The 68,496-nt window shown below is 60.5% G+C and overlaps 1 protein-coding gene across 8 annotated transcripts; it reads left to right on the top strand.

Moving 5' to 3' along the window:
• Positions 1-14,584: 14,584 nt before the first annotated feature.
• Positions 14,585-41,647, top strand: MEF2D (myocyte enhancer factor 2D). 8 transcript variants are annotated; one of them, XM_032845223.1, is made up of 12 exons: positions 14,585-14,935; positions 30,295-30,486; positions 31,074-31,277; positions 32,705-32,839; positions 33,516-33,726; positions 33,925-33,981; positions 35,438-35,628; positions 36,111-36,131; positions 37,262-37,390; positions 40,352-40,584; positions 40,941-41,247; positions 41,455-41,647. In XM_032845223.1, the coding sequence occupies exons 2-12, from the start codon at positions 30,433-30,435 to the stop codon at positions 41,464-41,466; spliced, it is 1,554 nt and encodes a 517-aa protein (XP_032701114.1). In that variant the 5' UTR covers positions 14,585-14,935; positions 30,295-30,432; the 3' UTR covers positions 41,467-41,647. The 8 variants fall into 8 exon arrangements, with proteins under 8 accessions (XP_032701114.1, XP_032701115.1, XP_032701119.1 ...); XM_032845224.1 differs by having other exon boundaries at positions 14,588-14,935; positions 37,262-37,391; positions 40,356-40,584; XM_032845220.1 differs by lacking the exon at positions 32,705-32,839 and adding an exon at positions 32,521-32,658 and having other exon boundaries at positions 14,591-14,935; positions 37,262-37,391; positions 40,353-40,584.
• The last annotated feature ends 26,849 nt before the right edge of the window (positions 41,648-68,496 follow it).

Raw genomic sequence — 68,496 nt, 5'->3', positions numbered from 1 at the left:
TTTTTAAAAATTCAGTCCTTCAACAAATATTCTTCTTTCTTTCTTGCTTGCTTGCTTGCTTGCTTTCTTAAGTTTTATTTATTTCAGAGAGAGCTCGAGCAAGGGAAGCAGGAGAGGCAGAGGGAGAAGCAGACTCCCCGCTGGGCAGGGAGCCCGACGCTGGACTTGATCCCAGGACCCCGGGATCATGACCTGAGCAGAAGGCAGACGCTGAACCAGCCGGGCGCCCCTGACAAATATTTCCCGAGTGCCCCCTAGTGCCAGTCCCTACCTCAGGTGCTGGGATCCATCAGGGAGCAAAGCAGACGTGGCCCAGTGTTCCCCCAGTGCCAACAGCGGGCTGGTGAAGACGGATACTCGACAGTGTCAGAAGCAATAAGCGTGGGGCGCCTGGGTGGCTCAGCAGGTTAAGCCTCTGCCTTTGGCTCAGGTCATGATTCCGGGGTCCTGGGATTGAGCCCCGAATCGGGCTCCCTGCTGGGCGGGAAGCCTGCTTCTCCCTCTCCCACTCCTCCTGCTTGTGTTCCCTCTCTTGCTGTATCTCTGTCAAATAAATAAATATAACCTTAAAAAAAAAAGGAAGCAATAAGCGCTTTGGGGAAAGGAGTGTGGGATCAGAGATAACACAAGTGGCGGAGAGGAATGACGGATGGGCTGCACTTTCCACCAGTGCGGCGAGGAGAGGCTTCCCTGAGGAGACATCCCAGCCCTGCCTCAGGAGGAGGAGTGGGAAGCCGTGTGCCTATCTGGAGAAAGGTGTGACAGCCAAGGCCGAGTGACACCCTGGCACCCACTGGTGACAGCCTACACAGACAGCCCCGGGCCGGCACGGACACTCTTGCTCTGAGGTTCGGGGGAGCCCGGCCCTGCTGCTCAGCTCCCGGCCGGACACAGAAGGACACAGCTTCCCCCATGTGAAATGAGCCGATTGGAAAAAAAACGAGGGTCGCTGTTTGGTTTTAATCTATTTGATGATGAATGAATGTAGCAGATGGTATTCTCTAACAGGGACGTAACACAATCCCCCCTTCCCCGTGCTCTTATCGCGACATCGGCGCTCCTGTCACTGACGGGAGATGTTGGTGCCCCTCCCCTCAAATCCGCCGGTCGGTAATTAGTGACAGCGAGGTTACTGTGACTTCTACAGCAATGACACCACAAACGAGGCTGCGACTTCCGCAGGTCCTGGGATGGCTGCTTTCGGGAGCCTGCTGCCACGCCGTGAGGACGCCGGGGTCCCGTGGAGAAGCCAGGTGTCGGGGTCCTCCTGCCCTTTGCTGCTCACGCCCCTGCTGACACCTGGCCAGATGAGGACGGCTCTGCGTGGTCTCCACCCACACGAGAGGCTCTGAGTCCGAGCTGCTCCTCTGCTGGGCTCAGCCAGGCCCAGATCCACAACCAGAATCATCCCCTTGTTATTGCTGTTTTGAGCCACAAATGGGTTTTCTTAGATTTAGTTATTTATATTGGGGGGGGAGGGGCAGAGGGAGAGAGAACCTTAAGCCGACTCCCCGCTGAGCGCAGAGCCCTACACGGGGCTCGATCTCATGACCCTGAGATCACAACCTGAGTCGAAATCACACATGAGGCTTGGCCAACTGAGCCACCCGGGTAGCCCTTGAGCCACTGAGTTTTTTGCTTTTGCCTTTTTTTTTTTTTTAAGATTTATTTATTTATTTATTTATTTATTTATTTATTTGACAGAGATCACAAGTAGGCAGAGAAGCAGCCGGGGTGGGGGAAGCAGGCTCCCCGCCAAGCAGAGAGCCCGATGCGGGGCTCAATCCCTGGACCCCGAGACCACAACCCGAGCCGAAGGTGGAGGCCCAACCCACCGAGCCACCCAGTCGCCTGAGCCACTAAGTGTTAAGGTGGTTTATTCTGTAACAGTCCATAACTGTAAGAGCGAAGCTGGACATCTTCACTATTTTTATGTAATATATATATTTTTAAAGATCTTATTTTTAAATAACCTCTACACCCAATATGGGGCTCAAACCCACAACCCTGAGATCAAGAGTCACCCGCTCCAGCAACTGAGCCGCCCGGGCGCCCCCATTTTTATCTACTACATTGAAGTCTTTTCACACCGCGATGCCACGTCCTTGACAGGGCCGCCTTTTCTCTTTCCACATAAAAGTGTGAAAACAGGACAAGGCCATGGACGGAGCTACCAGAGATCCCTCAAAGCCGGCTCAGATCTATGAACAATGCGTTCCGGCTAGAGCTGTTCAACTAACATGCAGCAGGTGTTCAAGGCACATCTGTTAATGAATGAATAAGGCTGTCCTTGGGGGGCAGGGGTGGAAATGGGGGGACGTTGGTCAAAGGTCACAAACTTCCAGTTGTAGGAGGAGTAAGTTTGGAGACATCAGACACGGAGTGGTGACTGCTGTTAGCATCACTGCATCATACACTGGGAAGATGCTGAGGGCAGGTCCTAAATGTTCTCACATGCACGCGCAACCTGGTAACCATTGGCGCCAAGAGAGGCATTACTTAAGCCTACTGCAGTGCTCATTTCTCTTTCTTTCCCTGTATCTATGTATCTATCTTTTGTTACACTATGTAACAGGTTACACTCTGTAACTATTACATAGTATATCACATTATATTATATATTAACTGTTACACTGTAACAAAAAAGATATATATATATATATATATAGAGAGAGAGAGAGAGAGAGAGAGACAGATCGTTACATTGTATATCTTAAATTTATATAATGTTATGTCAGTTATAGCTCAATAAAGTTGGGAAAAGAATCATAATTCTGTCCACATTTCTGCACCTTATTTATTTTTAAAGATTTATTATTTATTTATTTGAGAGAGAGAGAGCACGTATGAGAAGGGAGAGGGTCAGAGTGAGAAGCAGACTCCCTGCTGAGCAGGGAGCCTGACGTGGGACTCGATCCAGGGACTCCAGGATCGTGAGCTGAGCCGAAGGCAGTCGCTCAACCAACTAAGCCACCCAGGCGCTCTCTGCTCCTTATTTAAACTAGAACCAGCGTGGGGCGCCTGGCTAACTCCATTGGCAGAGCCTGTGCCTCGACTCTTGATCTTGGGGTTGTGAGTTTAAGCCCCACGTGGGGTGTAGAGCTTACTAAAAAAATAAACTTAAATAATAAATAAAATAAAATATCACCAACCTAATGTAATGTGTTCATGAAATTCAGATGCATTTCAATATTTTCCCGAAATCCCGATCTATCAAACCTTTCATTATGAGGGGCTTACAGCAAAGCTTTACTTGGCTTCTTTTCCTTTTTTCTTCTCTTATGTTTCCTATTCATCAAACCAAAGAATGTATCTGTCATCTCCAAGGACTCAAGGCATACGTAGGAAGGCAGGTGAAACTCACCAGCGCCCCGTCTTCTCTAAGGGGAAGCCCTGTTATGTTTTGGTGAAGATCCTTCGGGGCCTTTTCTCCTCATGTTCATGGTCACGTTCTCTACATGTTCATCGACACACTCTGGCAGAAGCTGTTCTCTTCTGCAGGTGGGTGTGACACGTCCTATCCCACCTGCTCTCCCACCAGGTGGGGACTCTGTGGGACCCCTGGGCGGGCCCCACGACTGCCTCACGAGTGTGGCACAGAAATGATGTGGGGTCGCTCCCAAGGTCCTAGGTCCTAGGAAGAAACATTGATCCCCCTTGGTGCTCTATGTAGGACACATAACTTTGGAGTCCTACACCACTCCTAAGAATACTGGCTCCTGGGGCACCTGGGTGGCTCTGTTGTTAAGCGTCTGCCTTCGGCTCAGGTCACGATCCCAAGGAGCCCTGCACCGGTTTCCCTGCTCAGCAGGAAGCCTGCTTTTCCTCTCCCTTTGCCCCTGCTTCTGTTCCCTCTCTCACTGTGCCTCTCTCTTTCAAATAAATAAATAAAACCTTTAAAAAAAAAAAAAAAGGGATTCTGGCTATCTGGAAATCCCTGGGCCAGGAAGAGCACAAAGATGGGACTAGAGAGAGACAGGATCATAGCTCTGTCTGCACCGCACCTGTCCGACTGTTCCCAGCCCGAGAGCCAGACACATGAGGAGGCCTTTACCCCTGGCCCCGTCAGGATGCAGCCAGCCAGAGGGAAAACCACCCGGCCACCCCATCTCTCCCCGACCCCGTAAGTTAATAGTACACGCCTGCTGTTCTGAACCACTAAGTTTGCTGAGATGATGGTTTCCCTACTCAGACGTGCTGATTTGTACAAGTGGCCTACTCTGGCGTACACTGCTCTGAGACGGGCTTTGTTCCCTGGAAGTCAGCTCCACGTCCAGTGTGGGACTCGAACTCATGACTCCAAGATCAAAAGCTGCATGCTCTCCCGACTGAGCCGGCCAGGTGCCCCTGAGACTTGCTTCTTCCGTCAAACAATGTGTGTCCAGCGGCTGTGTGTCCCCGGGCCGGCCCCACGGCTTGCTCTGCAAGGCTGTGTGACGTTCCATAGCAGAGACGTTCCATCACGAAGCACGAGGGTCTCTTCTGTCTGGTGCTGGGTCCTCAAAGGGAGGCTTCCTTGGAAGCCCACCACAGTGTGTGAAGCGAGTGGAAGAAACTGCGGGACTCCCCACACCCCGCCCGCACTAACCTCCCCGGAGGGAGGGCCTTGAGGAGCGCCTGGCTTTCGAGGACATCCGTGCGGGTCTCACCCTGGGCAAAGAGACTGTGCACAGCGCCCCGCAGCGACGCGGCCCGTCCTCCTCTCCCCGCCGTTTGACATGTAATTGACAGGTAACTGTAGGTAGGCTGCAGACGTGTGACAGACAGACTCGGTGTCTGCGCCGGTCGTGAAGTGGTCACCGCGATCAGTCCAGCAAATCCCCATGACCACACAGTTACTAACTGTCGCTCCGGCAGTGAGAGGTGCTCTCAGTCTCGAATGCACATTCAAATCACCTGTGCCTTTGGGGAAACGCGAGTTGTGCCTGGCAGGTCAGCAGCACAGTTCTGGGCAGTTCCGACCCCCTGCCGGCTGGGTCCGCACGTGCCTGAGGGGTCCACAGTGGCCCACCCCAGCCAGCTCCCGCTTTCTTCTCTGACCTTCTAAGACGTTGATGCGGGTCAGCCTGGAGCTGTGAGGATCGAGCATCCTGATTCCCTGGGAACCTCCTGTTCTCTCCAGTCTTGGGACTTCTTTCTCCAAGATGCCTCCCAGTCCAGGCAAGGCCACCGCAGTGGGCTGCGAGCCGGGGGCCGCGGCTGAGCTCCACACGGTGCACGCAGGAAGTCATGAACGAGCAGGTGGGGAGTCCATTCTCACTGTTCTAGAACTCCCATTTTCTGATCTCCATGCTTAATATCTGTCTTACGAGAGGAACAGGAGAAGACAGGCGCTGGCAACTGTGTCCCCTCTGTCACCTGTTGTAATCACTCACCTCTCCACCAGAGGATGCTCTTTTGGCCCTTTCTGGACAACTCTGGCTCCACATGTGATTTCCCCACTGCCCTGCCAGGAGAGAAGGACACACCTCAGAGACATTCCACGAACCGCCATGAGGCTCGGGGCTCCCCCAGAGCACAGTTGGGGCCCCACCAACAAGTCTGTGCGGGCCCTTCAACTTGCCCTTGGCCACAGGGGATCTTTGCCTTCTGGGTGGATGGGAGGAGAGGAGCTTGGCTACAAGGCACCAGACACATATTGTTCGCCTTTTCTTTTCTTTTTCATTTTTCTTTTTAATTTTTTTCTTTTTTTGTTTTTTAAAGATTTTATTTATTTGACAGAAATCACAAGTAGGCAGAGAGGCAGGACCAGAGAGGAGGAAGCAGACTCCCCGCTGAGCATCGAGTCCAATGTGGGACTCGATCCCAGGACCCTGCGATCATGACCTGAGCTGAAGGCAGAGGCTTCAACCCACTGAGCCACCCAGGCGCCCCTCTTTTCTTTAAAAAAAAAAAAAAGATCTTATTTATTTATTGGATACAGCAAGAGAGGGAACACAAGCAAGAGGAGTGGGGGAGAAAGAAGCAGGTTTCCAGCAGCGGGGCTGGATCCCAGGACCCTGGGATCATGACCTAAGCTGAAGGAAGACCCTTAATGACCGAGTCTCCCAGGTGCCTCATCATTTGCCTTTTCTATCATAAACTCTAGGAGTATCAGCTTTCCACTATCACAGCAGAAAGCCAGGATCAGAGAGGGCCAGTGGCTTGCTAAAGGTCTCACAGCAAGAAATGGCTGAGCTGGGATGGGATCTTAGGTCTGCCGGATCCAGCCTTCTCTGCTGGTTCTCTCTAAGCCTGAGCAGCTCTGAAGCCGTTGTGTGAGCCTGGGGCTCCGAGGGCCTCTTTTCTTCATTAGCACCTGAAACACTGAGTCTGTGAGGATACCTCCCCTCCACGCGGACTCCTGGGCCCGGCAAGTGTCCCTGTGACCCTTGACGGGGCAACAGACAGGCCTGGCTTCAAACCCAGAGCCCCTTCTTGCTGTGTGACTATGAACATGCTCCTTAACCTCTCTGAGCTTCTGTTCCATCATCTGTATGAGGAGGATGAGAATTGTGTGACTGATGGGCTGTTCATTGTATGATGATGAGAGAAAAGCGTGTCTTGGGCCTTCCAGAGGGTCTGGCATGACACAGAGATGAAAACAAGCCAGGCTCGTACCCTTTATCCTCCGTTTTCTCTCTTTCTCCCTGGATCAGCTATCAGGAGGCCCCTATGTCCTCCCAGCAACACAGCCCTTAGGGGCAAGTCTGGGGTGTGGGCGATGGGCAGCTGGCAACTTCCCAGCCCTCCCGGAGGGGTTCCCTGCAGAAGTCGAGGACCACGCCAGGACGGACAGCAAGAGTCCCCAACCGGTCAGCATGTGTGCTGCCCGCCCCTGGCCACTTCCCCAGGGCCCCGTCATAGGGCCACAAATGCTCACCCCACGTAGACTCTCTCGCTGGTTGGGAGCTAAGCCCATGCTGGGCCATGGGTCAAGAGTGGTGACAGCCTGTGTCCGCATTGCAGACGGCCCGAGCGTCTTCCTCAGCCTGGCAGAGATGCAGCTGGGTGGGAACACGACCTCTGTTAGACTCTGGGCCACCTAAAATACACGGAAAATAACATTATAGAAATACATCAGCCTTGAGAACACTCGGACCACTTACGGGCAGCTTCTCCTCTGGGAGCCCCTCTCTCACCAGGTTCCCTACCCACCCAGCTACCACCCGGAGTCCCTGCATCTCCACAGGGGCCCCTACCCTGTCTTGGGCAGGGCAAGCCCTCCCCTCCCATGACCAGGGAAAGATGCTTAAGCGTCTTTCCTTCTTCCCCCTCCCCGGCCCTGCCTGTCCTTGGAGATAGTCCCACGGGAGCTATGTGGGCCCAGCATCCTGGAAAAGGAAAGCACTCGTACACTCCCATCAACAACGCACTTACTGGGTGACAAGTATATCCCTCCTGTGCCACTGGTGTGAGGATGGTGGGAGAGGGAGGCTTGAGCTCTGTCCACTCAGCTCCTCACGTTCTCCCTACCTCCCGGCCCCTCCCATGCCCTCCAGGTATACAACCTCTGGTTGCTTAGCAACAGCCAACCTCTTCCCCCCTAACTTCAGCATCGCCCCTGTAGCTCTAGTGGGGGTGGGGGGCAGCCTGGACTTTACAGGAGCTCCTGCCAAGGAACATGTGGGAATAAGCCCCCAGATAGCTGAGTAAAACCCAGGGTCCTCTGTGAGCACTGCGGTCCCACACTGACCCTTGGAAAGTCCTGTCCCAGCGTCTGCCAGCCTGCTGCTTTCCCCTCCCACACTGGATGTCCCCTCCGCCATTCTGCCCTGGGTCTCTGGGTCTGCCCAAGTGATCGCTTCCTCTCTTGGGGCTCAAAGCCCTTGTCCTCCCGTGACCCCACCTCCGCTGGCCTCTGTCTCGGGGGCTGTCCCAGCCTCTCCTCGGGCCCCTCCTGCTCAGAGGCCCGTCACCTGCATCAATCCCCTCGATCCCTGAGTTGTCATAGCAACTGTGGCCCCACCCCCCAGTTATTACCTTTCTAGGAAAGGCCTGTGCTGGGGAGCGGGGGGGTCACAGAAAAGCCCCCTGCCCCCACCCCAGGGTACCCAGCTTCCCTATTCACCTGCCCTGGACTTGTTTCCTCAGCTGTGTCCACCTGGCTTGACCTCTTTACCTGCACTTCCTGCCCCCCACGAAGTCCCCGAAGCTGGGGTCTGTTAATAGGATCTATGGGATAAGAACCAGGACTAGGAAGCAATCAGCAAAAGGTCCACTGAGGGCAAACACTTCCAGAGTCAAGGGAGGCGGGTGGGGCCCAGCTCCCAGGCAGGGCAGGGAGGAGGGCGTGAGGGAGGCCCAGGGAGGGAGGCCCCGAGTCCTCCTTCTAGCAGAGGAAGCAGGCAAGCAGCAGATGGAACTTTCAGGCAGGAGGCCTTACGGAGTGACCTCACTTAACCATGTGCTCTGCTCCGATCGCAACCTGGCGAGCCTCCCTGCTCTCCTGGGTCCCTGAGCCGGAGAGCTTTTTATAGTTCACTCCCCAACTTGGGTTTGAATAATTAAACAAGATGGACAGAAATAGCAGCTGGACAGCAAAGTTGGGTTATTTTGGGGTTTTCTGGAACACAGAGTGCTCCTGGGCAGCGCCCTACCCCTGCAGGGGGCGGAGTCAGCACCAAGGCTGCCGGGAGATTCGCGGGGACCCACCCGTGTCCCTCAGGGTTCCTGAGTTGACAGGGCTGCTCTCAAGCCCAGGACGGTCTCCCCACTTCTTCATGGTCTTCAAGGAAGGAGAGGGCTCCCAGGGCCCCCAGCTCACAGCTCCTCCCCGGGGAGGAAGTTCCTTCAGTTGCATGTCGGCCCTTCTACTTCAGAGATGGTGACAGATACTGAAAATCAGATTGATAAGCCACTGCGAGACAGGCTGAACCCGGATGAGGCGGCCACTGCCCCTCTGGCCAGCGAGCTGGAACCAGGTGGTAGGAGGTCTCGTGCCCTTACCCCTTCCCAACTAGAACTCTGGGGGAACTGAAGTCTGGGGTGGGGGGATGGGAGTTCAGAGCAGGACAGGGGGACTGGGGCCGGATGAGCTTGGGCTCCGGAGAGGAAAAGGCCAGAGACAGCCTTGTGTCTGGGCTAAGGAGCCCTGAAGGGGCAGGAAGCTCTCCTCCTCCAGCTCCCTTTTTAAGGGCCTCTGGCCCTGGCAGAAGCCCAGCCCGGGTTTCCTGGGTCAGGGTCCTAGCACCCGGGCTGGGGATGGGGAGAGGTGGGGAGGCCCCCTCAGACGCAGACCAGTCATTTGCTGCCGGCTTGCATAATACTTTTGGTTCAACCACAGTGACTAGGGCCTCATCCCAACTCCACCTTGAGGCTCTGCCACGGAGCTAAAAAGACCTGGGGCACAGAGGGGGCATTTGTAAAGTTTTTCCCCTTGGGGCAAGCACTTGAGGCTAGGTTTGGAGGTCGGATTTCAGGAAATACTGAAATCATTCATTCATATTTACTCATTCAACAAGCACTGTAAAGCCACCAACTATGAGCCTCACCCTGTGTTGGTTCTGGGACTAAATGACTATGGCAGGGGCCTTGCTCTCCAGAAGCGGGCAGTTTAGTGGGGAGATGTGCGTCCTAAAAGCTGCTCCCTCCCACTGCAGAGTGCTGGAGTGCTTACATGAGACAGGTCCCATACCTGGGCTCTGGGGGCTCTGGGGGCTCTCCATCATCAGCGTAGTGTATGGTCCAGCAGCATTAACCCCATGTGACACCGAGCAGAGCTAAGATGAAGAGACTTGTCCCAAATCCTTCAGCGAGAAAACAGTATAGAGGGAATTGAAACCCATGTCTCTGTGATTCTGAGGTCTGTGTGCCCTGTGGTTCTTAACACATGGAAGGAAGACGCAGGGTCGTTAAACGCCACCAGTGTTCATGAGAGTGAGGCCATCTTTCTGCCAGTACATGCTAACCTGCCACGTGGGGCAGTCAGGGAAAGCTTCCTGAAGGAGGTGGCTTTGCACTGGATCCTGCGGCTTCTACAATTGCCAGACACCTGTCCACTTGGTGCCGGAGATACCAAGTGGACCGGTATCTGTGTCCAAGAACGAAGTCCTTGCACTGTGGGCGAGCAGGGCAGAGAGGAAGGGAGGGCTCACGTTCTAACAGGGCAAGTCTTAAATGTCAGCGTCCTTTACCTTCAGAGCTGTTCTGCGCTCCCAGGAGCAAACCCCGCACTCCTGGGGAACCTGGAGGAAAGGCCCGGCTCTCCTGCTCTGCGAAGCAGCCGAGCTCCTACCTGCCCTGCCTGCATCCCTTCCTGTGGCAGTAGATTTCCCCACCTTTCATCTCGCTCCTTTCTCAAGGCCAAACTCGGAACAGCACCCGGCAGGCCGAAGGCGTCTGGCCCTTTAAGGCCACCTTCTTCCCCCCACGTGCCGTCTGGTTGGGCTGGCGACGCTGACGCACGCATGACGTCAATGGCAGCTGGCGGAGTCTGGGCACGAGGAGCGAAGTTGGGATGGGGGTGGGGGGGGCCAGAGCGAGAAGGCGGTTCATTTGCATTTAAAGGGGCCACCCCTGAATCAGTGGTCAGGGCGCTAAAGAAATGTGTATCTGGCAAACTTTCTGTCCTGGGCTACGGGGCAAGAAAAAGGCGTGGTACAGCTGAAGTCGAAGGTGACTTGAGTTTGCGATGTCAACTATGTCCTTCCGCGGAAAGGGAGAAATAGTCCGTTGGTGCCCGGGCTGGAAGCACGTGACCTGGAGGGGGCGGATGGGGGGGGGAGAGGGAAGGAGGGAGGAGCTGGGGAGGCGAATGTCAGGCTTCGTTTCAGCTGCCCCCACCCCCACATCCTGCCCACCCTCTTGCAGCTGCCACCACATCCTGCCCAGCCTGGGGCAGCGAACTCTTGAGGGGGGGCACGGACTGAGGACCCGGCTTTGGCACCCCTTTCCTCCCACCTTCAAATCCAGGGTAGAGCCTCTGCCCTTTGCCCCGGGCCTGGCCCCAGGCACCCTGGCACCGAGCTTGGAGCACGCCTATGCCAGCACAGCCCCGGACAACTCTGTGCTTAACTCCGCCCCCCCCACCCCAATTCCTGGCCCAGAGAGGGACTTGTCTGGGCCAGAGCCCCCATCCCTGGCTAGCACAGAGTTATCGATGGACTAATAGAGGAGGTTGTCAAGACAGTTTTTATAATGGTCACCAAGATACACGAACAGGCATGGATTCCTGTAACAGACATTGCTGAGTGCCTTTAAGGACAGGCCCAGCAAGGCCCTGAAGTCCCAAAGCTGGTCGAACTGCTGCCCTCCAGGATCTGGTGCCCTCCAGGAGCTCAGGATCTGGTGAAGAAGAATAAACTGGAAACCAAAAATGTCAGTCCGGTCTGGTGTGTACTGATGAGGCAGCCACATAGAGTGGAGGGGACTGGACGCAAAGAGGGGTGCGGGATGATGCATGAGCCCACCGAGAGACAGTGGGTCTGACAGCCCCTGCCCTCCCCCGCACGCAAGATGGAAGGCACGGGGAGAGACTGAAAAGCTGGGAGGAAGAGTACTCAGCCCAGTAGAAGGGATGGGATGGGTGGAGTGGGGGTGGGGTGGGGATGGTCCAGGGGGCCAACTGAGCAGCCAGGCAGAGGATGGAATGGCAGGCAGGAAGTGAAGAAGCACTTGGGGATGAGGAAGACCTTTCCAAGTAAAGATGGATTAGGGTGCTTGGGGAGGTGTGGCTATAGGGGAGCTGTTGGTCCCCCTTTGCTGTCAAAACTATGGAGATGGTACTGTACAGAGGAGTTACCCACTTCTTAGGACTTTGTTGGGTACTTGTCTGACTTCTTGGGGATTTTATAGCAACTTTGGTCTGGAAGATGACGTTTCTCGACAGAAGATTGGGTGGGAATCAGAGGGGCAGAAGGAAAAACTGAAATCCAGGCACCTGAGCTGTGAGGGTGTTTTTCCCCTAGAGGATTCTGGCACGGGTAGTGCAGGGGCTAGAAGAAGAAGATGGTGTGAGTCAGTTTCAGGAAGTCTTTACTATAACCTAACTTCCAGCAACGTTACCCCCTAGATCCTTTCTCAGCCCTCCACGGAAATCAAGACCTCATATTTGCTATTTTTCCTTTCCATGAAGTTCTCTCTACAAATATAAATACGTGTAAATTCTATCTTGCTTGTAATGTCAGCCTCTGCGTCTCTCTCCTCCTCTGTTCAGCATCTCAAGGTCCAGGATACTTCATCTCCCTCACTGGACTCTTCCCTCTCCTCCTTTCTCTCTTCTTCTTCTGGCCCTTTAACACCCTCCCAGGTGACTCACCTTCCTTCCTCATTCCTTTGTTAAGGACCCAACATTCCAAGGCAGGAGGACTAGCCAGCCAATCACAGCCCCAGCAAGTGTGCCTCTGGCTTGAGATTGGCTGGAGCTGTGGTTGGCGGGAGGCTCACCGCTCAGATCTATCAGAGGTTGGGGGGGGGGGTCTCTGGAAATCAGATGTAGGGAACTATTTGTTCTGGGGCTACTTATGTTCTTGGAGAGAATCCTTCAAAGGGAGCTAGGGTCATAGGGGTCTCTGGCTTGGAGAGCCTCAAAACTGCAGGCAGGCTGAGAACCCATCTTTCTTGGTCCCCTGGGGGCTTAGCTGCCCTGTGCCCACTTTGGTTTTTCCCTCTGAGATCTTGGGACCCATTGGTCTGAAGGCTGCGTTCCCAGGCCTGTTCCTAAGAAGTCTTTTCCAGCAGCCCTGTCTCTCCAGTCTCAACATTCTGCTTTCCCGACGTCGGAAACAGCCGGAAAATAAACACCCTGATGACTAAACGGTTTCTCCAGCTAGAGCCTGGGGAAGCACTAAAAATAGAGGCCACAAGTGAGGGGAGGTTCCCCACTTGAGGGGGGGCACTTTCCCATCTTGCTACAGCCCTAGCCCCAGCCATGGCACAAGCCTCTGTTCTTCTCACGGTCCTAGGGGACAGGGCAGTTGGGCTCCCCTTGCTTGCCCTGAGGAGTTGGGGGCAAGCTAGCCCTGCCTGGCAGGCGAGACAGATTTTCTGGTGCTGGGGCCTCATCTCCCACGTCTGACGGGGAACTGAGAAGCTACATTTGGGGACAAAGCGGGACACTGTTTAAATCAGGTTTCCTGAAGGAGCAGCCAGGTGGAAGGGTTGGGAACTGAGGCCAAGGGAATTGGAGCCCGCTGGCTTCCCATTTTAAGACACAAGATAAGCCTCCAAACTACTGGCAAAGCGGTTCCACTGATCTTGCCTGCTTTGAGGCTTGTATGGGATAATGGGCCTAAAGGGGTTGTGACAGTCCAGCCCTTAAGTTATTATAACGTAGTATGAGACACTGTTTTAAGCAATCTACCTGCATAAACGAATTATTTTCACACCAAATCTATGAGCTAGGTACTATTATCACCATCTTCGTTTCACCCATGAGGATCATGAGGTACAGGGAAGTTAAATAAGGTCCGTGTGTTCACAGGTAATATGTGGTGGAATGGGGACTTGAACCAATAAGGCTTGGCTACTCCGATGTTGATGCTTTTAATCACCATGACTTGCTGCTTCCCCGTGCTTATTAGTGTCTTCACGCAGAACTTAACCCAGCACTTAACCTAGAATCTAGTCTTTGTTCAGTAAATCAGACCCAGCCAGATAGCAATCAGGGTGTGTGCAGAACTGAGTACCCTTCTGTTCTGCAAGGTTCTTAGAGATCGAAGCCGTATTCCATCATTTCCTCAAGCACCGGGTCGACGGCAGCAGGATTTGGAGGTAACAGGGCTGCTGGAGAAGAAGTCCGAGGGGCCGGTGGGTAGGCATGGCCCGGAACGCCTGTAGTAGGGCACGTCAAGATTCACCACGCCCCAGGGCAACTAGGGATTTTTTAATTAAAAAAAAAATTTTTTTTTTTTCTTAAGAGCTACTACGGCTTCTTTAATAAGATGCTTTTGGGCGTTTCCTGTGCTGGGGGAAATTAACGTCCCGCCCCTTTAAATTGCCCCCCTCGGCTGTAAGTGCTTTGGGGCCGCAGGCACTGGGGATTAGGTCACCCCAGAACTATGAGCTGTCGCTTTAAATTGCTGGGCGTCTGCCGAGCCGGCCCGGGAGGGGAGGGCCGGCACAGGTAGAGGAGCGAGCGAGCTCCCCAGGTAACCCGCGGCCGGGAACGCGTTGCTCTCCAGCGGGATTCGGCGCGCCCTAAGTGGGGGAGACGGAGCCTGGTCGCCATGTAGTGTTTGCCCTGAATCTGCCTACTTAGACTGCCACCGCCAACTCTCCCGGTGCTCGGGGGTCGAGGGGGCGCGCTCGCGTGCGCCAGTGCGCGGCGGCCGCCCAGCCCCCGGGGAGGACCGCGGCGAGCGCACGGGGGCAGCAGCGCCGAGAGGCACCTCGCGCGGGCCGTCCCTCCGCCGGCCGCTGGCCTCGCCTCCCGCGCCGCCGGCCCGGCCCCCCTCCTTTCCCCTCCCCTCCCGGCCCGCGGAGGGATCCGCCGCTCCCGGCGCCGCAGCCTAGCCTGGAGGGCGGTGGGTGGGGCGCCCGGCCCGCCCGGCTGGCCGCGGGAGGCGGGAGGCGCGAGGCGGGGCCGCGGCCAGGCCCGCCCCCTCAGGCCCCGCCCCGCCGGCGCGGGCTTTTCCCATTGGCCCCCTGCCTGTCCATCAGCCCCCGGGCCCCACCCCTCAAGCTAGGCTGAGCTGTGCCTACGTCGGCCTCGACTCCCGGGGGCTGGAGGAGTTACCTTTGGAGCCCGAAAGGAGGAAGGAAGCAAAATATCAACAACGCCGAGGCGGCTCGGGCGCTCGGCCCCGGTCCCCCCTTCCCGCCGCGCGCCTGCCCGCCCCCGCGCCCACGGCGGGGGCCCAGGCCCCCCGGCGCCGCCCAGGGCCCGCGCGGACGCCGGCCTCATTTGTTATTCCCCCCCGCCCGGAGCTGCGGCTGCCCGGCGTTGAAGGTCCCCCGGACCGGGGGCGAGGGCCACCCCTCCCAGCTGTGACACCCCTTTCCCCCAGCGGGGCCGGTGAGTAGGGAAAAATAATGCGCCTGCCGCTTTAAGAGGCCCCCTCCCCCACCCCGTCCCGGGGTTGGGGTGGAGGGTGGTCTGGACCGTCCCCCTGAGGGGTGGGCTGGGGTGGCCCCCGGGTGGGAGGAACTCGCGGAGCAGGCTGTTTCCGTGCGGCGGCGGTGGGAGGCTACGTGGGGGGCTGCTTGTTTGTGTAGGGGACTCGGCCGGGGGACAAGTGCAGGGGGCTCTGACTCCCCTGCGTGCCGGGGTCGGGGTGGGGACCTGCGCTTGGGGGCGCGCCCGTCTGTGGGTGTCGGGGGTTACGACGGCCAGCGAGTGGTCTGGGCAGGGGCGCCATCCTCAGAGGGGGTCTCCGGTGACAGCCGGGAGCGACTGACATTTTAACAGCCGGCCCTCCCTCCCTCTCCCTGCTCGCGCCGCCTGTTCACTCCTCCTTGGCCCGAAATGGTGCAGAAGGGGGCCTGGGAGGGCGGCGGGAGGGTGGGGGCGGGGGGAGCCGCAGCTGTTTGGGAAGCGGGGGAGGGAGGGGGGACGTTGTTCAGATGACACCGGGGTGGTGGGTCGGGGTGTGTGAGTGTGTGTGTGTGTGTGTGTGTGTGTCCCGGCCCGGGATTGCCGGGTGCCTGTGGACTTGGGACGCCGAGTCCCCACGGAGGTGGGCGCGCTCGACCCTTTCTTGGGACCTCCCACCCCCACTCCGAGACCCCCGATCTGGTTTGTCAGCAGCCCCAGTTGGAGAAACCCTGGCCAGAAGTTTGCAGCTGCTCAACATCTGGGCAAGAGTTCTCCAGTCTCTCTTTCCACCAATGGCAGGCTGAACTGGTCTGGGAGTGGGGGTCGAGGGAATGTTGGGGGGCTTTCAAGGAGACCAGGATGAGTCTTGTGTCTTGCCCTGTGGCAGCCCCCTGCCGTCAGATTTGGGTCTCAGGGGGATGGGAGAAAGGGCCCCTTCTCCTTAGTGGTTCAAGCCGTCCTCTGGACAGCCTCTGTAGGTCTGTCCTAGTGTGGGGAGGGCTCCTGGGTGTGGGCACCCTCGGAACCACTGACTAGGTTATCCCAGGTTTGTCCTTCTAAGTGGGAGGCTCTCTGTACCTCCTCTTAAACAGGGCATTGTTGGTGGTTTGGGGGAGGCTACAGTGGGTGGATCCTCTGCCCCCCTTCCCTGTGCCGAGTCCCCTTTTTGAGGTCTCCTTATTAGCCTGGTTTCTTTGGTTTGGGGGTGGTCCTCACCCACCCCTCCCCCAGCCCCTTCACGGGTCTCCCAGGCAGTTCAGGGGCCGGCCTGGACTACGGGAAGTTTGCCGTCTGGGGCGGTGACCTTGGGCTGCTCCGGCCTCGAGATAGGAGGGGAGCCCAGGCCAGCCCTAGATTGGGTGTTTTGAAGTTAGGGAGCTGTCCACCTCCCACTCGTCTTCGGACCCCCAACAGGGAAGTCTTGGGAGCCAAGGAGAGCATGGAAAAGGCACATGTCAGTGTTCACAGATGTCCAGCCCGCCTGTGGCCGCTGGGTCACACCCGCCCCAGGACTTAGCCTGGCTGTCCCAACTCCCACGGCCTGCCTGGGAATGAATTTCCTTCCTGTGGTTTCCCAGTGTGTTGGGCAGGAGGTGGGGGTGGGGTGGGATCCCAGCGAGGGTGACTGAAGACCCGTTTATGTCTTATGTTGGGTGATTGGGGAACACTAGGGCCTACATACGGCTCTTTCCTAGTTTGCCCTACGATGGGCATTTCGACTGTTGGGTCTCAGTGGTCCTATTCTCTTTGTCGTATCTCCCCGCCCCCCAGCATACCTGTATGTGCTTGTGTACCTGGGTGTGTGTATAGGTGTGTGCGTGGACATGCGTAAGTGAGGGGTCTCTGGTTTCTCTGGGAAAAGGAAGGGTTTTCACTCATGTTCCTCTAGGGACCAGAGATGTTGAGCCATGTGCCTGAAATCACACAGCAGGTCTGTGTCAGGGCTTTAGTCTAAGCTCCAGTCTTCCAGGCGTGGCTCCACAGTAGGGAGTGACAACGAGAGGGAAGACACAGTCCTTGCTCTTGGAGCCTCAGGTCCAAGGGGAGCAGCAGGACCCAGGCAGAGAGAGCATCCTGACCATGTGCTGGGGGATGGGCGTGCGAGGCTGGGCTGGGGCTTCTGTCTCCTGTACCCAGTGCCTGGAACCGAGTGGTGGAGGACTAGGAACGGTGGCTCTGACGTACTGCCCATTGTCCCCCTGCTCTGGGCCTGCTGCTCCTGGGCTGGAGGGCCCTGGGCTTCCCAGCTCTGCCCCGCTTGGCTCTAGGCTCTTCTCACAGACCCGGAGATAGGATAGTCTTTCTGGCTGCTGTTATATAATCTTTCTCCAGCAGGGTGGTTTTTTTTTTTTTCTTTCCTTCTTTCTTTCTTTCTTTCTTTTTTTTAAATCTTCCTTGGTCTTTCCTGGGAGGTGCAGTGAGGAAAGAAGGTGAGGGTAAAGTCCCTGGCGGGGGCGGGGGTGGGGGTCGTCTGGAGTACCAGTAGCAGGGAGGCTGAGGGAGGCCCCCGGCTCCACTGGCGCCCAGGGAAGAGGAGGCCTTAGGTTAGACCCTCACAGATTGCGACCTAGCCGCTCCCACCCTCCTCCTCCTCAGTCTCTGCTGTGGGCGTCCCTCGCCCTTGGGCCCCCAGAGGGGCCTGGCCTTCTGTTCGTCTTCCTAACCTTCTCCCCCGGCCACCTGGGTCGCTGCCCTCCCTGGCTGGCACCGGGTCCAAGATCTCGGTGCTTGCCTTGGCCCGGTGTGGGGGGACCCTGAATCAGACACTCTGCCACCTTTGCCACCTACTTCTCTGCCTGTCCACACAGCAAGAGGAGTCCGGGATGGACAGGGGCCTCCAGCAGGGCCCTGGTTATACTATTCAGAGCCTGCTTCTCTGCCCTTGTCACCCAGAAGGTGGTGGCCTTCCTGGAGAAGAGGGCTGGGTGGGGGGACAGGTGAGGGAGGCTGGCCGGGGTTCGTTTGGTGTCTGCAGTGGGTACAGGAGTCGGACATGGGCCTGGGGTCTGTCGTCAGGGGTCAGGTTCTGGGTCATGGTGCTCTGCGGTGGGGGGCTCTGCCCACCTCAAGGGACCAGGCTGGGACTCTCTGGGCTCCCTGAGGCCCCCCAGTTTGAGGCAATTATCCCGCTTGTTAGAGGGCAGAAGGCGGTGGCGGGGGGAGCCCGCATCGCCTCAGCATCACTGTCATTGCTGGTGGCTTTTATGAGCCAGTCATGGGGCCGGAGTCCGGCCAACCGTCTGTCCTTCTGTCCCAGTTTGGTGACTTACTCATGGTGGGAGGGGGAGGTGCGAGGTGCTCTGAGCTCTGTGTGGGAAGCTGGACACCTTGCCGGCTTCTGGTTGGTGCCGGGCTGCCCGCCCACCACTGCAGCAAGCGGCATAGCGCTCCAACTTCGGGAAGAACTTACCAGGGTGCTCGCTAAGGGGACAGCAGTGGCTCTCCCTCGGACTGGGAAAGAGGGAGCTCTAAAGGTGCTTTCTTCCCCAGCCGTTCTTGGGGGCTCTGCTTTCTGAAAGGCTCAGACAGTGGCCTGGGCCTGGGTATTTATTTTCCCTCCTGCCCCCTTGCTGGGAGCCTGCCAGGGGGTGCTGGTTGGGGGGGGGGGGTCCTTGTGCAGGCCGCCGTGCCCAGATGCACCTGGCAGGTTCCCAGCATTTAGGGGCACATGGAGTGAAGGTGTGTGAGCTCATACACATGGGCGTGTGTGAAGGTGTGCGAGCTCATACACACGAGCGTGCGTGAAGGTGTGCGGGCTCATACTCACGGGCATGCGTGAAGGTGTGTGAGCTCATACCCACGGGAGTGCGTGAAGGTGTGTGAGCTCATACACACGGGCGTGCCTGAAGGAGTGCGAGCTCATACACACGAGCGTGCGTGAAGGTGTGCGGGCTCATACGGGCGTGCGTGAAGGTGTGTGAGCTCATACACACGGGCGTGCCTGAAGGAGTGCGAGCTCATACACATGGGCGTGCGTGAAGGTGTGCGAGCTCATACTCACGGGTGTGCGTGGAGGTGTGCAAGCTCATACCCAGGGGTGTGTAGACACCCACTGAGCAGCTGCCACCCTGCGGGGGTGAGGGCCAGTGAATGGGAAGATGATTAAGGGATTGGAGGCCGCGGATGGATGGGGGACCAGGGGTGAGGAGGCAGAGGCCTGCAAGGACTTGGCAGAGGGAGGGCTCAATAGAGCAAGAGGGACTGAGGTTAGACCGCAGATGGACCACCTGGCTTGCCAGTTGAGGAGCCCTAGCTGACTCCCATCACTGCCCCTGCAGTGCCCCCGGGGCCCCTGCCCACGACCCTGGCTCACACCGCCTCTGCCCCCCGCACCCCCACGCGGGCCACGTGCCCTGGGCTAAGGCAGCTTTCCAGGTGGACGTGAGTCGCACCAGCCCAGAGGCCATCAGAGCACCTGGGAGACGTGGTAGTTTACACCAGTCTCTGTCTCCCTCCCCACTCTGATGAGCAAGGCCACCCCCATGTGTCAAGGTTGCATCTGAGCCTGTGGGCACTGCGGGGTAGACCCCTGGCCTGGGAGGCCCCAAGGCAGCTCATTTTTCCTTTTCCTGAGCCTGTGTCCGCCACCTCACCTTTCGGGGAGCCTCGCCATGTTTTTGGCTGGTCCTGGCCGCCGTGCAGACCTGGCGGATGTGCTCCCTGACTCTGCCCGGGACCCTGAGAGTCCGCAGGGGTGGGGATGCGGCTGTGCCTGCTGTGGGAGCGCTCTCCCTCTGCAGGAAGGCTTCGAGGGGAGGGGCTTGTCCGGAGCTCCGCTTGCTGCTGGCCACACCCAGGCGGGACCATATTTATTCATTTAAACTCACCCTCCCAGGAGGCTCTGGGCTCTAGGCCTGGTCGCTGACCTTGGCTTGGTGCCTCTGGCTGGGTGCTCTGGCCACTCCCCAGGGAGCTGGGCAGACCAGGGAAGCATATAGAAAAGGAGATGTTTTTGTCCTCTGATCAAGGGACCTTCCCCGCCAGCCGTATCCCATTCGCTCTTCCTTTGGAGACCTAACTCGGACACTCCTGAGATCCCTGGGGACTAGAGGAAGGGAGCGCTGGTCATGCCGTCCCTGTGTGCCACACTCTGTCCCGGGCATGTAGACGCCCGGACACTCATTGGTTTCCTGGCATAACTGTTTTGTATAACTGGGGAACCGAGGCAGAGATGAAAGTGGTTTGCTGAGGGCGTCGTCTGCTCCATCCCCTTGCCCCCATGTCACATGAGCCAGCTGGAGTGGGAAGGTCCCTCTTCCCCAGTGAGGAGTTAGGGGCTTTGTCTGAGGTTTAGGGAAGGGTCCTGGCAAGCAGGGGGCCTGGGGAGACCTGGGAGGAGCACAGGACGGCACGTTAAGGGAAGGGTGAGCCCCTGGATGCTTCTGGGAGCCCCTGGCCCCTGGGTGGAGGCTGAGGTTTGGTGGGAAGCTGAGGGAGATGTCGCTTTGCTTTCCTGAGAAGGTATCTTTGCCTGACGGCACACCATGGCAGAAGGCCCCCAGAAAAGGGACTGAAGGACTCCTACCAGTACCCGCTTGAGCAAGGTGTCACGAGTGGCCCGTGTGGGAAGACGGGCCCGCAGGAGCTCAGGCTGGTCTGAAGGCGAGAGGCCTGGCTGACAGGAGCCCGCCCAGGCCCAGAGGTTTGGGACTCTGTCCTGGAAGGAATTGCTTGGACTCCCAGGGGGAGGGAAGCCCCTGTCATGGAGGGAGCCCACCTCCGCCCCTCATCACTGGTGACAGAAAGAGCCGCTTCCCCTGGGAAAGGAGGGAGGGTCTGTGGGGGACATGTGGGGCCCTCAAGAGCCAGTGCTTGGAAAGTGGGTGCCTCCTTTCTTCTAGACCCGGATGCCATCCCGACCCAGGACTTGCTGGCTTGGGCAGCCCCCCAAAAGGGGGGGTGTCCTGGCAGGGACCGGGGGTGTGGGAGCTGCTGCCTGAGGGGGCCCTGTGGGGGCTTCCAGGCCTGGGGCTCCGTCTCACGCGGGGATGGGTTGGGGACGCCAAGCCCACCCCTGCCTCCCCAGCCAGCTGTCTCTCTGCCTCCGAGCCCTCCCTCCACCTCCACCTTCCCTGGAGTCTTCTCTTCTCGGATCCCTGGTGGCCGCTTCCTTACTCCTCCCGACTTCCCGCCCTGCCCCCGCCAGCAGATGCTTGGTGGGGCTGAGGGTTGGGAGAGTAAGGAGAGCTCATCCCCAAACCTCCGGAGGAGACAGTGGGTGGGGCTGGGGGAGGAGGGGAGGGGTCTGTCTCCGTTCTGGAGTCAAGCAACATGGAGGCAGGGAGATGGCACAGATGACCTCAGATTTCGAGTGTCTCTCCTTAAAGCGTGCTTGTGTTCTGTGTCCTGCGAGGGCCAGTGGTTGGGGGTGACCAGCCTCTGAGCCCCTTTCCTCCAGCCTCACAGCTGCTTGCTTCTCTGGTGACTCCCCTGTGCACCCCCCAGGGCAGGCCTGTGGGGCCCAGACTGACCGGGTAGGGACAGGTGTCCCGGCCCAGCTGCTCCCTCTTGTTTCTCCCACCTGTCAGCCAGGGGGTGGGGGGGTGAGGGGATGGCCCAGCAGGGCGGGGTAGGAACCCCTTGGCCCCCTCACCTGCTCCCTGGGGCGTGGCCGGGGGGAGGGGGCTGGGCATAAAGTGTGGCAGAAGGATGGGAAGGATGGGGATTAGACAGCAGGCGGGACTCCCCCGCTGGGATTGGGATGGGGGTGCTGGGTCACAGGCAGAGAAGCTGGTTGACAGGCAGGGGTCGCCCAGGGGTCCGCACACTGTCCGTTCTCGGAAGGGGGGCTGTGAGTGGCATCGGGCGCAAGTGTTTGTGTCGCTGTGAGGTGGACCCCCCCCCCCCCCCCCCCGCCGCCTGGGCCCCTCCAGCCGGGCATCTTAGCCTCACCTGGCTCCTTTCCTGCGAGCAGGGAGCTAATCCCGTAAGAGCCGCCTGGCTGGCTGCCCTGGCCAGCCCAACCCCCGAAGCCATCCTCCCGCCCATCCCCGCCAGAGCTTAGAGGACTGTCCTTCCGCAGGAGGAGACCCAGCCACCGCCCTGAGTGGCCCCTTTAAGTCCTCTGTGGCTCCCTGAGGTTGTGCTGTCTCTAGGAGGATTTGCTTTCTCTGATTGGATTGGCCTCTTTTGGGCCCGTCTGTGACTAGGGGGACACTCACTTGCAGCCTGACCCTCCAGCTTCCCTTTTGTCAGGACAGGTGCTGCCCCCTGTGAGGGCCCCGGCCTCGGGCCTTGTGTCCTGTCTCCTCCGCCTGCTGGTCCAGCAGTCAGGGCCCACTCCCCACCACCTGCCTTGGCCAGAGTGGCCCTGCCCAGGCCTGTGCCCGGGAAGGGAGGGTCCTGGCACCCCCCTAAAGAGCGTCCTTCTGAGACTGCCCACTGTCCTGTCCTCCTCTGTCTCCCTTTCACTCGGGACCCTGCACTCCACAGTCACCCTGTGCCCTCGTTTCCACGGGAAGTCCCTCCCCTGCTCTCACCATCAGTCCACCCGCTTGCCGCAGCAGCCGGGCCGGGCCCTGGTGGCATTGCGCTCCTGCTCACCCAACGGCTCTCTGGCCGACCCGCCCCCAAGGCCCCAGCTGCCACTTTCACTTCTGTCTCCCGAGACCCCAGAGGGAAGTTGGGTGGGGAGGTGGAAGGTGACACACTAACCGTCCCAACCGCTTCAGATGGCCCGCGGCCCTGGCCACCACTCTCATCTCTGTGACCTGCGTGGAAGGGCCGGCCGCAGTGGGAGGGATGGAAGCTGGACAGCAGGAAGGCCTTCCGGGGACAATGGACCACCAGGCAAGGGCAGGGCCACGAGAGTCAGGGCTCTAACTGGACAGGCGGACGAGCCCTTTGGGACAGGTTGCCCGCCAGTCCCCGTTGGCTGGAGGGTCGTGCTGGGGCCTCCGTGCTCCCCGAGACATTTCCAGCTGCCCCTGCTTGGTTGGGTGACTTCTAACAAAGCAAACTGGAGTCGCAGAGACGACTCTGAGGCCAAAGCGGCTGCCCTCGGAAGCCCTCCCTGAGCCTAGCGTCTGTCTGGCCTGCACGAGGCCGTCCGCTCTCATTTAGAGGCTTGGAAGCGGATTTTAGAAATGAGGCTGGAGGCGGAAGTAAAGAACAGACGGCCCGTCCTCCTCCTGCCCCAGCCTGGGCACTACGGGGTGGGTGGGATATCTGTCCTGGGAACCCCCCCAGGCAGCTGTGGAGCCCCCATGAAACTCAGTGATTCTCTGCTGCGGTCCCTCTGTCTCAGGGTCACACCCCTGCCTCGTTCAGGGGAGGGACAAGAGCCCAGCGCCTGTGGGACTGAGAGCTCTGTACCACAGCTACTCTTTCTGGGTTCGGGGACGCCTTCTGGCCACGGTGCCCAGCTCCATCCTGAGGGCCCAGGTGTCCTGGGTGGGGGCGGCCCAGTTCCTGGAATGGGAAGTTGAGCCCTGATGGAATAAGGTCAGAGACACTATGCAAATCCCCATGCAAATGAGCGGTAGTGAGTCAGTGCGATCTGGCTGCTGGGTAGAGCGTGAAGCAAGGCTCAGGCTTGGGTTCCAGAACCAGCCCCACTAATGACCATGACCATGACCTCGGGGGGGGGGGCAGTGACTACCCAAGCCCTGGGTCTGATAGGCTTTCCAGGTGTGGTTGGAGTTGGGGAGGCTGCGTCTCTGAGGCCAGGCCAGGGATGTGCCCCCTCTCCCCCTGGTACCGCCCTTGCTGACCACGAGCCTCTGTCAACCCTTTGCCTCATGTTACGAGGGTTCAGAAAGCACCTTGTGCCTTTATCAGCCCCGTCCCTCCTGTCTTGTGGCCCCCACGCTGTCCTGCCCCCTGGGCTGGAGGACAGTGGGCCAGCCAGGCCATGTCTTCTGTTACCTCCCCGTGGAGGATCCCACCCCTGACCTCCCTTCCTTTGGGGCCTTTCTAAGGAGCACAGTAGCCAAATGGCTTGGCTGGAAGGACACTCGGGTACCCTCTCCCCTCTACCCACCCGTTGTACTGACCAGTGGGGTAAAACGTGGTGGGGCAGGGGGGTAACTTACTCAAGGCCACACAGTCATTTAGGGCCAGAGCAAGGGCTAAAACCCAGGCCTCCGGAACCCCTGCCGAAAGACCTCATACTTCCCTGGGCTGCCTGTTGCCCAACCACAGCCACCCCTTTTCTGCTAGGATTCCACCTCCTGCCACCCCCAGATTCTTCCTGAGATCAGGCACGGTGGCTCCAGAAAGTTGGGAGGATTTAGGGTGAAGGGTGGTTCCCAGCAGCCAGCCCCGAGGCCCCCGGGGGACAGCCAGAGCTGCAGTGGGCGGTGCTGGAGCCTGGGTGGGGGACTGGCCACTGCCACTGTAGGGCACTGGACACTCTCCGGCCGCTGCAGGAAGGATGGCAGCTAGACTACAGGAAGGACAGGCTGGGGCGGGGAAGGGGGGAGGCTCGGGAGTCAGACCCTCCCTGGAGAGGCATCTCCTGGGCAGAGAACAGGATGACCCCATCCCAGGGATTTGCCCCGCGGGAAGCCTGGGGTGGGGCTCGGGAGAGGTGTCCAGCAGAAGCTGCGGGGCGGGTGCCCGGCACGCTGGCCACGCCAGCTGCTCAGTCTGGCAGGGCCGCTCCTGTCCCTTCAGGCAAGGCTGCAGTGTTTGCTGCCACTTGCCTTCCTAGGGCACCTGGGACCTGAGACCACCCTGTTCTGGGTCCAGCTATGCCTGGACTGGTCCTCCCCCTCCCCCCAGCCCGCCAGCCCGCCCCCAGGTCCCTGTCGGTGAGTTAAAATTAGCTCAGTGCCCAGGCTAAAAATAGCCCCTGCCCAACCCTGAGGCTGCTGGGCTGGGGGAGGGGAGTTCCCGAGGGAGGGGAAGATGGTGGGAACCAGGGGTTTGGGAAGGGAGCCTGCCAAACGGCACTTTGAGGGGAGGAGGATGGGGCTGAGGATTGCCTGTGCCTTTGAAAGCAGACACTGGAACTGTGGGGTGAATGAAGTGGGACCCTGGGCTGGGGGGGGCGGTGGAATGGAACAGCAGAGGGGAGGGGGGAGTAGGCTGGGGGCATGAGAACTGGGCCAGCCGGTGGGGGCGAGGGGCACTGCCCTCACTTCCAAGGACCTCAGAGATGGTGAAGGAAGGTGCCCCCCGTGTGTACCCCAGACCTGGGAACCCCAGCACCCTCTTCCTGGGCCCTGTGTGTTAGTGTTGGGGTTCACCTGCCCACCCCGCTCTTGCGGAGCGCACCTCCCTGTGTCTCTGCTTTGAGGGGAGAGGCCAGGAGGGCTGGGAGCCCTGGGATGGCTCAGGACTGAGGGGGCTCCTGGGCTCCCCTCTGTCCCCCGTGGGGGCCTGCCTGCCCTCAGGAGCCCGGATGCCCTCGCCCTCCGTGGGACCTGCCCTCCCTGCTCCGTCTCTTGGCCGGGCTACAGGATTCAGATGGCAGGCCTGGCATCCTGTCCGGTTGTGCCCCCGCGCCCAGCCCAGCTTTGGGGCGCAGCTGAGCTGCCTCTGAGCCTTGCCCCCCCCCCCCGCCTCTCCTTGTCTGTCTCTGCCTCACCCCACCCTCGGCCTCCCTCTTGGCCTCTCGGCCTCTCTTTCTCGCCCGTCTGGGTGTCTGTCCCCCTCTACCACCCTCCTCCGTGTCTGCCTCACCACGCCTCCTCCCTCGTTAGTGAGCAGGCTGCTTGAGGCCGCCTGACTGTGGGGGTGACAGGTGGATTGGATTGTCACCCCCTCCCCCAGCGCCTGCTGCTTATTTCATGCCCTGCAGCCCAGCCACGGGGAAGGGGCGGGAGGAGGGATGACAGCTGTCTCCAGCGCCTCCTGCCTTCCCCTCCAGTCCCGCCTGCAGCCGGGATCAGCCCTAGAGGAAGGGATGGAGGGCCTGCCTGATGAGCGGAGAGGGGTGCAAGCCCAGTGCTCTGTGACCGGTGGCTGCTCGCTCAGCCTCTCTGGGCCCCTGCTGCGTTTGATCTGCCCTGGTGGCGCCACTCTTGAATCAGATGCCCTCGGGTTCTTGGGGGCTGCTGGGCCCCGGGGCAGCAGGCCTGAGGGCGGGGGCATGGGGAGGGAGGAGAGAGGAGCTGGAAGGCGTGTCAGGACGCCCCCAGGAAGGGCATCTGGGCCACAGCTGCTGCAGGTCCGGGAGGCTGCCCTGGCCGCCCCCTGCACTCTCCCCACTGGCCCCAGGCCACCCTCACACAGGAACTGAGATAGCATCATTCTGAAACCTGAGAATGGTTTGAATATTGCTCAGGTACCAAGAGGTGTTAAACTGGGGGAGGCCGGGCCTGTTTTTTCTCCCGTGGCCCCTCCAGCTTGAGACCCCCTTTAGGGTACACTTTGCATATTGTTTGCACCTCATTTGCATGTAAATAGAACCACTTCTATTGGGCCTGGATCCCAGCTTGGATAGGCGCCCCCCTGGGGTCCCTGTCAGGTGGTGTCAGATGAGCCTCCCCAGCCCCGCGTCCTCTCTGTTCCCCGTTTGCTGGGGCAGCTCTGCCGCCAACCTTCCCTAAAGAAGGTGGGTCTGTGCCTGCCTCCTGGGCTTGGCCCAGCTGCCATCCCCCTCCCCCTGTGCTCTCTCTGTCCCCACTCCACGCCCCGAGGAGGCCCAGCCTGCCCAGCTCTGTCCTGCCGGCACTGCCTTGAGTGGGAGAAGCAGAAACTGCTAGAGCCTTCCAGGGGCTGCTTTTGGTGACACAGATGCCGCCAGCCCAAGGAGCCGTAGCTGGGTCCTGAGGTCAGGAGGGCCCTGGGGCCAGCAGAGCCGGACAGCCAACCCAGCCAACCCCCCTGTGTCCACAGCAGCTGGCTAAGCCCCCTCCAGCCCTGGGCTCCAGCAGAGACAGCCAAAAGTCAGGGCTGGGAGGGCTTCCTAGAGGAGGAGAAGAGGGCCTGCAGGAATGACTGCAGGGCTCACCCGAGCACAGAGAGGCTCTCTCCCCACTTGGAGGAAGAGAGAACTGGCCCGAAGAAGAGGCGGAGTGGGGGCAGGCCAGGCCAGGGAGCAGAGGTGCCATCAGAAGAACAGATGTTCGGGCCTCTGGCTCCTGGCGGTGGGTTAGGTCATCAGGCAGGGGGCTAATTAGGGAGGCCCAGGTGTTCATTAGGATCTTCCTAATTGAGTGGGAGGGAAGCGGGACAGGACGGGCCTCCTTCACCCTGATGGGGTCAGTGTAGGGTCCTCGGTGCCCACCCAGGTCGCAGCCACCCTCCCTCCAAAGTCACCGGTGAATTCGTGTTCTGGCCCCGGGGCGCTCAGACTCTGGGCCATGTGGAACAGGCAGCACGGGTGGAAGGGGAGGAGGTTATCACAGACTCAGCCTGCTCCATGGGGCGCTCTTGGTCAGATAGGAGGAAGGACTGCCCAGGGCAGGGGCACCTCGTCCTCTGGCATTGCAGGCACAGGGACAGGAGCAGCAGTGGGTGGGGGGCCCAGGAAGTGTGGAGTCAGGGGCTCCCTGGCAGAGAGGGGACGGACTGGGCCTGGTCTTTTTGTCCCTGACTCCGCTCTGGTCAGAGGATGCTTGGGGCGGGGGTCCTCTGTGGCTTCCCTGTCTCCTCAGCCCTGATCCCTCTTGCATCCCAGCTCCCCCAGCATGAAGCGGGGGTGGGGGGGTGGTGTAGGAGATCAGCCAGGGAGCTGGTTGCCAGGCGACAGTTGCCTAAGCAACCCCATCCTCTCCATCTCCATGTGCTCGGGGCCGCTCCGCAGACTTCAGAGTCTCACCCTCTGCACCAGGCAGCCCAAGGATGGGGAGGGCTGAGGCCCGGCCCGGAGAGGTGGGCACGCTCGGAGGGCCGGTGGTGTCCAAACGTACAAGTTCAGGGGCACAGTGAGAGGCTGCAGGTCCTGCAGCGGGACTGACCGGAGTTAGACTGCAAGAAGGCCTTCTCACAGGGTCACGAGGGAGACGGTCCTCGTTTGAGCAGAGCCTTCCTGAGCTCCTCCTTATGGGGAGGTAGAGTGACGAAAAGGGCGGACGTGGCTCCTGCTCTAGCTCGAGCTCCCGGGGAGCCGGACATGGAATGGAAGCGCGGGGATGTAGCCAGTGTGCGGTGGTGGTAAGTGCTAGAAGGGCAGGGACCCTGAGAACCAAGGGAACGAGGTCAGACTGCAGGAATGACTTTGCAGGGCTCACCCGAGCACAGAGAGGCTCTCTCCCCACTTGGAGGAAGAGAGAACTGGCCCGAAGCTGATAAGAGGCCACATCCCAGCAAGAATTTGCTTCTGCACAAAAGGCGGCGAGAGGGAGCTGAGAGACTGGTGGTGGAGGGAAGGTAGATGCTCTGAGCATGGGAGGGTGGCCGTGAAACCCTTTACACGAGGCCAGGCCAGGCTTTCCAAGAAAAAGCCGTCGTTGTGGCCCCCTTGTTCTCCGTGCCCCCTCTCCGCCCTCCCCAGGAGCCCAGAGTCCTGTGGCTCTGAGAAACACAGCTCTGGGGTTGCACTGGGAAGCGGACTGATGGGGGCTGAAATCCTTGGGCTGGGGCCTTCCACGTGGTCTTTGGCAGAGATGGGGCCATAGGCAAGGAGTGGGGCAGCTGCTGGGCCACTCAGGGCTGCGGGGGCTGGGTGGGTGTTGTCCCGCGGGACAGTAGGGGACCCAGGACCCAAGGAGTACCCGGAGAACAAGGGAGAGAGGAAGAGGTTTGGGACCCCTGTCGGGGAGAGGGGGGTGGAGGATCCCTCTGGTTGTGCGGGAGCGCCACGGGGTTGTTTCCTGAGGTCTCCGGACAGAGCAGAAACTCTCTTTCCAGCTGGGCTAGGGAGAGCCTGAGGGCCTGTCCTGGGGACAGGAACTGATGGGAAGGGGTGTTCCTGGCTCCTCCCAAGTCCAGATTCCCTGCCTCCCCTCCCTCTCCCCTGCCCTCCTTGGCCGAGCTGCCAAGATGAGCTCCGCCATCTACTGTGGGACCTTGGGGGCCGTGGTTGGGTGGGGCTGGAAAGGCTCAGGGTAGACTCAGCAGCCCCTGGGAGTGGGGGCTGGGGAGGGGGTCCCAAACGACAGGTGTGCCTGTCCTCTCTGCTCAGGTTGGGGGCAGTGAGAGCCCACCTGCTGGACTGTGCTGTAGGGTCTCTGTGGTTGGGGGTCAGGCTGGACCTCCACGGCCAAGGCTCTTCCTCAGACCCAGAGTGGCTTTGGAAAGCGTGGACCTCCTGCTCGCTACCCCCATGGCCCTTCTCCCAGAAGGCTCCACCTCTGATTGTCCCCGTTCACAGAGCCCAAGGGGCCATGGGCTCATGCTTGCCTCCATCCCACCCCAGGTCCATCCAGTCCCTGAGGGCTCACCCAGCCTGTTTGGGCACCGCCCACACCTGAGCGCGGCACTTCCTGGGTCAGCCTGGGCTTCCCTCGGCACACACTGGTCCGCCCTGGAGTCGCCCAGCTGGCTGCCGAACCTGCGGAAGATGGAGGGGGCGTCTGCATGTTCCTGGAGGCCAGCAGCCTCGGTGCACGCCAGCGGCTCCGTCCTTGATCTGTGCTTCGGGGGGGGGCGAGCCTGGGAAGGGCTGGAGCCCAGACTGGGCTCGGGTCCTAGACACGGCATGGTCCCCAGAGTGGGCGTCTGCAGGCTGTGCCCTCGGGGCCGCAGCTGCCCCCATGCCTGTTGTTGTCCCTGAGCTCTGTGGCCCGTCTGTGTTTACGTGTTGTGCAGACCCAAATGGCCCACAGGGCCCAAAATAGTTGTGGATCGCCGTGGACCCCCGCGCGGAGAAAGCTTGGACTCTGCTGTGGCGGGGCTGTGTGTGTGTGTGTTTATTTTAAGCAGCAGAAGCGGCTCTTGAAGCAGAACTTTGAGGCAGAGGCCTATGGAGGATATGGGGATACGGGCGTAGAGCAGCCCTCGAGGGAGGGGGAGGGGGCTCTGCAGCCCCGGCCCTACCCCCAGGCTCTGGGCTGTTCTGTGTGCTTGACCCCGGGCCGCAGAGTGCACCTGTCCTGGCACCAGGGTTAGCAGTGCGTGGCCCTGGTAGGAGGTACTCTCTGCACTGGGCACTGCAAATGGCAGTGCCCCTCTAGGCCCGAGGGGCAGCTGGCAGACCCAGCTGTCTTTATTCCAGGCGGGTTCTGGGCAGAGGAGAGGGCTGAGGGCGTTTTCCAGGACCCAGACCCTTGGAAGCCAACTGTGTGTGATCTGGAACCTGAGAGCAGCAGCGTTGGTGTGGAAAGAGCCTGGTCTGGGGCCTAGGCCCTGGGTGTAAGCGCCTGCTGCTGCCTCAGGGCACCCCCATGTCCCCATCTCGAGGATGGGGTGGATGCCGCCAGCATCTCCCGGGGTGCGGTGAGCCTGGCCTGCGTGCTGTTGCTAGCCTGGGCTGACTGTCCTCTTGTGACCCTCCCCTCCCCTCCCAGGACGCTGTGCAGAAGCTGTCCTCCAGAACATGAACTGAGCCCTGGTCCCAGGCTGTTCATGAGCACAGTGTGAGGTGCGCCGAGACCCGCCACCCAGCGATCCCCTCCCCTCCCTAGCACTGAGGACCCCCGGAGAAGATGGGGAGGAAAAAGATTCAGATCCAGCGAATCACTGACGAGCGGAACCGACAGGTGAGAAGGGGGTATTGGGGCTGTGTAGAGTGGGGGAGGGCAGGGAGCTGGCCTCTGCCTCCACTCCCTCTTGCTAGTCTAAGAGGGCTTCCTTGAGGAGGGGGCCTCTGGAGGCTATTATGGAAGGGGAAGGACTGAACTGGGAGGAGAGGAACCCCAGCTCCCTGTGGCTCTTGGAACTCTGTATCTTAGAACTCCAAGGCTTACCTGCTGCTATAAGAGGAGCCCTGGGTGTCCCCCCCCCAATACCCCCCCGCCCACCCCACCCAGGGACCATACGCCAGCTTCAGGCCATGCCCAGGCACACCCTGTTCCCCAAGATTAATTCTCCCCGTCTTCCTACACCAGGGGAAGATCTGGGAAGCCCTCCCGTTTTCCTTCCCTGACCCACTCACAACCCCTGGCACGGGGGTGTGGAGCTCTGTCCGTCCAGGTTCTCTTCCTTCCATGAGGCAGCTCTGGGCTGCCCTGTGGCCCTGCGCTGGCTGGAAGGTGCTGGTCTGTCCCCCCACCCCAGCCCCAGGCCAGGGGCTCCGGAGCAGGCTTTTACCGAGCCCCACCCTGCCGGCCCTCCCCGCCGCCCGCAGGTGACGTTCACCAAGCGTAAGTTCGGGCTGATGAAGAAGGCGTACGAGCTGAGCGTGCTGTGTGACTGCGAGATCGCGCTCATCATCTTCAACCACTCCAACAAGCTGTTCCAGTACGCCAGCACCGACATGGACAAGGTCCTGCTCAAGTACACCGAGTACAACGAGCCGCACGAGAGCCGCACCAACGCTGACATCATCGAGGTGGGCCCGCGGGCGCGCGCACGCTCCGGCGCACGCTCCCGCGCCCGGACCGAGGAGGCGCGCGGGCTGCCCGCGCGGGCTGCCCGCCCGGCCCGGTGTGCACCCCGGCTGGCTGCTGCCCGCCCGGCCCGCTGCGTCTCCGCTCATGCTTGTGAGGCTGGCAGGACGTCCCTCTGCTCAGTCTCCCCGCTGGTTCTCTCTTTTTCTCTCCTTGTCCATCGTTGGTCTTTTCCTGCATCTGACTCTGTCTCTGTCGTTCTTCCTCTGTTTCCAGCTCTCCCGCTCTGCCTCTGTCCCTTTGTGGGTCCCTGGGGCTCAATTTTCTGTTTCAAAACAAGCCAGCATTGTAGGCTGTCGGAGGACACAGGCCTTAGAGTCCAGTGGGGGCCTTTCCTGGCCATGTGTCCTCGGGCCGTGGTGCCCACCTCCACGAAACAGGGCCGGGGTGAGCTTGGAAGGGTGTGGTGGGACTTAAACAAGGCAGCCCAGTTCCTGCTTCTCCCACGGGGCGTGCGTGCTTTCAGGGAACAGAACTTCTGCCAGTGAGGCGGGTGCCCGGGAAGCCACAGGCTTGGCCTCCCGCTTGAACTCCAAGATGTGGAGGAAGTTACCTTAGTTCTGTAATAGAGAAAACAGATTACTCTCAACTAGAACGGAAGACGTACATTCGTTATCCACTAACGACAGAACAAGCGTCTGTGAAGGTGTTTAGAGCAGGAAGAGGGAACTCTGGGGTCTGCTCCACACCTACCAGGTGGTCCCCGACGTGGCAAGGGCCCCTGGCCAGGACAGCGTGGGGGGGGTCACACAGCAGGGGCTTCACCTACGCTGGTTTCCTTGGGCCTCTTCCTCTGCGTCTCTCCCCTTCTTCCTGTGAGCAGGGCTGCCTTTCCCCCGTGGGGTACTGGGGGTGGTCAGACGGGCTGGCCCCCTCCCCTGGCAACAGCCCCCAGCCCATCCCCCCAGGGCCCCGCCCCAGCTGTCACCTGGGAAGCAGTCGTCTGTGCCAGGTGCATTGTGGGCCCCCGCCCCCCCACCCCGAGGTGGGCCCTGGGGCCTGAGCCACACGCGGTTGTCCCCTCCCCCCTCGCCCAACCCAGCGCATGTCCCCACAGTGCCACAGGGAGGAGAAGGGGGTGGCCGGGAAATGCTGGGGACCCAGAGGAGGGGGCTGGGGAGAAGGTAGGAGGGCGCCCAGGACCCCGCCCCGCGGACGCCGGCTGACGCGCTGCTGCGGTTGCAGACCCTGAGGAAGAAGGGCTTCAACGGCTGTGACAGCCCCGAGCCCGACGGGGAGGACTCGCTGGAGCAGAGCCCCCTGCTGGAGGACAAGTACCGGCGCGCCAGCGAGGAGCTGGACGGGCTCTTCCGGCGCTACGGGGTGAGCCCCACTCACCGCGTGTCTGTCGGCCCCTTCCGGCCCCCAGGCGCTGCACAAGAAGCACAGGGAGTGTGAGAGCCCCGAGGCGGACGAGGTGTTTGCCCTGACCCCCCAGACGGAGGAGAAGTATAAAAAGATAGACGAGGAGTTTGATAAAATGATGCAGAGTTATAGACTGGCCGTGAGTAGTCGCATGGGGCCGTCTCCCCGTGGTGCATGGTGTGGCTTCGCGCCGGCCCCCGGCCACCCCTGACGCCCGTCCCGCGCCGCGCGGGTCTGGCGGTCACCAGCGAGGCGCCACCCAGCCGCGCTGTGGATGCCCATGGCCCTGGCTGAGTCTCCGTGCGGGCGGAGCGCGGGCCGGGAGCGGCCGCAGGGCGTGTGTAGATGACGTGAGGGCCGTAGGCAGCAGGAGAGTAGGGGCCGGGTGTCTGGGGGGGCCTACGCGGACACCGCTGGCCCGAGCCGCCCGCTGAAGGAACACAGGTGACATGGGTCCTGAGCCTCGGTGCAGGCCGTCCCCAGCTGCGTGGGTGCGTGTGGGTCTGTCCTCAGGCCCTCTAACCTGCTCCCCGTGTGTCCCGCCTGGCTGAGGACTAACCTGCCTCCACTGGGGGCCTTCGGGGGTCCCTGGTCCCGTCCGCCGCGAGCAGGTCTTTCTCTGGGCCAGAGCTCTGTCCCAAAGCACTCCCTCCAGCAAACCGCCTCCAAGAGGGCCAGGCGGGAGAGCTCGAGCCACGGGCCCTCGCACACACAGCCCAGGATCGAGGAGCCCGGGGCCCGCCTGTCCCTGGGCACGGTGGGTCCAGGGTGGGGGTGTCGCCTGGCCTGACCCTGCTTCTCCATCTTCTGTCTAGTCCGCTGTGCCGGCCCCCAACTTCGCCATGCCTGTCACAGTGCCTGTGTCCAGTCAGAGCTCCCTGCAGTTCAGCAATCCCAGCGGCTCTCTGGTCACCCCTTCCCTGGTGACGTCATCCCTCACGGACCCACGGCTCCTGTCCCCCCAGCAGCCAGCGCTGCAGAGAAACAGTGTGTCCCCGGGCCTGCCCCAGCGGCCGGCCAGCGCAGGTGAGGTGGGGAGGAGGCCTGCCAGGCACTCGGGGATTCTGTTACCAGCAGGAGTTTCCCTTTGCCCAGCACGGCCTTCCGTCACTCGCTTGGGTGGCTCCTGAGGGAAGGGACCGGGGCTCCTGCGGCTCTGCATTCCTGGGTCCTGCTGTGGAGGGTGCCATCCCGCCAGCTCACTGTGGCTCTGTTTGTCCCCAGGGGCCATGCTGGGGGGCGACCTCAACAGTGCTAACGGAGCCTGCCCCAGCCCTGTCGGTAAGTGGTCTGCTCGGTGGCCTCGCGGGCCCCAGGGACCTGGAGGGACCCAGAGGAGATGAGAGGAAGGTCCCAGGGCCCGAGTTGAGCCTCAGGGTGGTCTGCAGCCCTGACTGGCATGGGCGGTCACCAGAGACGGAGGCTCAGGGAATCCTGGACAGACTGGAAGAAGAGACCCACGTCTCCAGCTGGGGGAGAGGGATGCGGGGCTTCTCTGGTGAATGGGGCGTCTGGGTGGGATCTGGAGGAAGCCTGTGTATGGCGCTGCTGACGCGTTCCTGCTCGGAACCCCGGCCGCCGATGGCCTCTCCCGTGCCCTGTGCTGCTGGCTGGCTGGTGACGATGACTTCAAATGTCACCGTTGACATCATGCCAACATTCCTGCCGTTCCCGGAGTGATCTGGAAATTGGGATGCAGGCAGCCCCACACTTGGAGGGGAACAGTGTGCTCCCGGGGGACAGAGCAAGGTGACACTCAGGACTGTGGTTGTCCCCACTTCTCTGGGCTTTAGAGCCTGCAGTTTAGCCCCAGGCACCATCCAGTGCATCCTTGGGGGTGACTGGGCACCGGGGTCGGGGCGTGGAGGGCACGGTGGCCATCCTTTCATCTCTGAGGAGGGCAAAGAGGGCCAGAGAAGGGCCTGCAGTCTTCAGGCCAAGGTGGGTCTTCCCCGTGCCCAGGCCCAGCATGTGGAAGGCTGGTGGGGGCCTGGCATGGCGTCCAGCCCGCCACGTTGTCCTGGACGAGTCCGTGTGCCTCTGCCCACCAGGCCTCGAGTTCACCATCCTGGGCTTGAGGCTCACCCCCCTCCTGTCTGCCTCGTGAGGTTCAGCGTGAGGGTTCAGTGAGCTCAGATGAACGAGGGGGCTTGTGTAGATGGTGGCGCAAACGCACGAGGTCCTTATGACACTGGTGGTCACCAGTTGTGGTGGTGGGTGTGTCATCGGTCCTCTGTGACCAGCAACAGCACCACCACCGGCTGATGGCTCATCTCCCCCAGGGCCATGGGCATCCTGTCACGTGTACCCCGTCTCTGGCCAAAGCTGCAGTCTCAGTGGTCGGGGTGCCTCGGGAGTCCTTGCAGAGGCCCACGTCCCAGGCTGACCTCCCCATCTGCAGCCGGGCCCCTGTGAGAAGTCGGGGCAGGTCATGGGGTCGGAAGGTGTTGGACGCCCTGCCCTGTCTGTGTCACCAGAAGGGAGGTGGGGAGGCAAGGCCACGCGGCTTCCGGCTCTGGTGCTTCTGCCCCCGTGTTCTGGCACTCGTCGCCTAGAGCCAGGGGAATAATCCGGTAATTCCGGAGTGAGGGGGCTTCTCCCCTTCTCCCAGGACGGGTTTTCAGGGAGGATCAGAGAGCTCAGCAGCCGCCCCCCCCCGAGCCTGAGTGTGGAGTCCTGGCACAGGGGCAGAGGGCTGGGTCCGCATCTGTCCTCTGACACCCTTTCTTTCTCTCAGGGAATGGCTATGTCAGTGCTCGGGCTTCACCCGGGCTCCTCCCCGTGGCCAATGGCAGCACTCTGAACAAGGGCATCCCTGCCAAGTCTCCACCTCCGCCCACCCACGGCGCCCAGCTTGGAGCCCCCAGTCGCAAGCCTGACCTGAGGGTCATCACCTCCCAGGGAGGAAAAGGGTTGATGCATCATCTGGTGAGTGGGGGTCTGCACTGAGGGGCAGGGGCAAGGGGGTGGGGAAGAGCCGAGCTCCGGCAGGAGGGATGCAGGCCAGCCAGTCTGTGGGACTGCCCAAGGGAGACCACGAAAGCTGGACTTCTTGTGAGCTCTCACTCTCCAGAGGGCCCTCCGAGAGGTCGGAACGTGGACGTGCCACCCATGAGGGCAGGAGGAAGGGACAGGAGGTGGGAGAAAAGGTTCTGTGCCAGGGAGGGGCAGGGGGGAGGTTTGCCAGTGCAACGGAAAGATGAGGCTTGGATTGTGATGGGTTCCTAACTGGTGGACATCAGGCTATGGCATTTTCTGGAGTCGGTGTGGACACCAAAGAGCCTTGTCCGGGCTGCACAGCTGTCCTGCTCCTGTGCGAGGAGGTGGACAGGCGGCTGCAGGGGCCGGGGTGTGAGGCGAGGGCCAGGGCCGCACACTGAACCGCCCCTTGCTTTCATTTCCGCTCCCAGACTGAGGACCACTTAGATCTGGTAAGTGAGGCCCAGAGACATGTGTGGTGGCTTGGAGCCCTGGGTCAGCCTGTGGCCCTGTGCAGCCCTGGGGAGCGTGCGCCCTGTCCCTCCAGCGGCCGGTGTGCTGTGTGGTGTTTCCTCCATGCTGGGCGGGGTCCAGGGCTGAATGGGGCAGGGGTCGGGGGTCAGATGTGCACGTGTCTGTACCTGTGTGTATGTGCCTGTCTTTATGTGCCGTGTTCAACCACACCTTCCCTTCTCTGCGTGTGTGCATGTGCACGCGTGTGTGCATGGGGTAGGGGCCAGCCCCAAGCCTCAGTGGGCCTGTCTGCTGGGGCCCCAGGATGCCCATCTTGGGGGGACTGCGCCGGACTTGCCCCCTGGCTCCATCCTGCTGAGCATGCTTAGGACCCAGGATGGGGGGCCTCCTTAGCAGGGGAGCCAGCTGGCGACGACAGCGCATTCCCAGAGCAGCAGAGGTCCCGGGCTGAGCCAGATTTACCTGGGGCTGGGGGGTGAGAGTGCGGGGGAGGGGGCTCGCCACAGCCCCTCTGCCTGGCCCTGCTGGTCCCGCATGCAGCCCGCCTCGCATGTGCTCAGGCAATGGCAGCTGCGCACACGCCCTCCCGTGTCCACACTGGCCATCACCTGCCGCGAGGGTGGGGCCTCTCCCTCCCCGGTTCCCTGACGGGGGCCAGGGAGGCTGGAAAAGGCAGCAGGCTTTGGCGGCCAACACGTCGGCAGTTTCGGCCGCGGCATGGGGCTGGAATAAACAAGTGACTCAGCGGCAGATGGGGCTGACAGCCCCGCACACGTGTGTGCACACGCGGGCCCGCGCCACGCCAGGCCCGGCATTCCCGCGCAGAGGCCCGTGCGCTCCGGCAGGGCGTGCGGCGAGACGGGCAGGGAGGGCGGCCCAGTCTGCTTCTCCTCCGCCCGGCCAGGCGCGTCTCCCACCCCAGGTCTCGGCCTCTCTGGGAACACGCCAGCAGCCCTGCCTGTCTGCGGCCCCCTCCAGACCGAGCCTAGGGCTGTTGGGGCCTGGGGCCCCGGCTTGGCCTTGGACTGGAGGGCTGGGGGAAGGCAGCCCACCCTCTCGCCGCCTGCCTGGTGCGACCATCCGCCAACCGGCCCCTTTCCTCCTGCAGAACAATGCCCAGCGCCTCGGGGCCTCCCAGTCCACCCACTCGCTCACCACGCCAGTGGTTTCCGTGGCAACGCCCAGTTTACTCAGCCAGGGCCTCCCCTTCTCCTCCATGCCCACTGCCTACAACACAGGTGAGTGCTTGCGCTCCGCGGCCTCCCCGCCACCGAGCTCCTGGGGCTGGACTGGGACCAGAGGGGGAGCAGGAGAGAGTCGCTGGGGGATGCTCCGGGGGGAGGGGAGCCCCCACCTGACGAAGGTTGCCGGAGTCAGCAAGTAGAAACCGATGTCCACTGAAATTTGAATTTCAAATAAAACATAATTTTTGAGGATAAGTTCATGTCAAAGACGTTCTTCTGCTAAAATGTTAAAAAATTACTCATTGTTTTGTCTGAAATTCAAGTTAATAAGTAGGTATTCCCCATTTTTAATATAGGACCTGATGGAGAAAGGAGTCCCTGCCCTTAGGGAGCCTCCTGTCTGAGGAGGAGCCAAGCCAGAGGTCGGCTGAGCAGGGGGCCCAGGGCTGAGGAGGGGAGGGGAGGGGAGGGGAGGGGGATGGTCTGGGCAGCACAGCCCAGCACAGCAAGGCTCCCTGGAGGAGGAGGAGGTGAGGGAGATGATAAAGGTCAGGCAGGGGTGTGCGGGTGGAGAGCTGCTCGGAGATACAGGGGGGCCTCTGGGTGGAAGAATTCGGACAGGACACCCAGTGCTCAGGCCGTCCTGAGTCCCCCACAGTCCCCTCCAAGGAGCAGTTGGTGGCGCTCTGGGCCGTCCTGGCCTGCACCCCACGCCGGACTTGCTCGTGGGGAAACGAAACGCCTCGGCACCTTGTGTCTGAGGATTTGTCCCCTGCCGAGACCTCAGGCGCTCCACAGGGTCCCAGTCCCGGGACTGGCTTGTGCTGGGGCTGTTTTGTGCTGGATCAGACTAGACCAAAAGGCCCTTAAACTCCCGCCTCCCCAGCCCCTGCTCCAGACAACTGTATAGATGGTCACACAATCCTGCCTCCTCCCCGGGTACAAAGCTAGAACCGCACCATTGCAGACACAGGGAAGCCCCCCGGGGCAGGACAGGAAGCTGGAGCAGCCCCGCCACGGTGAGGGGCCGGACCCCGCCAACTGCGTCCGCATGCAGATGTCCCTGCCCAGGTGTCGTGTGGTCATCCCTCAGCCCTGCGCCCTCAGCCCTGTGCTTGCGGCCTGTGTCTGTATGGGGCCCGTGGGCAGCCACAGATGGCTGTGCCCCCAGGGGCCAGTCTCCTCTTCTAGAAGAGTCGAGGGCGGGCAGGGTGGGCGGCAGAGAGCAGCACAGACCACTGTTTCAGAGCTCCAGTTTTGGGAAACCCTGAAACGCGGCGGTGGTTTCCTGCCATCGTGTCTGGCCCTTGGGAGTCTCCTGAAGCAGGAGGTTAGCTGCCTCTGTGACACTGGGACAGGCCCCCGGCAAGGCCAGACTTCAGACTGTTTGGCAGTGTGGTGTGAAAGCACGTTCCGACCCGGGGCCTGCCCTCGGGGCCCTGCCGGGAGGTGTGGGCCCCCTCGTGCCCTCCCAGAAGCTGGGGCTCTGCGTCTGCAAGCTGCTGCAGCCGCTCAGCGCACCCCCGTTTCCACAGCAGGTGTTTTCAGGTGGCTCTCCGTGCACAAATGGAAACGCACTGCCGTTCAGCTGTCCGGCGTTCCTAGTCCCTGGCCCCGGCTCAAGTTCTGGCTGAGGGCAGGCCGGCTCCGCTGGCGTCCCGGGAAAGGGGCAGGCCTGGCCCCTCGCTGGCCGCAGAGGTCCGCGGGTCGCTTTGGGTCCGGAGCGAGTGGGCTGGCAGGCGGCCTGTCTGCCATGTCCCTCCTCTCCAGGGGGCCCTGGGCCTCCACATAGATGGGGCCCCAGTGTGGTGGCGATGTGCGGGACGGGAGCCTGGCCCCTCACGTCTCCTGGCAGTGGGATGGCAGGCGAGGCAGGAGCTCTTTGAGGATGGGCATCCCTGTCTGTCACATGAGTCCAAGGAGCTCCTTCCTGCCCTCGCTCTGCTTTTGTTAAGGACCAGTGTCTCAGCCCACAGTGTTGTTACGAGACCAGAGGCAGGGTCCGTCTCCGGGCGAGACTTACGGGTTAGCCAGGAGCTCGGGGTCTCGTCTCCACTCAGGGTCCCCCACACCGGACGCTGTGATTGCCTCGCTCGTGAATTAGGAACAGCCCCAGGCCGGTCTTTGGGATCCGTCCTGTGTGCCAGACGCCATGGTGTGCGCCCGCGTGCCTTCCCTCGCCCGTCAGGCCTCGTGCTGTGTGTGTTGGGCGGACAAGTCCGAGTGCATCGCTTGCCCCAGGTTACGGGGCCTCTGGGGGCCTCGCCCTCGCCGTTGTTCTGTTGTGCAGTGGTACCATGGTCCCTGCACAAAGACCAGGGCACAGCCGGGGAGCCCTTGAGTGAGACCGTGGTGGTGGGGGGCCACGTGGGTGTGTCTGTGTGTCCCCACAAAGCCATTGCCCTGGGCTCCTCGGGGCACCTCTGCCAAGCAGCCCAGACAGGCTGCCGTGGGAGCGCCCGGTGCGGCGTCAGCTGCGCAGACGTCAGCTTCTTCCTTAAGACCGAGACAGTCAGGAGCAAGGAGCACCGCCTCACGGGGAACCCGGCCGGGGCCACAGGGGTTAGGGTACCCTCACCACCCCTTTGCTCTGCGGGCCCAGCTGGGGCCCACGCCCATCCACCCGGTGGCTGTGCGGACACGGCGGCTCGAATCCCTGGACCCTTGCGCGCTGACAGTCTCGCAGCGCAGGGACGCGGCCCCGGGGGTGGGGGGTGATGGCAGTTTGCTTCCCTGCGACATGCGCCCGGGGTCCGCACGACACCCGTCTCAGGCACATGGAGACCTGGCTGTGGAAGCGATGATGGTTGGGCGTGTGTCAGACCCTCCTGACTTTCCCTCTTTCAGCTGACGTCTTGAAAGTGACACCTACCCGTGGTGAAAGGGAAGAGAATAGTTAACCTGTTTTGAAAATGCATCTTCCTCCTGCGGAGAAGCAGCACCTGTGCATTCCCTTCTCGGGGTCCCTGAGCTGGGGGGGGCCGCTGAGTCCTTCTGTCCTCTCCCCACCCCACGCAGATTACCAGCTGAGCAGCGCCGAGCTCTCCTCCCTCCCGACCTTCAGCTCGCCCGGGGGGCTGTCACTAGGCAGCGTCACCGCCTGGCCGCAGCCCACGCAGCCTGCGCAGCCGCCCCAGCCGCAGCCGCCCCAGCAGCAGCCGCCGCAGCAGCCGCCCCAGCCGCCCCAGCCGCCCCAGCAGCCCCAGCCGCAGCCCCATCTGGTCCCCGTGTCTCTCAGCAGCCTGATGTGAGTCCCAGGGCGCCCCGGGGTGGGTGGGGGGCTCAGGGAAGGCAGGGTTGGGGCTGGGAAGAGGAGGCTCCTGTCGGGAGCAGGGTGCCCCCCCCGAGGTGCTCTGTCACCAGTGGACGGCACGGGACATGGGGCACGGAGAGGCAGCCCTGGAGCCCCTCCCAAGCCAGCCCAGAGCACCAGGCTGTCTGGGTGACCAGGACGGAAGGAACTAACTGGCTCCTTCTCTTCTTTCCCATCTCCCCTCTGGCGGCTCTCCTGTGCGTCCCTCCCTGCCCCACCTCCTCCCTCTCCCTCCCGCCCCCCCACCCCCTCTGTGTCCCGCCCCTCCTTGCTTCTGTCCTGGTGCCCAGCCCGGGCAGCCCACTGCCCCACGTGGGGGCCGCCCTCACAGTCACCACCCACCCCCACATCAGCATCAAGTCGGAGCCGGTGTCCCCCAGCCGGGAGCGCAGCCCCGCACCGCCCCCTCCGGCCGTGTTCCCGGCCACCCGCCCCGAGCCTGGCGACGGCCTCAGCAGCCCCGCCAGCGGTTCCTACGAGACCGGGGACCGGGACGACGGACGGGGGGACTTCGGGCCCACGCTGGGCCTGCTGCGCCCGGCCCAGGAGCCCGAGGCGGAGGGCCCCGCTGTGAAGAGGATGCGGCTGGACACCTGGGTACTGTAGCGCCGTCCCTCCCGCCGGCCTGCTGCACCCCCGGGGCCGCCCCCGCCCCTGAGCCCCCACCTGGGAGGACTCTGGGCCGCCCCTGCCCTGCCGCAGGCCCCTCCAAGCCAGCCCAGCCCTGCGGGGAGAGGGGAATGGGGGGCGCCTAGCCTGGGGCTGGGGCCCTGACACCCCGCTCTCCGTCTCCTCTCTCCGCAGACATTAAAGTGACGATTCCCACTCCCCTCCTCTCAGCCTCCCTGACGAAGAGCTGACAATCTCACCGCCCACCCCTCCCCGCCCTGGGCTCCTCCCGCTCGACCCCCACTTCCTTTTGTGCTCCGTGTCCTGTTGACGGTTACGTTTGTGTATAATTATTATATTATTATTATTATTATTATATTTTTTTTAATTTGGATTCTCGCTTTGGAGAGGAGGACGGTCCCGTCCCCTCTTTCTGCACCCCCTGCCATTTCACTGGTTGGGGGGGGCTGTTTTTTTGCGGGAAGGGGGGGACACTTTGCACGTTGTACACATATGCTGCAGGAGGGGGTGGGGAGCCCGATAGGCCTCTGGGACAGGACAGGTGCCGAGCCCTGCATGCGGAGCCCTCACACCCCGTCCCCCCAGACAGAGGGAAATAACCAAAAAACCTACCAAACAACAAAACCCCTTACAATAGACTGAAACTCCAAAGTCAGCTTGTTGGGTGGGTTTGTGTTTCAGGGGGGAGGCGAGGCACAGGTTCTGGAAAGGGTCTCTGTGCCTGGGCTCTTCCCGTGGCCACAGGCACCTGGGGCAGAGCACCCCAGCCTGGCCCCCAGCACCCCTGCCCACATACAGCATGCACCCCCGAAGTGTGGGGGTGCTGGCCGAGCTTCTGGGCTGGGAAGGGTGCCTGGGATTCTGAGGCTGGGGGCAGGGTTTGAGGTGGGGACCCCTTGGAAGCACATTTGGAGAGAAAGATGGAGAGCCATGAGGCGGGGCCGAGAGCTGGGGTGAGGGGTGAAACGGGGTCCCCTACCCTCCCTCACGGTTTCTCTGCGATAGTAGTGCAATAGCTCTCCGTCCCTCGCCCCTCGCCGACAGCAGCCCCAGAAAACAAGCCAGAAAGTGCAGGGGGGATGGGGAGGGGGATGCTCCGGTGAGGGGCTCAGCGTGCTGGGGCAGGGGTATGGGGGCTCACTCTTCCTTGCACGGACCCATCCCCGCAGGAGGGACACTGGGCTGGCGTGAGGGTGGGAGGCCACCTCCCTCCTTTGGTCCTGGGCCGTCCCCAGTCCCCTCCCAAATCCTCCCGACCCGGACCCCACCTCCCTGCTCTGGGCGTCCTCCTGGTCGGCTACCTCCTGTCCCACCGCCCCCGGCCGCAGCCCACCTTCCCTCTTGGCTACTGTAATTGTAAATAGCAACCTTTGGAAAACGTTAGCCGTGTAACAGTCCAGGAAACTGGTTTTTTTGTTGTTGTTGTATTGATATGAAATGAGATTCTATTTTTGTCAAAGTATATTGTAATAATAATGACTCAAGCGGCCCGTACTGTACAGATGAGACTCCTCGCTGTTCTTGTTCCCTGAGCCCGCCCCCTCTGCCAGGACCTCAGGCTGGAGCCCAGATCAGACTGGAAGGGGGCAGGCCCCCAGCCTGCCATCTGGAGGGGCCTGGGCCACACGGGCAGGTGGCGTGTGCAGGCCAGCGGGGCGTGTGGCCCAGTCCTTCCCCTGCACGCTGCTCCCTGGGGCGTCATCCCAGTGGGACAGTAGACGACAGACAGGGCCCACCTTTGCGGTCCTGCCTCTGGGACTCAGCCGTTTGCAGTATTCTGACACTTGACGCAGGGAAGGAACCAGAAGCAAGGGTGTGTGTGACCGCACATGTCCCTGAGCATGTGCACGAGGCCATCCGGTGTGTGTGTGTGTGTGTGTTGGTGTGGATATACCCGTGTGTGTCTCTGAGCCCGTCTGGGCCAGTCCACGACCCGTGAGAGGTGAGCTCCAAGGGCATGTCCACATGTACGTGCCTGGTGTCTGTGGAGGGACGGGAGGCCACCATGCTGCGCAACCCTGGCTTCGGGCTCCACGCCTCTCCGGCTGGGTCCCTGCCACCACCCCTGCCCCTGCTCTGTCCACCCTCGGCTTTGACAGGTTGGGACCACCGTTGTGGGGAGCCTGCAGTCGCCCCCTTTGCTTCTCCCTGGGGCCCCGGCTCTCCTGGGCTCCAAGCACAAGTGGCCACCTGGCCCCTGGCCCTTTGCACACATGCAGCTGCCCTTCCTGCTCCTCCCCTGCCCCCACCCCGCTTTCAGGGCCACACTCATGTTCCTCTTCCTTCTGGAAGCTGCTGCTTTGTCTGGGCCATGACCCTCCCTTACTCAGCGTTGAAACCCCAGCTGCTGACTGGGCACACAGCACGTCCCGGCCTTCTCCGCGGGTTCCTGGAGGGAGTTTTGCGAGTCGAGGCGCCTGAAGCAGGGCCTTGAACTATGCTAGGGTACAGTCTTGGCGCGTGCATCCCCAGAGCCTTGCCCGGCGTCTGGCACGTGGTTGGCGCGGTAAATGCTGAACGTGTGAGTGACAGGTGCGCAGTACAGCCTGAGTGAGGCGGTCCCTTCTCAGGCCGGTCCTGCCGGCAGCCCGCCCACCTTTGGAAGCTGGGCTCAGCCACCACTAGACACGGGGGCGGGACGAGAGCCCCTGCGGTTCACGGTGCAATAATCACCAGTTTTGCCCTCTGCCTTGTGATGGCAAACCTGGCTTCTGATTACTATGCGTGTGCGTGTGCGTGTCTTCTCTCTCCCTGGGGGCAGGGTAGGTCTGTGAATGAACATGTGACATTTCTGCAATTCAGTATCCCAAGGTTTCTCTTGGGGGTAGGGGCTCCTGGCTGGCCAGACGCATGGGTCCCTCAAGGGGGGCTTCATTTCTTCCTCTCACAAAGCCAAATTTGCCTCCACCTACTCCTTCCTCCTCTAAGAACTGGGCGTTTGCCAAAGTAATCAGTGACTGGAGTCCTCCCGTGCCCCGCCCCTCCCCAGCCTTCCCACAGCTTTCAGGGACTGGGCAAGAGGGCCCTCCCGTTCCACTGGGACGCACCATCCCCGCCCCCCCCCCGCGACCCCCGCCAGCAGTGCGCTCGCTCGATGCAGCAGACTGACCCCTGACCTTTACCCAGCCCTCCCCACCTCGGACAGGAAGGAATTAATGCACCTTCTCTTGATGATTATTTATTTCTTTGGAGAGACAGAAATGATGTAAAAGTGTATCTAGAAATATCTATAACTATATATTTTTAACTGACTCTTTGGAACCCCCTGGGGTGGGCTGGGGGTGAATTCAGGCTTTCGTGGAGGAGAGGAAACCTGAGCCCGGGGACTCTAGTCCTCTCCTCCACCCTGTCAGCGATGGGGGAAGGCGTGGGATTTGTGTGGGGGCAGGGGGCTGGAATGTTCTAGGGAGAATCTGGATTCTCTTTGTCTTCCCCATTCAAGTCCTAGAAGCGAGAGGGAGGGGAGGCATGGGCGTGCCCCCCAAACCCGACAATCACCCACACTCCTGGGGCTGCTCCTGAGTCCTAGGCAGGGCGAGTCCAAGCGTGTGGCTGTTGATTTGTTTTCAATATTTCTTTCCGTGCTGTATGGTGACGCTTTCTTAGTATTCTACACAATAAGAAGACAAAGTCCTCGGGATTCTTATGAGTTTTGTTTGAAAACTCTTTCACTATATTTGTTGTAAAGAGGTTTACTATTAAAAGAAAAAGAATACACGTTTCTGATACTTGGGCTTGGGTTCTGGTTTCTTTGGTGTGGCCCAAGCGGTCCGCTCAGCCCGGTGGGGGGTGGGGGCTGCTCCCAGGTCTCAGGTGAGTGGTTCTGGCAGAAGCAGAGGCCATCCCGCACCGACCAGGGTTGTCCCAGGGGAAGCCACATGGGGAGGTCCTGGGACACGAGAGGCAGAGGAGCAGTGACCAAGGCCAGGTCAGGAGCAGGGTGACAGCAGGCAGGGCTCCCTCTTCCTTTAAAACGCTTTAACGGGGCCAGGGAACCTCTCCCTGCTCTCTCAGGGTGCCCCTGAGGGCCCCCCAACCTGGTGCCTCACTGCCTGGGGTGTGGCTCGGCCCGGCAGGGTGTGCACGGGTGGAGCTGGTGACGCCCCCGCATCTACAAGGGCAGGGAGTACCCCGGTCACGGGGCTGGTGCTCATGGCATCGTGGGGGTCGGCCAGTCCTGGCGCCACTGCGGATCCCACCTCACTGCTCCCTCCGCTGTGGCAGAGGGGCTGGTGCAGAAGGGCTTCCCATGTCCTCCACATGCGGCCCCGCTCCGGCTGCCTGCCCTGGCCCCTTTGAGATGGCCTCGGGGTCCCCCAGCCTGGCCCTCATGGGGTCCTCCCTCACGCCAATGCACGGGGGCACGTGTCCGAGGAAGCCCGGCTCTGCGGAAGGCAGGAGATTTCTGCTGCTGAGTCCCTCTCGTCATTTTGGGGGACGCCTGGGGCCATGTCATGGCGCCATAGCTGCCCTGGGGAGAGGCCCAGGGGACAGCAGAGGCCTCCCATCCACAGCCTCCCACACAGGCCCAAGCCTCCCCAGACACTGCGGGGGCACCCCGCTCGGGTAGAACAGGCACGCCCGCCCACCCGGGCCGTGTCGTGAGGCCACCTGACGCCACACCTCGTCCCTCCCATCTCCGTTCCTCCGCGGACATCGCTGCCCAGGGTCCTGGGTAGGCGTCACTTCTGTCCCAAACGGACACATTCCTCGGTCTCCGTGTCGGCACGCCAGGTCATGGGCTGGCCGATGGGCTGTGATGGCAAGTCAGGCGCGTCCCGGGCTCAGACTGGTGCTGTCCCTGCTGTGGAGTGGCCGGAGCCATCAGAGGGCCCGGGTCACCGCGCCGCCTCCAGGAGCTGCGCTGTGGACTTGGTTGCAGCAAACGAGCCACAGAAACTCAGCTTCGTGTCTGCAACACAGCCTTTCCTCCCCTGACCGATGCAGTGCCCTCTTGCAGGGGGACAACCTCGAAGCCCCGTCTGCGGCAGTGCCGCCTGTGGGGGCGCCGCCATCTCTGCACGCGACCTAGTCCCGCACCGGGCTGCCCGCTGGTTCTCCCACTTGGCGGTCATGCGGCCGGCCGTGGGCAGTCGGTCTCCCCGCCGTGAGCCTCCCCCTCCCCGGGCTGCCCTCCCCACCGGGGCGCAGCTCTGCTCGTCGTCTCCCATCGCAGTGTCCAAACTCCCCAGCTGGGCTCCGGGGCCTCCAGAGAAGCAACGCCACCTTGGGGTCAGGCTTCGCCGGCGTGTCCCGCACGTATCCCTTGGACCCTAGACCAGCCCGCAGCCCGTCCCGCGTCCTGACAGATTCTCCGTATCCGGCTTCTCCTCTCTTTCCGTCTGAAAGGCAACCAGCACTTACAAGGCACCCACTCCGTGGGAGCCTCTTGGCTAGGCCCTGGAGACAGACAGGCCCGGGCAGCTCCCAGCTTAGACACGCGAGTAGGCGGCCTGCAGCAAAGGTTGGGTCAAAGGACAGGAGTGGGCCGAGGGATCAGCCCGGAGGCCCACCCAGACCCCGGCGAGGGGACATCAGGGGAGGCTTCCGTGCGGAGCTGGGTTCGAACGCATGAGGGCTTCCCGGGCAACACGGGCAGGAAGAGCACGGGCGGTGGGAGGGAGAGCGGTGTGCTCGGGAGATCCAGCACTGTGGTGCGGGTCAAGGGAACGGCGGGGAAAGCAGAAGAGGCGGGCCTCGCCGTGAGGAGCCTTACTGCCACGGTCGGGGCTTTATTCTGGAGATGTCTGGTCATCCAAGGATTGTACGTGTGAGAGGGACTTGGTGAGATCTGCACTTCAGCTCTTGCCAGAGCGCCCTCCTTCCCACAGCGATGTGGAGGACCACTGGGAGGAATGCAGAATCTGGGCCCAGTCAGGCTCTTTTACAAGTGAATTTAGCAAATATTATTAAGTTCTGAAGATTTTGTTTTTAAGTAATCGCTGCAGCCAACCTGGGGCTCGAACCACAACCCACGACTCCGAGATCAAGAGCTGCAGTGACGGAGCCGGCCGGGCACCCCCCAGTAAAGATTAAAGAGGTAGAATCACGGGACTTGGGAAAGGCCTGGTGAAGGCAGAGGAGGAAGGAAAGGGAGGCGGCTCCGTGGGTCCCAAACTCACGCTTGGAATCCTGAGTGGGCTGGGCGGTGGGGCTACAGCCCCGGGTCTGTCCGGAGAAATGAGGTTTTGTTTCAGGCCGAGTTAGAGGCACACCCGGAAGCCGATCACGGCAGTGGGAGATGTCTGGGCCCCGCGGTGTACATCGCCAGGGGCGTAAGGAGGTTTTTCTGAAGAGGGAAGTCATTCCTGGTGCTGCTCACCCGTGAAGTCGACCTCAGGACATGGGAACTCCAAGGACCATGATGAAGGCTGGGGGCCGGGCAGGAAGAGAGCCACGTCTACCACCCTGAGCTGCACACGGGCAATGGAGCTGTGCAGACAGAACCACAGTGGATTTACCTGTGATCTCCTGCCTTTGCCACAGCCTCGCTCGACTCACTGGCCTCGTGCTCGTGTTTTGTTTTGTTTTTTAAGTTGTTTTACCCAACATGGGACTCCCACTTCCCACCCTGAGGTTAACAGCTGCACATGCTTCCAACTGAGTCGGCCAGGGCCCCCCCCCTCAAGGGCACACTTGTGGTGCCTTCTTTGGGGGCATCCAGGGGTGGGGAGGGGGGACACGGGTACTCTGCTCCCCAGGAACGGCTGTGGGGCTTGTCACAGTGGTCAGGGGAGTGGGAACCTACGGAAGATCTGGTTCCAAAGGCCCAACTGGTCCTTCCTAGGGACACCCCGCGCTGGGTTTCTTTTGATAAGGGAAAATGACACTTCTCAGGAACCTGAAGGATACTCCCGAGGAACGGAAACCATTCTGATCCGTAGTGAGTGCTTGCTAAGTGTTCGTCCTTATTCTCATGACGGCTGCTCGTCAAAGCCACGAAGAGGAGGTCTGGGGCCCCCAATGCTCTACACTCGTTGCTACCTTTGAAACCCGCCCTGCCATTCAAGAGTCCCACTCCTACAACTCTCCCTCCATAAAGCTTTTCCTGACTTCCCTGCCTTTTCCCCTGGTGTCGGGAATATGACCTCTAGAGTACCCTCCTTGTCCTGTCCAAAGTGGAGGTACTACTTTCTGTTTTCTCTCCACGACTGGACTGAAAGCGCCTTTTAAAAATGCACTAGGTGGTGTGGTGCCTGGGGCGCTCAGTCAGTGAAGCCTTTGCCTTCAGCTCAGATCATGACCCCAGGGTCCTGGGATCGAGTCCCACATCAGCCTCCATGCTCAGCGGGGAGACTGCTTCCCCCTCTCCCTCTGCCTCCCCCCCCCCCGGTTTGTGCTCTCCCCCCACACCCCAAATAAATGAATTAAAAAAAAAAAAACTTGGGTCCCTCGGTGGCTCAATGGGTTAAGCCTCTGCCTTCGGCTCAGGTCATGGTCTCAGGGTCCCCAGGGTCCCCAGATCGAGCCCCGCATCGGACTCTCTGCTCAGCGGGGAGCCTGCTTCCCCCTCTCTCTCTGCCTCTCTGCCTACTTGTGATCTCTGTCAAATAAATAAAATCTTAAATATATATATATATATAAATAAGGGGCGCCTGGGTGGCTCAGTGGTTAAATCCTCTGCCTTCAGCTCAGGTCGTGATCCCAGGGTCCTGGAATCGAGCCCAGCATCAGACTCTCTGCTCAGCAGGGAGCCTGCTTCCTCCTGGGTCTCTCTCTCTGCCTGCCTCTCTGCCTACTTGTGATCTGTCAAATAAATTTTAAAAAATCTTAAAAAAAGAAAAAAATATATATATAGAACATACAAGTGCGCCGTCTTACCCAGGTCTGCATGTGGCTCAGGGCCGGGCACACAGTAGGGTTCGGTCGCGGTACATGAGAAGGTGTTTTGGACACCGTGCAGGGCTCCAAGCCCAGAGGATCTTTCTTTCCCAGACTGTGGTGACCTCGCGCTGCTTCTCTGCTCTGCAGCCCCTGAGCCGACCGCGTCCTGCGCTGGCCGCGGGCCCTCCGAACGGGCAACCCGGGCTCCTACCCCACGGACGCGGCTCTGGGGAGGCCGGAGGCGGTGGGTGGGGGACTGTCGCAGCCACGGCGGCCAGGCCAGCGGCCGGAGCTCTCGTTCCTCCGACTCCTGCCTAGAGCCAAGGGCCGGGCGACTCTCCAGCGAGCGGCGCTGAAGCGGACACGCGGGCCCCGCGTCGGCCCCAGGCGGCTGGGCCCGGCCGGGCGCACCGCCTGCTCTGCCCGCACGCTCGAGCCCACCCGCACGGCCGCGCCTCGGGCCCAGGGGCTGGAAGGTGCGGGCCGGACCCGCGGGGCGCGGCGGACAGCGCTACGGGCCGAGCTGCGGTCACCCGCCGTCGCCGCGCCGTCGCCCCCACGTGCCCCGCAGAGACCCGGCAGGCGCCTCCCGAAGGCGGAGCGGGTTGCGGGACGGCGCACGGCAGGCGCTCAACACACGGCCGACGGGCTGCCCCGTGGTGGCCTTTACCTCGGCCCGCCTCGCGCCCACTCCCCTCCCCGCCACCACGCGGCCACCAAAGCAACCGTTAGCGGCCGAGCGCGGGCGGGCGGGCGCGCGCATCCTTGGGCTCGTCCCCACTAGCGCGCGCGCCGACAAAGGACCGAAGCTCCACCCAGCGCCCCACCGTGGGGCGGGAACTGAACCTTGGAGCTCGCTCGGTTGACCACTCCGATGACGGACGGGGCCACCAGCCAATCGGAGCCCGGACAAGACGCACGCGTACACAAATGCTTGAGCCCTAGATGGGGAAAAGACGAAGGGGCGCGCCGCGGCGGTCTGGGTCTCGCGGGGGCCTGGAGCGGCGGGTGCGCATGCGTGATCCCGGCACCGCCCCCTCCCTGCGCGGCAGGCACGGAGGGGGCGCCCAGGGGGCTGGGTCTGCTCGCCCCGCCGCGGAGCCCCCGCGGAGCCCCCTTGCGCCGTGCGGCTGGGCGGCGGTGCCCGGAGCGGACGCCGCGGGGAGGAGCCCGGCCGGCTCCGCGCGCAGACGGTGCGGCCACGGGCCAGTCCTCCGGCCGGCGGGGCCCGTCTCGGGACGGCAGGGCGCCCCTGGCGAACCCGCGGAGAAACCGTTGTAGAAAGCGAGCAGCAGGGCCGGTTGTACGGAGCGGAAGGCCGGAGACAGAGGAAGGGTAGACGGAGTGGGCCGGGTCTCTCGGCGGGAGAGGGGCGGGGCCGGACGGACGGGGCGCGGCCGGCCGCGCGCTCCTGACCCTCTGAATGTGACTTAAGTGAGTTGGCGGGAGCCTGGGTGGCCCAGTCGGTCCGGCCTGTGACTCATGGTACCGGCACAGGTCACGATGTCAGGGCGCTGAGATGGAGCCGCGACCCGGCTGGTGGGCAGCGCCGACGCCGCTGGGGTGTCTCCCTCTCTCTCAAAGAAAGAAAGAAAATCTAAAAAAAGGCGGGGGCTGGGTAGCTCAGTTGTTGAGCGTCTGCCTACAGCTTGGGGTCCTGGGATCGAGCCCCGCATCGGGCTCCCTGCTGGGCGGGAAGCCTGCTTCCCTCTGTCACTCCCCCTGCTCGTGTTCCCTCTGTCGCTGTGTCTCTGTCAAATAAGTAAATAAACTCTTTTAAAAATATGAGAGTAGCATCAGGGCTCCTCCAAAAAAATACGTAGTTGGAGAAAAAGGAGAAAGCGTTAGCTGTGCTGGGTTTCCAGAACACTTCCATGCGCGGTGTCCGTTCATTGTCGCAATAGCCCTTCAAGGTACTCACGAGCAAGATGAAGAAAAGGACCCAAAAGTCACCCGAGGCCGGCAGGACACAGGCAGGAAGGGAAAGGTGAGCGTGCGGAAGGCCGGCGCGGGCCCCGCGGGGTTGAATCTCCACTGAGGCAAGCGCAGTGCCTGGGACGGAGCGTGGTCAGCAAGCACCTGCGGAGAGGGTGAGGGACTGCACTTTGTCATCGCATGGGCGTCCCGATCTGAAGAGAGCGGCCCTGAAGGCAGGCGGGGACCTGCATCGTGGCAGGCTGGCCATTGCCAGGGTCAGGACTATTGGAGAAGCTACTCTCCTCTCTGGGCAAAGCCAGCCTCCAAGCTCCCTCCAAGGATGCTGAGTTTGTCGGGGATGGAAGACGAGACCGCACAAAGAAACGCGGGTCGCCCACTGCGCGGCGGAAGCAGTCACCAGAGAAAGGCCTGCGTGACAGACACGCTGCGGGAAAGCTGTTGCCGGAATAGGTGTGAGGTGTGTTGTCGCACGTGGCCACCGGCCACTGGGCCCTCCCAGCCGGAAGAACAGTGGGTTGATGGGCAGCAATGCAGAAACGCCTGTGGACAGTGCTCTGGACAAGTGGGAGCCGGAGGGAAAGAGCACTGGAGTGTGAGTTAGGAGACCCCGTTTCTAGGCCTGTTGGCTTGGACAAGTCACTTCAGCTGTCTGAGTGTTTCTCCTCGTATGTTAAAGGACGTGCACGCAGCCAGAACTCAGAGAAGCACGCGCCACAGCCCCTTCTGAAGATCTAGTTAAATCGGCTCATACAGGTGAAGACACGGGATTTCCATCACTGGGACGTGGCTTCCTCCGCTGCCCCATAATGCGTTCCCGGTGCTGGGACTCCCATGGTTGAGCTGGCGTGCACGTGCGGAAAGTGCGGCTGACCCAGGCCCCCGTGCCCCGCGGTGCCCGAGTCGGGGCCCAGGAGAGGTCATTTGGGCTCTAGAGTTCTGTGATCCGACTGTGTTCTGTGGGCTGAGAAGATGGAACCGTCTGGTCTGCAAATTCCTTTGCGACCCCGCCGTGGAGGGATTTCATAATGCCGACTCGCAGTCCAGGTCACGGAAGCAGTGGTCCGTCGGGTTCTCGGGGAACCTGCAGGGAGCGCTGAGGACAAGCAACAGCCGGTCACCCGTCTGGGAAGGAGGAGCCGCGCTGAGTGACAGAGAAGGACAAGTGTGAGAAGCAGGAGAGGAGAACAGCTTGGGTGTCCCATTCCGATGCCCAGGAGAGCCCAGCAGGCACCTCGCCCCACTGGGTGGCACTGCCATAGGTGTGACAGGCAGTGACAACCACAGAGCCCGGGCCCGGCCGGAGCAGCCCGCTGTCTCTTCCGGTTTCTGAGATGAAGCTGGAAATCCAGATTTTTATTTGAAACCTCATGATTTTTAAGTGTTGAATACCAATTTAGATTATTTTAAAACCGGTAAAAAACCAAAATGCCGCTCCATTCTCCTACGCTCCCTTCTAAGGACTTTCTGGAAAGTTCTTTCTTTTCCCTTCGCCAGCAGATTTCTGAATCTGTTGCATTCTGCTGCTTCTCTTCCTGTCCTAAGTTGGCTCTGCTCCTCCGCTCAGTGCCATTTGAAGTCCGCTTCCAACGTCCCACCGAACCTCTTCTGACCCGGGCAAAGGTCCCTGTGGCTAAATTCATGGAAGGGCTCCAACTGGGCTCAACTCCTCACACTCGGAGACTGAATCTTGTCCTTTTTTGAATTTTATTACAGAACCAAGAAGTGTTCCATTGGTGTTTATTGAACGGAATGGGAACGTGTTTTCAGAAAGGCGGGCCGTGAGCCCTGTAATCATCAGATTTACCGAGAGATCAAAGTCTCTGTTGGCCAAATGAAGGCCACGGAATTGTAAGAGAAGGAGCTTGCTGGCAGCTTTGGAGGGCAGTTTGAGCAGAGAGCGCTGGGAGACACGTTGCAGTAGTTCCAGAGGAAGAGTGTTGTGCTGTTGTCACACACACAGACGATAGACACACATTCTGTACAGATCACGCACTGGGGGAGTTTGGCAGGGAGGGAAGAGGTATGGAGCACGGGGTACTGGGGACATGAGTGCCACTTAGAGTCCTTGAGATGAGAAAGCCCCGGTGTGTTTGTAGGCAAGGGGGCCACACCAGCAGCTCCCGACGTGCTGGTGGTTCAGTGATGAGCCGAGACAAGCTCTCATCTGCAGGCCTGGGGCCCCGGGAGGTGGGGGGTGGGGGGAGGAGACAGGGGCCGCGGGGCAGGACGGGGACTGTGCGACAGGACTGGGACTGTGGGCCATCTCCCAGCCCTCACCCTCCGCTGGCTGTGCTCCTTCGGCTCACTCTGTGGTTTGCTGGGGACTCTGTCTTCAGCTGCCTTTCCTCCTTGACCCCTATCAGGGAGGCGTCTGTGCCTGGGGTTTAAGCCACCTCTATGCTAGTGGCTGATTCTATGTCTGGGATCGAAATGCCTCTCCGGAGCCTCGCATCTGTGTGTCCAGCTTCACCAGTGGCTCAGTACCTTTATGAATGAAACCGGTCATTCCTCCTTAATTCTTCATCCCCGCTAATGGTCACGATAATTTTGCAGTTGTCCAAGCCACATACATGTTTTCACCGCTCTCCCTCCCCCTCTCCCCACACGTGCACGTGTGAATAAGAACGTCCTTGTATTTTGTGTACTGTGTTTCTTTTTACTTATTACTGTCGTATCACTGTATCATGTCAATAAATTTGTTTTACATTTTTAGTGGCTGCCCGGTATTATCTACTCAGGTAGTAAAGTCTACTGTCTTGAAAATTGTTTTCTTTCTTCAGGGTGCCTGGGTGGCTCAGTCAGTCAAGCATCTGCCTTTGGCTCAGGTCATGATCTTTGGATCCTGCGATCGAGTCCCACATCGGGCTCCCTGTTCAGCGGGGAGCCTGCTTCTCCAGCTCCCACTGCTTGTGCTCCGTCTCTCTCAAATAAATAAAACCTTTTTAAAAAATCTTAAAGCAAATAATTCTTTTTTAAAAATTGTTTCCATGGGGTACCTGGGTGGCTCAGTGGGTTGAGCATGCATTTTCCCCCTCTCTGCCTGCCTCTCTGCCTACTTGTGATCTCTCTGTCAAATAAAATATTTTTAAAAAAATTGTTTATTATACATAGCACTGAATGTATCAGTACATATCTTCTATTTTCTTGTATTTAACACTTAGAACTGAAAAGAAGGCCAAGGAGTGTGACATTTGAAAAGCTTTATACATATTGCCAAATTAGCCTTCTAGAAAATTGTCCCAGAAGTGTATGGCCCACTGGTTGCCTATACCTTTGTTAGCATTGGATATTATTATTTTTATGTTTTCTAATGTGGTAAATGATACCTGAGCCTCTAGCTCCCAACCCCCATCTTTCTGTCCAGCGTCCCCCATTTCCATCTGGTCGGTGCCACGACTGCTGGGGACACAGCTCACTGGGAGGGTGGGGGGACAGGTGACGGCCGGGTTCCTAGGGGACAGTTCTCAGTCTTCCACAGTTTGCTTAGGTTCTGGCCCCACGTGTGCTGCTCTTGGGCACAGAGCTTTCTGGTGACTCTTCAGGATCGTCCCTGATCGACCTCTTTTTCCTAACTCCCCGCCTGGGGAAGGAAGTTTTTCCTCACTGCTTGTTGGCGCTGACCCTGCAGGAGTGCGCCTGGGCTGTCTTCCCCTATAGAAGCACTGGGAACAGTGTTCCTGCCTTCTCTTGCCCAACAAGCAAACATACTCCAATCTCTCCGACACCGGGAAAGGAGAGTCCTGTCACCCTCTTAGGCTCTCACACTGCTGCCTTCTTTTCTCCTTCCTTCGCCATCCAGCTTCTGCCAAGGGGAATCGGGAAGTCTGTCATCCTCATCGGCCTGAGTTCCACCCCATCTTCTCTCCCGAAGCCACAGTCTTCAGGGGCCCAAGCAGCCTCACCGCTGGGAGAAGGCCAGGGCTGTGCCCCTCCCTTCAGTCGGTAGCTTGTGACATGGACTGGGTCCTCGCTGCCACTCTGTCCTAGCGGTGTGGCTCTGCCCTCTCCCTGCTCTCTCGGCTCAGGAGAGCGGCCGTGGTCCTGTGGCCATAAACCTTTGCCTCTGTGCTCAGGTTCAATGCCGCAGTCCGAGAGCTGCCGTGTAGCGCGTTCCTGCAATGTGCCAGGTGCTTCCCACATGTAACCGCCTCTGCTCCTCCCACAGGAATCACGGGAGGCGCTTACTGTCCCCGTCCTGTTACGGGGAGACCGGCGGAGCGTGGTAGCATCCCACGTGTCTAGGAGTGCTTGGGCCTGTGTGGCATTTCGACGCGTCCTCTCTTCTCTCGGTGCTGGACACGGTTGACCCTGTCAGCCTGGCCTCCAGGGCTCCCCTCTGACGCCAGCCTCTGGTCTTCCCAGTGCCCCTCGTGGGGTCGAGCTCTCCAGCCGAGAGCATGAGCCCTGGACGCACCTGCCCGCCCCCCACCCTGTCTGCTCTCTCTTGCTTCCCTCTCTGGGTCCCTTCTTCCTCCCCACCCTCCCCCATCCAGATGCCGCTTCTCCATAAACCTTCAAACCCTCCACCAACACATTTAGCTCTACCTCTTCCAACCCCCACCCTTAGTATTTTTTGCTTTTATCATATTTTCCCCAGTCTCTGGGATTTCTGTAAATGTCCGTCCACGTGACTAGTCTCGTACGTTCTCGGAGGCTACGGACTGTCGCTTAGGCCTCTTTGTCCCTTCCACACTAACCCCACGACCGGCTGGTGTCCCAAGGAGGTGTGCGTGTGTCATGTACAACTGTTAGTTTGGCTTCAACGTCCGGGTTCCAGGCTCTGTCCGGTGGGCTCTTTCCCCAGGAAACTGCCTTCGGGGACGGAGCACTCCGGAAGCTGGAAGAGATGAGAGACGTCCCTAAGAAGAGAGATCACCCTTCCCGGTTGGATTCTGGCATAACTAGGGTTCGAGAGCCTTCCCACAGTCCGGTGGAGGGAAGCTGGGTCTGGGGCCTGGAGGCAGCTGTGCCCGGCTCGAGCCCGGCTGCACGACTTGCGAGGACGGCAGGGCACACGTTGCTTAAGGTCCCGGAGCCTCGGTGAGCACCGACCCCGGGGGAGCAGGACAGAGCACCCTGAGGACAGGGCCAAGATGCGGAGTGCAGGAGATGTCAGAGGGCGCCCTAACGGCAGGAACACATCAGGTACGTTCAGAATGGGCTGCACCTGCGTCCACTTCAGTACGAAGATGTCTGCTTTCCCGGCGGTCCGCGTCCACGCGCACAAAGTGACCGCACCCGCGCCTCCCGCCCTGCCCGGCCCTCCCACGGCCGCTGCCCCCCCGCGGCTCGCTCGCGCCGGAGGAGGGCAGTACCCGCCGTGACCGCCAGGGGGAGCACGCGCGCCGCAGACGCCCCGGGGCACCCGCTGGGGACTGCACTTGCCGCCGCCCGTCCCCGTCCCTCCTCCGGGCACGCGTGGGGCTCTCTGGCCGTACGACTCCCGGGGCGTCTGGCCGGCGGCCCTCTGCAGAGGACCGGACCCTGGACGGGAGCCCGGAGCCCCGGGACCCGCGCGCCGGGGTTGCCCTGATCCGCGAGCAGCCGACGGGCCGGCAGAGCGCCGCGGGGTCGAACCCGCGTCTGGCCTCCCGCTCGGGCCTTTCGCTCCCGCGGCCCCGCCGACCCTGCCGACCCTGGGCCCGGGGCGGGGGACGGTCACGGTCAGCACGGGGACGCCCGCCCCGCCGCGCGCGCCCGCCGAGCCGCAGCCCCAGGGACTGCAGCGGACGCGGGCTGCGCTCCGGGGCCAGGCGCGAACGGTCGGGGGAGGCGGCGACCCCCGCGGCCGGCCCCGCGCGCTCCCGCCGACGTGCCCCGGCGCGGCCCCCCGGGAGGCGTATTGGGTCTGCGGACACCAGGGGGCAGCACGAGGCCACGAACCGCGAGGCGCGCCTCGGCCCGGCCGCTGGGACGCCCGGGCCCCGGGTCCGCGCCCCACGCGCTCCCGCGGTGCAGGCCCCGAGCGTCCTCTCTGGGGTTGTTTGCGCAGAGCTCCTAGGATCCGATTTCCAACCTTCAAAAGGGTACAAGAAGGGGGCGTTGGAACGAGACTGAAAAACCTGGATGATGGGAAGCGGGCGTCTGGATAGGACGCCCCAGCCCAGACTGAGCCGGAAAAGAGCTGGGTGCAGAACCTTTGTGGTTTTTTGTTTTTGTTTTTGTTTGTTTGTTTGTTTAAATGGCGGTGGCCCGAGGACGTCATTACCTCACCCATCCCTGCCCCAGGACCCTCAGACACACAGACCCCATCACCTTTCCCACCAAAGCAGAAATCAGGCATGTAGCTAACGGGAACTCTTCATTTTATCCCTCCATCAACTACTGGTTCTTCCTCCGCCAAAAGCCAGGGCCCCTTGAGAAAACCGCATCTCATCTCGGCCAGGCCACCTGGAAAGGCTCCTGAGACACGAAGCCAGGGGCTGGCCAGGCCACCACCCACGCCGGTGTTCTAGGGGCAGACACAGTCCCCGTGGAAGAAGACGCCTTCTCCTTGGCCTCACTCCAAGATGGAATCCCCTTTCTGGATCATTTCCACTCCTACTGCTCAACTCAACCTCTTTTTTCTTTTCTTTCTTTCTTCCTTTTTTTTTTTTTTAAAGATTTTATTTATTTATTTGAAAGACAGAGATCACAAGTAGGCAGAGAGAGAAGAAGGGAAGCAGGCTCCCTGCTGAGCAGAGAGCCCGATGCGGGGCTGGATCCCAGGACCCTGAGATCATGACCTGAGCCAAAGGCAGAGGCTTAACCCACTGAGCCACCCAGGCGCCCCTCTTTTTTCTTTTTTTTAAAGATTTTACTTATTTATTTGAGAGAAAGAGTGAAAGAGAGTATGAGACGGGAGAAGGTCAGAGGGAGAGGCAGACTCCCCATGGAGCTGGAAACCCACGGGACTCGATCTCGGGACTCCAGGACCACAACCTGAATTGAAGGCAGTTGCTTAATCAACTGAGCCCCCCAGGCACCCTCAACATCTTAATTAGTGGAGTCACCATGGCCGTGCAGCCCAGCAATGCCCTCCCCATTTCCTTGAGCACAGTGGGGCCAAGACCACCCCCTCATCCTGTCTTCTCTGTCTATGGGCTGGGACGCTCTGGTCCTCCCTGGTTCCTCCAGACCTCACTTCTTGCCATGCTTTGCCTTTGACTGTGCAGCCGTCACACATATACGTATGTGTTTACGCATAGAAAGCGCTTGGAACACAATGTCAATGATGATCGTCGCTGTTTCTAACTATCTGTTTCTAACTATCTGCAGCATTTTGCAGTTCATAAGAACTTTCACCTGCATTGTCTAATTCATCTATCCACTCATTCATTCATTCATTCCACAAATATTCACCAAACACCTGTTACAGGCCTGTCACTCTTCCGGGCACTCAGTAGAGAAATGATGCCCATGGACACAGTCCCTGCCTTCCTGGAGCTCTCATGGAAGCATGTGGTTTTCTATCTCAGCTGACACCTGCGAGCTGCGTTGTGCTGGTATCTTGGCATTGGAAAGAATGTTAGAAACCAGCTAATTCAATCACTTCCCCAAATCAGAAATTCCTTCTACATCTTCCCTGGGTGGCCATTCTTGGCCGAAGGTTCTCCCCAGCCCTTTGAGCCTTCTTCCTCCCACCAAACCTAATGTGCTTCCTTATCTCCTTGTCTCCTTATCTCCTTATCTCCTTGTCTCCCTTCCCTGATTCTCCCCATCGCCCCATTAACTAACCGGCATCACACCCCACTAACAGCGACGACGGGCCACCACCTGTCTCCCGAAGCTTTGCGAATAGTTCCTCTTTTTCAAGAATGGTTTTAGGGTATCTCCCACACTGGCTCAGGTAAGCCTCCATGCCATGCAGGAATTATTCCCTGCACTTTACTGAGGAGGGAGGGCTGCCCCCTCACCCAGGCAGAGGCCCCAGGGCTGTTTGTGGCCGGTCCTCTTCTCCACACTGTTGCCTACCAGTAGCTCCTTTAAGATGAGCTCAGTCCAGGGGCGCCTGGGTGCCTCAGTGGGTTAAGCCTCTGCCTTTGGCCCCTTTGATCTCAGGGTCCTGGGATTGAGTCCCTCATTGGGCTCTCTGCTCAGCGGGGAGCCTGCTCCCCGCCCCCACGCTTGCCTGTCTGCCTGCTTGTGATCTCTCTCTCTGTCAAATAAATAAATAAAATCATTAAAAAAAAAAAAGATGAGCTCAGTCCAAAGTAGGGTGACATTCCTCATCTTTCTTGACCTGGATGTGGCTCTCCCCTACTAGAGCCAAGGATGGCATTAGCTTTTAGCTGCTGTGGGATAGATGATGTCACTGGTTCATAATGAGTTTGTGTTTATGCAAACATTCAGGTCTCACTGGTCCACGTTCTGGTCGGAAGTGCTCACTCCTGTCCTTTGCTTTCCCCTGTGTTCTGTACGCTGGGGGCCTGTGCATCCTTCGAGGACTACGCCTCATGCCACCTCCTTCGGGAAGCCTGTCCTGATTGCACATCACTTCACTTGACTGTTGTCTCTTTCTCTCTCCGTGGACTTTCTGTCTGATTTTCCGAGCACACATCCCCCGTCCAGCTACACAGGCCAGCAGCTAGCATCCTTCTCTGCACTCTCCAATCAGGGCATAGTCCTCATTGCCCTTCAGGTCCCTTAGTGCTTTGCTGTATAGGTATCCAGCAAACACTTGTCAAGTGAGCACATCTTATACCTAGGAAATTCATATTTTGTCCCTCCCCGTGTAAATACTGTATACACCCCTGCAGGGTTTCATGACCAAATGGTTTCCGTGGTCCTGGGGCTGAGTCCCTGCTCTGCGTTTGTGCTGAGCACCTGCCAGGAGCCGTGTGCGGGTCCCCGGATTCCTGCGGTGGTCCTGTGAGGGGGGCATCGCCTCTGTCTCACAGATGAGGGAATGGAGGCTTGGACTGACGCTGATGGTGTCATTTCTGCTACTCTGCTGCTTTTCAAGAGCCAAGACGTCCCCTTCTGGGGACCAAGTGTGTCTAGGGACCCCAAACAGGCAGCTCTTGGGCAAAGCCGGGGACCCCTGCAGAGTTTAGGGCAGGCTGCTGGCGGCTGCTCTGGGTTCTTTTAACCCCACCCGCTTTTAAATTTTTTTATTTTTTTTAAAGATTTTATCCATTAATTTGATATATATAGAGAGAGAGATCACAAGTAGGCAGAGGCAGGCAGAGAAGAGAGGGGGAAGCAGGCTCCCGGCCAAGCAGGCCTGATGTGGGGCTCGATCCCAGGACCCTGAGATCATGACCTGAGCTGAAGGCAGAGGCTTAACCCACTGAGCCACCCAGGCGCCCCTTCTCCTTTTTCAAAGTAAGCTCTACGCCCAACATGGGACTTGAACTCAAGACCCCAAGATCAGGAGTTGTGTTCTCTACTGACTGAGCCAGCTGGGTTCCCCATACACGAGAGAAGACTCTTTTTTTTTAAAGCGATAACTCCTTGAGGTTCTTGACCGGGTCACAAAGCAGCGGAAAGGGTGGCTGAGGGACTGGGTGTGGGACGCACGGAGGCGGGGGACCCGCGGGAAGACACAGCTGCTCCTTGCAGGCGGGACTCTCCCCACCCTCCCCAGGAGCCCTCTCGCCTTTAAGTCTCTGCTCAGAAGCCGTGGGCTTTCCGGAGGCCCCACCCTTCGTCCCTCACCCGGTGTCTCGGCCCATTTACTGTCCTCGGCCGGGACTCTGGGCTGTCTGATGCCCGGGGCTGGGTCTGCACGCGCACACCCCTCCCGGTGCCAGCCGGGCTTCCCCGCAGCCTCTCTGCCCCGTCTGCGAAAGGCCCCTTCGGTGACAGAGCAATGACCGACGAGAGAAGGAAGGGAAAGCCTCTAAAATAAATGACTTTCCGAGGGAATCCGGCATTTTCGTGTCCTGTCCCCACAGTTCTGCAGGGAGAGCTGAAGCCGATTGCAGGAACCGCTCCCCGACCGTCCCAGGTGGGGGAGACTCAGAGATGCCGCAAACGGGCTGGGGCTGAGGTTCAGGGCGGGGAGAGAGCCGCCGAGCAGCTCGTTCCGGGTCCCCCTCCCGGCGGGGGGCTGATCCCCGGAGGCCCCGGCTGGCCGCCCTCGCCCGCCCCTCGCCTGGATTCCCAGCGTCGCCGGCTACTGAGAAGAATGCGGCTCCGCGGCATAAGTGACCTTTCACCCGGCAGACAAGCTAAGTTTGTTTTCTCCTTTTCTGTCCATCCCACAGCGGGAGGGAGGGGGAAATGGGCTGGGCCTTGTCGAACTTTCTCCCTCGACAATACCCTAGAGGAGTTGAAGTGCGAGGAGTAAAGGATCTATTTATTTTGGCTCAGAAGGGACAGTGTAAGCAGATGGTCTTTGATGGGATTAGCGGCGTAATCCCTAAGACCCTGGTAAATTGGAAAATGATCCATTATATTCCACGAACCTTTGGCAGCTTCAGATCCTGGGGAGGGAGGGGCAGGGCCCAGGGGCACCTTGTTAGAACGGACCCCCCTCTGGGAGCAGCCCAGGCCCGCGGGAGAATTTGGGAAGGAGTTCGTTAGCTGCCCCACGGGCCGGCCCCTCTCCTCTTGAGAGAGCACAGAAATCAGAACTCTCCCTGCGCCGTCTCAGAACTCCTCATCGGCCTCCTCCTCCCTCCTCGGGAGGCTGCTGCAGGGTCCTGGCGACCACCCCCCTTCCCAGACCCAGGGTGCTCACCGGGACTTTTGCTTGTGAAGAGAAGGAGATCAACTCTCCCGCCTTGGAAGGCAGGACGTTTTTCTTAGAATCCCAACTGTGTCCCTCCCACTGGATTTCCAGTCTGTTGCCCACTTCCAGCCCTACAGGCCCCCGGGGGTTGCGGGGGACCCCTCTGCTCCACTCACTGGGCAGCCGGTCGAGCCTGGGCCAGGGAGGGGGGATGGGCAGCCGCCGCTGGGATCAGCCGCTGGGGGGGGGGGATGTGAAAGGGGAGACAGGGCGATAATGAACCACCCACCCAACCCTCCGCCCTCTCCGCTCACCTCCGTGCCCCAGAGCCCAAGCGCCTTGAGGCCTAGGAGCCCCTCCATCTGGGGAATCTGGGCTGGAGGAGGGGGCATATGGGAGCCCCAGTCTGTGTGAGGAGTGGTGTAGCAGGTGTGTGAGGGGTGGTGTAGCGGGTCGGGTCCAGAAGCTGTCTGTCCTGTGTGTTAAAATCTTCATCTCCATGGGACGCAGCAGCTTCCAAAGAAACTTGGATGCTCGGAACGTCCTCTGGCCTCCGAATAACCGGGTGAGGAGGGCATCGGGAAGCTCGGCACGGTACAGACAGGCTTGGCGACTTGCTGCAGGCCCCAGGTCCGTGCCCACAGAGCCCCAAAGGGAAGGCAAGCTCAGCGTAGCGGGGGTCGGCTCACGTCGCTAAATGCTTAACGTGACGTGTTTACAGCACACCTTTGTTTATTCATGTCAGCACCTGAATCACGTCCAGAACTTTCCGTAGTTGCTGAACAGGTGTCTGATTGCAATTGTATCTGATTCACAGATTTAATTTAGGGAAATCCAAAACCCACACATAATCAAAGTATGCATTTGTCCATACACAGAAGCCACACTTTTTTGAAAGGAAGCACATATATGAGGGGGGCCGGCGGGTGGCACGCAGAAGTCACTCAACTCCAAACAGAAATGCCAACCCCTCTGAGTGTGTCAGCTTCACTGGAGGGGTGCGGTTTCCAAGAGGAATTTGGCTTGTACAATATTTTATTTGGGGCTATTTCAATGTATAAAGATCTATCTTATTTTATTTTAGCATTTTTAACAGATGGATACCTTATGATGTGTGTATTTTTTTAAGATTTTATTTATTTATTTGACAGACAGAGATCACAAGTAGGCAGAGAGGCAGGCAGAGAGAGAGGAGGAAGCAGGCTCCCTGCTGAGCAGAGAGCCCGATGCGGGGCTTAGTCCCAGGACCCTGAGATCATGACCTGAGCCGAAGGCAGAGGCTTAACCCACTGAGCCATCCAGGTGCCCCTAATATGTGTATTTTTAAAAACTTTGTTTATAGAGTTATCTCTTCACCCATCGAGGGGCTTGAACGCGTGACCCTGAGATCAAGTCTCCTGCTCTACCAACTGAGCCAGACTGGTGCCCCTAATGTATGTTTTTTTTGCTTTGGGGTGTGTGTGTGTGTGTGTTGAGATGGCTTGAGCTGACACAGGGATTTGTAGACTGGTTAGAAGAGGAAGGCAGAGGGGAAAGACAGCAAGCTCCCTCTCTACCCCGTCCTCCTCTCTACTGTCCTCTCCCCCGCCAGTCCTCTCCCCCCAGGACAAAAATCACAGAGTTGAGGGGACAATCCCGAACTGTAAGAAAACTACAATTTCTTGAGTGTGAAGGCCAAGCCGGCACACTGGGCACATTAATTCTCTGAGTTCACAGCCCAGGGAAGTAGGCTTCCTCTCCTCATTTTACCTGTTGGGAAGAGAGACTCAGAGAGGTAAGGGAACTGGCTTAGGGTCACACAGCCAGTTACACAGTGGGGCTGCCGTTGCAGACTGTGCTCCTCCCAATACCGGGCACCCTTCCGCGGAGCCCCTTGGCCTTCCCAGGGACCCAGAGTGCGGGGCTGGATGTTCACCTCGAGGCAGAACTCTCTGGGGAAGCCCTCCTCCTCCCTGTTCTCCGAGGGGGTTTCTCCCGTGGAAGCACCCCACTCCTCACCTCCCACCCCCACGGGTAAGGGTTTTCTCTCAGGTTAGCTCATTCTCTGCCCCAAATTAAGACACAATACATTTACTGATGAAGTCGAAAATATTCTGGGCTGGGACTGACCCAGCAGGTCTGGGATGGTCTCTCCTTCCCTCCTGGCTCAGGTCACCTCTGCACTGGGAGAACCCTTCCTTCATCAAAGAAAGGGCTGGACACAGTGGCGCGGCCAAGGCAGCTGGGTTGGTCACTGGCCACCCTTCCCCACCCCTCCCACCCCTCCCACCCCTCCCAAACCCACAGAGGTCTGGGGCAGAGGAGAGGGCTGGGAGGCATTTACTCAGGTGTTCTGAGAGTGGAATGGCCACCTGACACTGAGGTCAGCTGGGGCTGAGTTCAGATATTAAGCTCTGGACTGAGCCAGCCTCTCAGTTGCCAAGAACACCCTGCACCTCCTGGAGGCCCAGGCAGGCCGCCCGCTTAGGTCCCTGCTCCGGGCCGGAATGTTAGAACTTCCGGGAGGCACCGAGGCGTCAGCTCTCCATCCCCTTCCCTGCTCCGGAGAACCACAGACAGGGTCCACGTGGTCCATGCGGTCCTAATTCTTTGGAGGCTGGAACACTGGATCCCTGGAAACCTGGGTCTAGGGGCAGAAGTGGGCAGCTTCAGAGGAAAAGGGAAGGGGCCCCCAGCGCCGCTGGAGGGAGGGGGAGGGTCGCCAGGCCTCTGGCCAGACTCGGGGAGGGGCCGGCGCTCCTCTGCCGCCCTGGTCGCCTGGTTCTCTCCTCCGTCTTATTTCCCTGAATCTCCGTCTCTCGGCCTCGTTTCCTCCCCGGCCGCTGATTCTGGGCCCCCCTTCCCGCCCGCTCTGTCCGTCTGGTCTTCCTCGTCCCGGGCTTGCGAGGCTCCCCGGCTGCCCCGGCTTCTCCGGGGACTGGTTTCTCAGCAAAACGGCCCCGCACCAAGGCCGGGCCTTCCCGCCTCGCGCTCACAGCCCGCGGGGCCGCACGGGGAGTGGCCTGGCCACGGCCGCTGGCCCCCGCGCCCCCCACGGGTCCCGGCTTCGAGAGCCTCCGCTTGGCGCCGCGAATCCGGAGACAGCGTCTACAAGGGCCTGGCGGCCAAAACCTCGCACCCGAGGGAGGACCTAGCCTGCGGGATGGGAGTGCGTGGGGGAGGCTCTTCTTGGCTTTATTCCCGGGGCCGGGCTGGGCAGCGGAGATGGGGGAGGGGAGCGGGCCCGGGCACAGCCTCGAGCCGGGCTCTTCGCCTGACCCGGGTCGGGGAGCGGGCCGCCGGCGGAGGAGACCCCGCGCCCCCGGTCCCCGCAGCCCCTCGGATCCCGTGCCTCCTCCTTCCCGCAGTGCCCGAATCCCGCAGACCCGCGTCCTGCATCCCCCCCACGTCCCGCGGCCCCGTCCCGTGCCCCGTCCCCCTTCCCGCGGCCGTCCCCCGTCCCCCCCGATGCGAGCCCACCCCCGGCCCTGAATCCCTTCTACCTCCGCAGTCCGCCGCCCCGGCCTCCCGAGCTGCCCTCCTCCCTGCGGTCTCCCGGCTCCCGCGACCCGGATCCGTGCCCCCCACCCGCCCGGCTTCCCGCGACCCCCCGCTTCCTGCGGCCCCAGGTTCCCGGAGCCCCCGACCCTGCAGCCCCCCCGTTTACCGCCCCCCACTTCCTGCAGCCCCCCCGTCCCGTGCCCCCCAGCTCCAACGCCACATCGCCTCGTCTCGGCCTCTCCCCTCGGGCGCCTTGAAGCCTTTTCTTTTCCTTTTTGTTAACTTGTCTTTCCCACCATTTAATTTAACGTTAAGATCTTTGTTGTTTCCCTTTAATTTTATTGAACATTATTACTTCATCCCTTCTGTTTTAATGACTCCTGTTCTCTGTTTCCGATTCCCTTTTTCTTTCAACGCTCACTAGGTCACTTCGGCGGTCTCGTCCTCTGGGGCGCACCCGGTGGCCGTGTGCCCCAGAAGGAGCGGCGCCCCACCTGCCCCCGTGCCTGTGCGCAGCCCGCGGCCCGGACTCGCTGGGAAGCGGGAACCGAGCTGCCAGCGCCCGGAGAGCGCGACCCGACCAGGAGCGCAGGGCGTGTTCCCCTCTGGCCTGGCCTGGCGGGGCCTGACCCTGGGCAGCAGGCGCAGCGGGGGTGGGGCGGTGCGTGGACAGGCTCACGGTTCACACCCGGTTGGTGCCGACCCCTAGACACGCACCGGCAAACACCGAGATCAACCAATGTCACACCCGCAGCCCCAGCAGCCCCAGACCATGAAAACACACCACACTTGCAGAGCTGGGACATAATGGACGCGGGAGTGATCGGTACACGCACACCAGCGAGCGCACACATCATTGCACAGTGTAAATAGACATGACTCAGACACAAAAACCTACTTGCACACATGGCAGCTGGGGGGGGGGCGGGCTTCGGAGATAACTCAGACCATCCCAGTGTGACCCTCCGCAGCATGGCAGTGGCAAGTGGACTTGCCTGGTCTCCCCCCGGCAGGCATCGCCGTGGCCAGACACACAGCCATGGGTTCAGTACCTCCGCCTCGCTGAGGCTGGAGGGACTCCCAAGGTGGGGAGTCCTGGCTGCTGGTGTAGCGGAGGGATCCAGCCCAAATCTGGGAGCTTGAGCCCCAGAAATGAGCATCAGTCCTAGAGGACCCCTTCTGCAAAGCAGGCGGAAGCCGGCGCTGCTCGGAGAAAATGGCACCGCGTTAGAGTATCAGGCGGCAATCCGAGTGCCAGCAAGGCTTCCCAGCCGCTTGTAGCACACACGGTGCTGGTGTCGGGCCAGCTGCCCACTTAGAGACCATTATTTGTGTGAAAAGGAGCAGAAAAGATGCATGTGGTTCTAGGAATCAAAGTAACACATGTATACAAATATAGGTACCAGTACACACCTAGGGGGATGGAAAGCAGAGACTCTCCAGCTCCCCGGCGTCGCGACCAAGCTGACGTGCCAGCCCGAACCTCTGTGGCCCGGTCTGGGGTTCTTTCCAGGGCAGATGGGGTGGACAGTGGAGTCTGGCCACAGGCAGGTGTGAGTCGGTGCAGAGCGAGCTGGGGAGCTGGGTGAAAACACAAACCCGATCAGGTCACACCCGGACATGCTCCACACAAAGCTCCTGACACCCACACGGGCACGAGGCAGGCGGTGCGTGGTTACGGATGTCCAACTGGATGGCCAGCGACATGGATTCTGTAGGAGAGAAGATGGGCTAGGAGAGATGCGTGTGTGCACGCACAGGACTCCCTCGGTTTGGAACTGAGTCGCTGCACGTGAAAGCTGCAGAAGTAGGGGAGCTGGAAAAGAGAGATGCCAGGGTCGCCTGGGGAAGTCCTGGGAAGGGGGGTGGGGGATCCATTGTCCTGACGTCTCAGAGGTATGCAGGGGCTGCGCCTGACCAAGCTGCAGATGTGTTTGCCCATTTCTGGACTGAGCCTGGACAAGAAACAGGCAGGAGGAAGGGCCACATCCCAGGTCTCTAGGGTGGGATAGAGAAGGGCAGGCTTGCCCCCACCCCGCCCCCACTGGGCAGGCTGGCTGTCACTTTTGAGGTCTGCCCTGTCCTTGACTGGGTTCCTGGTGCCTTTCTTGTAGGTCTCGGTCTCTACCTCTGTATTGCTGGGCCACAAAGACACGCAGCCGACCCAGGAGCAGGTAGAAGGACGAATGCATTCTGCGGAGGTTAAGCTCATGGGTGATGAAGTCTGGCCATCTTGCTGGTCTCTGTATTTCTGTGATAGCGCCTTTTCACGTTTGTGCAAAAATCCAAGTATGGCCTTGAAAGTTTGTTTTCTGGGGCGCCTGGGTGGCTCAGGCAGTTAAGCATCTGCCTTTGGCTTGGGTCAAGAGTCCGGGGTCCCAGGATCAAGTCCCACGGGGGCTCCCTGCTCAGCAGGGAAACTGCTTCTCTCTCCGCCTCTGCCTGCCACTCCCCCTGCTTGTGCTCACTCTTGCTCTTACAAATAAATAAATAAAATCTAAAAAAAAAAAGAAGAAGAAAGAAAAAGAAAGTTGTTTTTTTTCTTTCAGTCCTTTGGCTACTGTCTCTCTGGGGGTCTTTTTCTGTCTGTTTCTCTCAAGGAGCCTTCCCTTTCTACATGACATCCTTCAAGAGCAGTCTTGGCCCTGAGGCTCAGTTTCGGTAACCCCCCCGGCCCTGCCCCCCAATATTGCCTTCTTTAAAGTTTGCCTCAGGGGGCCACGGCTTGCTTTCTTGGGTGGGCAGGCGGACCAGTCTGGGGGCACAGCAAGGCCTGTGGGGCCCCTCAGACAAGGGTGGAGGCAAGGAGTCGGTGAGGCTCTGAAACCCATGGCCAAGGGCCCTTGGAGTCCCACCCGGCAGGGCAGGGGAGGAACCTGGGGACATCTAGGTGGAGAGCCCAACGGTGAGGACAGCGACCAGACACCCTGGGGGAGGGGGAGTGGCTGGAGTCTACCTCTGTCCGCCCGCAGTGCCCTACCATCCGGCGGGTAGAATGACACAGGGACCTATTTACTAGGTGGCTCAGTCAGGGCTGGGGGCCTTGGGAACGGGGTGCGGGGGCAGGGACAGCGGAATGCACCCCACAGAGCTCGTGCGGCCCCCTCCTTCCAGAGAAGCAGGCCCCCCCCCGTGTTCTCTCCCAGTCTGGATTCCTTGCGCCCCTCTGCGGGGGGGGGCTTTGCCCCCACCTGCTCTGGTCCTCAACTCCTGGGAACTGGGGGGGTCTGTCTCCCTGTCTCTGTCACTCGTTGTCCTCGGGTCTCCGTCTCTCCAAGCTCACCCCAACTCCCCCCTTGGGAATTCACTGACTTCTC

The sequence above is a fragment of the Lontra canadensis genome, unplaced genomic scaffold (genome assembly GCF_010015895.1).
Source record: "Lontra canadensis isolate GAN:19392208 unplaced genomic scaffold, GSC_riverotter_1.0 scaffold160, whole genome shotgun sequence".
Lineage (NCBI taxonomy): Eukaryota > Metazoa > Chordata > Mammalia > Carnivora > Mustelidae > Lontra > Lontra canadensis.
Note: the sequence above shows the minus strand (reverse complement) of the source record. Positions and strands in the feature narration are given on the sequence as shown.

Coding starts and splice junctions, on each gene's coding strand:
- MEF2D (XM_032845220.1), top strand. CDS start 30,433: ATGGGGAGGAAAAAGATTCAGATCCAGCGAATCACTGACGAGCGGAAC. Junction 33,727..33,924: donor CCAGCGGCCGGCCAGCGCAG/GTGAGGTGGGGA, acceptor GTTTGTCCCCAG/GGGCCATGCTGGGGGGCGAC. Junction 35,629..36,110: donor AAGGGTTGATGCATCATCTG/GTGAGTGGGGGT, acceptor TTCCGCTCCCAG/ACTGAGGACCACTTAGATCT.